The sequence below is a fragment of the Aedes albopictus genome, chromosome 1, assembly GCF_035046485.1.
Source record: "Aedes albopictus strain Foshan chromosome 1, AalbF5, whole genome shotgun sequence".
In the NCBI taxonomy this organism is placed as follows: domain Eukaryota; kingdom Metazoa; phylum Arthropoda; class Insecta; order Diptera; family Culicidae; genus Aedes; species Aedes albopictus.
Window position 1 is genome coordinate 183,428,678 of NC_085136.1, and position 72,089 is coordinate 183,500,766.

The window sequence follows — 72,089 nt, forward strand, 5'->3', positions numbered from 1 at the left end:
TAATTTAAAGTCCTTCTGTTGTGTATAAACTTGCAATAGATGTTAACCTGCCATTCTGTACGAAAAATTGATCTAGTTTTGTGTTTTTTCTTTAAGTTACAGGCGAATTAAGAAAAAGGGATCAAGTCTCCCCAGTCTCCCCTACACGAATGACGTGCAGGAGGAACAGCAACCCTAGTGAAAGACCCATCATTGAGAACATTTAAATTTAATTCATCAATTAAATCCAAGATTAATGATCCTCTGCCATCAGTAAAATCACTACCCCAAGCTAAATTATGAGCATTCAAATCACCAAGAATATAAAAAGGTGAAGGAACGTTATTCAAAAGTGCTTTTAATTCTGGCAATGTAAACCTTGCTTGGGGCGGAATGTATATACAAACAATTGAAAATTTCAAATCATTATGTTTAACAGAAATAATAATATATTCAATTTGAGAATCAAATGAAAAATCTAAATATTTAAATTCAATGTTTTCACGAATACCGATCATTACACCTCCAAATGAAACATTCCAATCCTTTCGAATTATATTGAAAGATGGAATTCGAAAATGTTTAGTATCCACTAGCCACGTTTCATTTAAACAGAAAATATCAATGTCATAATTTGTTATCAATGCTTTAAGTCTGTCGATTTTTGGAATAATACTTCGACAGTTCCATTGAAGAATATTCAAATCTCTATTTTTGAATCCCGCCATTTTTAACAAAACAAAGAACTAATGAGGGGTCCAAAAGAGTTTAACTTTTCAAGAATAGTAGCCAAAAACGGTAACAATTTTTTGATTAATTTCTTCCAAAAATCATTTAATCCCAAAAATTCTACTAAATCCTCCAAAATATTTAAAATGGAATTACTATCATTAGTATTACCATTGTTTTGAGATGTGTCATTAGTGTTTTGATTATTTTTGTTTTCAGGAAAAGTAAAACTATCTTTCTGAAAACCAGGAATGTTTCGAGGTGGGGTTTTCATAGGAGGAAAATTTACATCATATGATGTTGATGGCTGAGGATTTGAACTACCGTCATGAGTGTTAGATTTTTTACTATTTCTTTTTCTTTTTATAGGTGGTTTATAAACAAAAATGTTATTATCCCCATTTGAATCCTGAGAATCAACATCATGAGATAATGGTGCAAAAACGTTATCAGAAGTTATGTTGTCAGTGGATTTAACAATTTGAGAATATGAAAATTTATTTTTATTTTTTATTTTTAAATTGAATTGTTTTTGATGATCAACGTATACTGAACATTCTTTCAAAAGATTATGTTTTTTACCACAATGAATACAGACATCAGAATGTTTATTGCATTCTGATGAAGAGTGCATTCCACCACATTTGGAACATTTTGATTTATTGGAACAAAATTGCGATGTGTGTCCAAAAAGAAGACAACGATCGCAGTGCATAATTTTTGGATAGAAAAGCCTAACATCAAATTCAACATTATCAACAACAACATAATCAGGAAGCACAGTTCCTTCAAATGTTATTTTGATACAGTTTGAATGTGAATATGAGGATTCCTTATCAGTGAAAATTAGTTTAGATAAGCGAACGCAATCTAAAATTTTCACTGGAGCAATGGCTTTATTTTTGAATACTCCAGAACCACGATTTAAAAGTTTATCGCATTCCAGAGATTCGTCATAAATTATTCCGTTAATTTCACACGAGTCGCACGGAGCATAAACTCGATATGAATTGAAAAACAACTTGGACTCTAGCAATGCATTGGCATCGTCACGTGATCCAAAAACAATCCTCAATTTGTCAAGTGAAATCTTTTTGATCTCCTTGACAGATTTGTATATTTTGTAAACTTCAGAAGCAATCAAAAGAACATTTATAGGCTTTTCTTTTTTACGGAAAAATACCACAAAAGGTCCCAAATATGTTGACGGATATGTTTTCACACGAAAGGGTTTAACTTTGGAAGTAGTTTCATCAGAAACAACAGGAGCTACTTCCCCGTCAGTCTCCATGACGGAAAAATGACGGGGATTGCTTTAAATTATCAATACCAAAGTACACTACACTACTAAACTAAATAATAAAAAGAAAAGTAATACTTAACAAACACGAATAAACTTCAGTAACACGAACAATGAAACTTGAACTTCAAATTGTGGAAACGGCCAAAGCAAACTTCCTCTCCTCCTCAAATTTATCTTCTCGTTTGAATGGACTGCAAAGCTTCAGGGAGGTTCAGAATGAACAACACAACGACAGCAGTAGAATATATGATCCGTCTTTTTCGTATATGTGTGTGGTCTGTCAAAATAACCTGAGAATTGTCAAACATTTTCATGGCTAGCTTTGTTGGTGTAATGAAGAATACCCTGAGGTCCTGAGATGTGAATGTGGAGCAATTTGTGTACTTCAAATTTATGTTGGTCGAAGAAAACCATGAAAATGTTCTGCTAAAGTGCACTTAGTACAAAAAAGTTTTCAAAAATATGAAAGAGATTCGAACTTGGATCATCTGAGTGATAATCAAGCGCATGACCTCTAGGTCATATTACCTTGCTGAAGGTCAATCGTCAAGTCTGAATCAAGTTCTAAACATTCTTCTCATGGATGGTTTTCGTGAAAACGCCATTTTTCGATCAGCCAAAGCGAACCAAGTGTTTGATTTTTTTCAAGCTTTATTAATCTAATCGGGCTTGTTGTTCAATGACGGCTCCTGTGTTAAATTACCAGTAGGAGGTGTATCGACATAACGCTGGTATTAAAAACCAGTTGGTTTTTGTATTGTTGAGAATAAATTGATTCTAAAATGCTGTGGACTTGGTTCGGTCTGGCTGAATGTGATTTGGAAAAATGGCAATCAGCGCCATCGAAACATAATTGGTTCCTCCCACACCCATATTTCTAATAACGTGTTCATTTCTCTCACAGATTGTTTCTATGAGTCGGTTAGAAGTTAGAAATCTGACGGCGCTGAGGAGCACTTGAAATGTTCATCACCTGGATCAAAACTAAAATATGTAGCTAATTCTATCGAATGGTTTACAGTTCACTCTGGTTGAATGCAAAATGATGTTTTGTATGTTCCGCCAAACAGACATTTTGAATTTACTCCACGAAGAGCTGTCAGAATTACTGGATTTTTACATGGAAGGAAGATCATCATTTTCTTCACTTAATGGTTAATAAAACTCAATTTTTCAAAAAATGGTCTTTGGTTCGGTTTAGCAGAACCCCGACCAGTTGTGATGCAGTTAAAATGTTAGAATAAAACTAGCACAATATTCAAATGATTGAAATGTTTTTATTCAAACTACACAAAATAGAATTCTTAAGTCAAAATATGCTTATTTTACTCATCTTACCCCTAGTAGGTGCCAGTTAAAGTATGTAGAACATCGATACGAATAAATTGAAATAGTTTAAGCGGTTTTCCTTCTCCAGCTTGCGGTCCAGTGGTTCGTAAACATCCTCTTTTCAATCTTTTTATAAAAAATCAACTCCACGTGACCATCAGTACGGATAATCCTCGAATTCGCAGCTTCGTACGGATTTGTACCAGTTAGTCACCTCAAAAACATCGTTGACCGGGTCGAGTCGATTTGGATCAGCACCTTATGCATCCGTATTGCACTTTGTGAATTAGGAGCAGCAGCACCGGAAGGGCTTCTTTTAGGCTAGGGTAATTAGATGCTGGTTGAGATATAGGTTAGATGCCGGTTTGTAAATAGGTCCTGCTAAGAGGTAAAGAAAATTCGTAAATGTTTAGTTTGCGAGGAAAAAACATACCAATTACTCTCAAACTGCATTTCCGATACCGGTGGAAAATACACACGGAAGACTTCAGCCATCAAGAACACGGTCCAGATAGGATGAAAAATTGACTGGGTTGGACATGAACCAGCCTCGGGCTGAAAATCTCCCTAATAAAGCTAATAATAATTCTGTGCAACTCGGATTTTGACGGCTACGCAGGCTTGTTAAATCAAAACGAGTTGTTATCTAACCCGACGTTTCGACACTTTGGATGGTGTCTTCTTCAGGGGAAACTAAAATAATTATATTTTTCTTATTGAATGTGACTGTTAGTAATTGTTCCCTACTTACGATACGTATTTCGTTTTTTGTTTGCTGTGATTTTGTCTAATTTGAACTGTCGGATGGTGTAAATGTTGGTACATACTGTGTCACATTCAATAAAAAAAATATAATTATTTTAGTTTCCCCTGAAGAAGACACCATCCAAAGTGTCGAAACGTCGGGTTAGATAACAACTCGTTTTGATTTAACAAGACTGCGTAGCCGTCAAAATCCGAGTTGCACAGAATACAGTCGATTCTCCCCCAGCTAATAATAATAATTGACTGGGTTGCAGACCTCGTTGCAAACTGTTTCTAATCCACTGTGGGAGTTTTGAAGGGGCTATATTAGTAAATAAAGATGAATTTTCATTACTACAGCACAGGAAAAATATCCTTTCGTGCTGCTGGATTTCCTGGTGAATCCTAAAAAACTTAATGTCGCAGCCGATTTTCACTGTAAATGCGGATCGTTCAAGGCAAATTTTGCTGTTTTTTCACTTTGTGAAAAACAAAACAAGAAGCTTGCTGCAATTTTCAGTATAATGTCGCACACACAAACTAATGTGTGGAACTGTTTAACATACTGTTGCCTATGAGTAAAACATAATGAAGTGTGCATGTGTTAGTTTGATGTTAAATTCAAACTCTAACTGTTTGACAGAATGTAGACTCACATTTCAACTATACCTCACAACATTATCTTTCAACAATGTGCGGACATCATAACATATTGTGACTTTTTGCTATGGGGTTGAAAAACCGTGGTATTGTCGTCGCGGTTGAAACCCGAAGTTTCCCCACACCCGACAATCGAATTTTCTCAAAATCCATTCGTGAAACCTAACGTCGGACGTTATGCGCTGGACAGCGGACCTCGCTTCAGCGCACTGTGCCCGACGTACGTCCGACACACGGTTCAGGAGAAAAATAGATTTTCGCGTGTCAAAAATTCCGATTTTCAACTGCACGAACAATATACAATCCAATGCTTTAGGTGTCATATTGTTGGACGTAAAGGAGACTGTTTGTTGTAAACTGACACTAAGTGGTAGATCAAAAAAAACGATCAATTCTGACTATACATGTCAATGGTTGCTCCTCCGTGATTGATCTGAACTGGTACCAGTTGCACTGTGATCCAACTGAATAAGGGGCTGGGACATTCCACTTATTCTCAAAGTGCAATTTTAGCAGCTCATGCATATTTGATCAATAACGGCGCCGGCCAAGTCCTTATAGTCAGCTGGGAAGGGAAAGGAATGTTAGAGTGTACTGGTTGTTGCTACTAGAGACCGAGAGCACTCTGCGTCCCCACAACGCAGCACGGACTGGGGTATTTGTTAGACGGAAAGGATGGGAGATCTGGGAGTCACCGTTGGGTCGGTGATGCGATCCATTGATATGGTTATTTATAGTATTCGTGATAGATTGTGTGGTGAATAAAGTGAGTAAGGTCAAGCGGCACAGTACGCTTTGGTTGCATAACTTATAGGCGTTATATACACTGTGCTGTGAGTGGAAGTTGGAAGGGAGGGAAACGACTTTTTTCAATTCGTTTCTGGCTCTAGCGATGGCTATGAACATATGAATATTAGCGTGGGACACAAAAAGACATTTTACTCCAGTACACTTTTTGAGTTCCATTTTGGTCCCATATCAACTGTGCAAAATTTCAGATCGATCGGAGAAACTATATTTTAGCGCCAGCCATTTTAAGTTTTCATACGATTTAGTATGGGGAAAATCACTTTTACAAAGAAAAATCGCCACAGGTTGCCCCTCAACACCTAAAAATAAATCGATGAATGATTTCTGTTGGAAATTTTACGAGGAACCAACCCTCCGAATACCGCAAAGTGATCTGAGGCACGTGAAAAAAGTTATTAACTGAAAACCGAATGGCATGCAAACGCTGTTTAACATGTAAGGAATAACAATAAATAATAAAATCTCGTTATTTTATCAATCGGGTGAGGCCTAATAACTTTTTCCAGGAACGTCGCATCGATTTTCTGTCTTCAGAGGTCTGATTCCTAGTGAAGTTTTCTACAAAAATCATTCGTCGACTTATTTTTAGGGATCTAGGAATGACTCCTAGCGATTTTTCTTTGCAGAAGTAAAGTTTCCCCATAGTAAATCGTATGAAAAACTAAGAATGGCGGGCGCTAAAATATAGTTTTTCCGATCGATCTGAAATTTTGCACTGTTGATATGGGACCAAAGTGGAACTCAAAAAGTATACAGGAACTTGAGTTTTTCCATTTTTTGTATTTTCCCATATAAACCGTGTACCAGGCTAATGAATATACATGAGTTGTATATGTAGAGAAGAGAGAGCGAGAGAAAGTGGATAGAAAGATACAAAGTAGGATGAAAAGGACGGGCCAGGGATTGAACCCATGACCTTCTGCATACGAATCAGAAGCGGTAGCCACTAGACCACCAAGCCCGTCTTGTAAACTGACACTAAGTGGTAGAAGACATTTACTGTTTGGACCTCAAAGCAAAATGTTATTTTATATGCGAGCACATTAGGCTGACACAAATTTCGATTTTCTCTTATGTCACCGCCCCCTTGGAAAATTTTGGTCGAAATTCAACATTTTTAGGGGGGACACCAATAAATTATTCAAGAAATTTTAAAATTTTAAGGAGAAATTAGAGTTGCACAGAAAATTTCTTAACAAATCCGATGAGTTTATAGATTTTGCCGATTTGTTTGGGTATTTCTTCGTCAAATACAATTATTATTTATTGTCCTCCCCCTTAGCGAGCCAACGAGTATTGTGACAAAAGAAGAAAATTAGATTTGTTCCGGCCTTATTCAGAAAAATCACATGATGCCCAATGATGAATTCTTTGATTCCACTATTTTTTTTCGGGAAAAGCTTTTATTTCGAGAAATTTGAGTTAAGATGTTTTTCGCATACAAAACAGAATGATTTTACTCCTGCTGATCATTGAAAAATGTTCGTAGTGCTTCGTCTGTTTGTCAGTGCAATTAAGTGGATGTAATCCAATGAGGTACAGATTAGGTACAGATAGGTGGCTCAGATAAACATTGCGAAACGCGAGTAGTCTCTTTTGTTCTACCGCTGATCTTATTAAGTTGCATAAGATCAGCTGTAGAACAAAAGAGACAACTAGTGGTTCGCAATTTTTACTGGACGCAGCAGGCGAAATTCGCGACTACGAAGGTTGATGAGCCGGGAAATACTCTTTCTTCCTACGGGGTTTCTTATGGTAGTATGAGTGAAAAAAAAAACAAAAAATCTTCCTTTCTTCACTTTCTCACAGAAAACCGCAAACAAACCTTTGTAGTCCCCAATAAAAACCGTTTTGCTTGTTAAGCATTAACTTTATTTTACCCTTTTGCTTGAGTACTGTTAAAAAACAAAGAAAAACTTTTTGGCTCATCGCATTTGTACCTCTGAGGGGCCTCCACATCCGCTCGGGCCCCGGGCCCCCACAATCCTTAATCCGGGCCTGCCTATATGGTTTCGCATTATGCGATTTACACAGTGTATTCTGTGTATCCTCGCCTTTGGCGTTTTCCAATCGATACCGATTTGGTTTTATTGTTGCTGTTCTTTGTTGTGCTGTTGTTGCGAAGAGTTAAATCTTACCTGGTTTGGCTACGGTTAGGATAGCTCAGATCAATCTTCAGCATAAAAGAACAGCAACGATCAATCTTTGCAGACTTATGCAAAATGGTATAGCTCAAGTGGCCTTGGTACAAGAACCTTACTTTCGTAAGGGAAATTTATATCTAGGAAACCTTGTGAACCCGGTTTTTGCTACTTTCAGTAAACATGAAATGGCAAACTCGCGTGTCATGCTTCGAGCCTGTGTGCTTGTCAATAACGCAGTAGTTGCTACACTCATCTCTGAACTAACCACCAGAGATGTATGTGCTATCACAAATGATGTATCTGTTGGAAACCTCAACAGGAAATACGTATATTGTTCGGTTTATTTACCGCATGATGAACCATCCCCTACGGATGCTTTCAAACAAGTCATCGCATACTGTACTTCAAAAGGCCTTCCGCTAATTGTTGGCAGTAATGCTAATGCTCACCATATCATCTGGGGCAGCTCAGACATTAACTTGAGAGGCTCCAGTTTGATGGAGTACTTAAGTAGTACAGATCTTGCAGTACTTAACATAGGCAACCACCCAACCTTCATGGTATCTGCTAGAGAGGAAGTGTTAGATATAACGCTTTGCTCTAGCAGAATTAGTCACGAGCTGACCAATTGGCATGTGTCAGATGAAGAATCTTTATCTGACCATCGCTATATCTTTTCAAAACATTTAAATGTTACTTTGCAAACATTGCATTTCAGGAATCCTCGGTCCACAAACTGGGATCATTTTACTGATTTGGTTGCGGTCAAATTTCATGGATACTCACCATCCATTGACACTCCAATCCCGAGCAGAAGAGAATAACAACAGCATAACAAAATGCGTTATTTTGGCAAAATAACTGCATGATGGAATTAGATATTTTTGTGATATTAACATAACATTTTGAGTTATAAACTTGTCTGTCATAAGCGGCAAAACAACAAGTCACATAACAAAAATTTGTTCCTGGAAAATCAATTTAATAACATGCTTTGTTAGTGTCAATAACAACTTAATAACAATGAATTTGGGAAATATTTTAATAACAAATTTTGATATTAAAGAGTTATTGATAACAGCCGCACGGAGTCATGGTATATCTCCAATGATTTCCAATTGGATTCACCAAATGCTCAAAAACCGATATCTCTTCTCGACATTGCGTCTAGCAGGGATTAGGAAATTGAGTATTTGTGGATGCCCCAAGGGGGAGTCTTATCACCGCTTTCGTGGAATCTCGTGGCAGATACGCTATTGAGGCAACTAAATAATAGCGGTTTTCCTACTTATGGTTTTGCCGACTACTACCTAACATTGTTAGTTGGTATGTGCATCAGCACCCTTTTCGACCTGATGCAAAGCGCCCTTCAGATAGTTGAGGGTTGGTGTCGCCAATATGGCCTTTCGGTTAATCCGAGTAAAACATCTATTGTTCTTTTCACGGAACGGCGAAACCGTAATGGCGTTTGACCTTTGCGTCTCTTTGATTCTGAAATCGATGTGACTGAACAGGTAAAGTACTTTGGAGTCATTCTTGATTCCAAGCTTTCCTGGACACCTCACATTGAGTTCAAAATCAAGAAAGCTTGATTGGCCTTCAAGCAATGCCGGCGTACTTTTGGTACAACTTGGGGTCTAAAACCCAAGTTTATCAAATGGATTTACACAACTGTGGTTCGGCCAATATTGGCTTATGGATGTCTTGTGTGGTGGCAAAAGGGCGAAGTGAGAACGGTCCAATCAAAATTAGGCCATCTCCAAAAGATGTGCTTAATGGCGATGTCTGGAGCGTTCTCCTCAACTCTCACGGCAGCGCTCGAAGTTCTCTCTGACGTTGCCCCACTACACATTCATCTCAAACAAGAAGCACTTTCTTTCACTTACCGGTTACGGGTACTCGGTCTACTAGAGGAAACTCCTGTGAACCGCACATCAACACACACCTCGTTGTTTTCACTTTTGGTGAATTGGGACAAAATTGTTCTTGCTCCAAGTGATCTTACAATTGCTTGTAATTTGACATATAGGACATTTTCCACGATATTCCCTTCCCGGGAAGAGTAGACATCTGGTTATCTGGAAAGAAGTACACAGAAAAAAATATTCATGTAAAATTCAGCGAAAAATCTTGCACATAAAGGGAATGCTAGAGTTAGTGCATGAGATACCATGTAAAATTACGTTACGATCGTGAAAATTACTGCTAATAGCCGCTGTTACAACGCGTTATTGGAAGACCCCCCGGCCGGAGCTAAAGAGGTCAGCGCTCGGCTGTCAGCGTGAATATAACGGTCTGCGAGGCGTCTGTCATCTGAACGTGTCTGAGTCATGCTCGTTTGTTATGCTTTATTGGTGAGACTTATGAGATTTGTAGTTGAATTCGCAAATAGTTACGTTTTTTGAAGTTTATTTGATCCCTGATAATTTAATTGTAAGTTGCTAATATGAATTCGAGATGAGCATCCTCACCATCTTATTATATGTATTTGCATAGGCGAAACAGTCTAGGATACACCGTTCTGGTTATTGATTCAACTATACACATCCCGCGAAACAACGTCGGCCGTAATTGAATTGTAAGTAGCGACGACTGAAGGTAAAATAGCAGATATTGTTGTAATTCAGTGATTTTCACGATACATTCACGATATATTTTCACAAATAACAGCTGGAATACTTTAAGCAAAGAGGAACCGAGAGATAGCATAATCTAAGCTAGGGCGAATACCAAGATTGTAAGTAGGCATTACAATATGAAGAGAAAATTCCGAACTAATTACATGTTATGTATTACAGCTAAAAGCAAATAAAAGTTATATTTTGCTATACGGACTTGGTCGCTCAAACAAAATCTTTTAGAATCTTGTCTTCGTCAAGATGGATAAAGACGGAACCTCTAATCCCAGTTGTCGCTCGTGCAATCGGCCTGACACTGCAGATGCAATGGTCGCTTGTGATGTCTGTAGATACTGGCACCACTTTGGGTGTGTAGGAGTTGATGCGAACGTAGAAAGTCACCATTGGATATGCCGCGAATGTGAAGTGAAAGGCAACCCATCCGGATCAAACGGTGCCGGTGAAAAAGGAGGTATACAGCAAACTCATACGATGGAAACCCGATCGAAAAAGGTCGCTAGCAGTAAGGCGTCGTCGCGGTACAAAAAGACCGTGGACATAGTAGTCCGGTCGAAAGCCGGAAGTGCTACATCCCATCGGTCCGTAATTGAAGAACAATTGAAGCTACTGGAGGAGCAGGAACGTTTGAAAGAGGAAGAATTGCAGCAAAAGGAAGAACTGGAGCGACTCGAGTTCGAAGAAAAGCAGCGGCAAATGGAAGAACTACGTCGTCGTCAGGAAGAAGAATCCAAGTTGCGCGAAGAGAAGTTGGCCAAACAGAAAGCTTTACAAGAAGAAAGATTGCGAATGAAGCAAGCGTCCCTTGAGAAGCGTCAGGAGCTGATCAGGCAGCATGCTCATATGAGTGACCGAGGATCGTCCATTTCAGGATTCTCTGCTAGGACAGAAGGCAGTAAGGTAGAAAAGTGGTTAACGAATCGCCAGGACCTTGAGAAGGATCTCCGGAATCAGGGGAATATGTTACCGGTTACGCGACAATCCCCACTACCGCTGGCTTCACCACGAGCATCAGTAAGCGGCGAAAACATTCCTCGGACTTTTCATCAACAACCTTCGGCAGACCTCCCGGAGCACGACCCAATTGCGTCTCAGCTGCGAAATATGTCTTTACATGGCCCTCCTTCTCCACAACAAGTAGCGCAGCCTTTACTACCCCAAGCGTACCTGCAGATTGCAGCACGTCAGGTGACCGGCAAGGATCTTCCAGTGTTCAACGGTAACCCGGAAGACTGGCCTATGTTTATTCGAATGTTCGAAGAGACTACGGCAGCATGCGGATTTTCCAATGTGGAAAACCAAGTCCGGCTTCAAAAGTGCTTACGGGGTAGCGCTTTAGAAACCGTGCATAGTAGGTTGTTGATGCCCGAAGGAGTTCCCCACGTTATCAAAACCCTCGAAATGCGTTTTGGACGGCCGGAGCTGATCATTCGGTCCATGCTTGATCGAATTCAACGACTTCCAGCTCCTAAACCAGACCGACTGGAAACAGTGATCGATTTTGGACTAGCTGTTCAGAATCTAGTCGTACACCTCCAAGCCGCCAAACAAGACAACCATTTGAACAACCCAACCCTGATTCAGGAACTAGTAGCCAAGCTACCGGCACAGCTCAAACTTGACTGGGCTAGGTATAAAATGCTTAATTCGTCATCAACCCTTGCCACTTTCGGAAACTTCATGGAACAGTTGGTTCAAGCTGCTAGCGAAGTGTCCTTTGAAGTTCCGGTTGCTGCGATGACGATCAGACCAGAAAAAGTGAGGAGTAAGGAAAGATCAGTTGTATATTCGTATTCCCACGACAATCAAAGAGCGTTTTCTTCGAGAAATTCGGATTTCACGAAGAAACCTAGGGTGTGTTCCATGTGTGGCGATCCGGGCCACCGTCTGTGGGGCTGCGAAGATTTCAAGGAAAAGACATTCGAGGAGCGTACTAAGTTTGTCCGGCAAAACAACCTTTGCCGAACGTGCCTGAATTTCCACCAGAAATGGCCCTGTAAGACGTTCCAAGGATGCGATTTCGAAGGATGCGATGGGAAACACCACTCTCTCTTACATCCACCGATTCCCAGTGAACCGATACACTTTTCAACGAGTCATTCATCGATGCGCAAAGGTTGCCGGCAATTTCCCCCGTTGTTTCGCGTACTTCCGGTCACCCTCTCCAAAGATGGCATTCAATTATCAATCTTTGCCTTCATCGACGAAGGATCCTCGTCTACTCTCCTCGACCGTTCGGTAGCTGATGCTCTCGGACTCAATGGCCCTGTGGAACCGCTTACTTTGCAGTGGACGGGAAACGTTACTCGAAAAGAAAAAAACTCGGAATGCGTACAAGTTCATATCTCAGGCAGGGAAAAATCATCGAAATACCAATTGGTTGACGCCCGGACAGTTGAAAAACTTATGCTCCCGAAACAGTCGTTGCCGTACAAGTTGTTGAGCGAAAAGTATCCATATCTTCGTGGCCTACCTATTGAAGATTACGACCTAGTAGAACCAAAGCTTTTGATCGGAGTGGACAATCTCAGACTTGGGATTCCCCTAAAAATTCGTGAGGGTGGACACAAAGAACCCACAGCAGCAAAGTGTAGATTGGGTTAGACTATCTATGGCGGGGGAGGAAGCTCGTCATTGTCAAGCGTAACGGTAAACTTCCATACGTCAGCACTTCCAAGTCCAGACCGCGAACTGAACCAGCAGCTCAGCGATTACTTTACGTTGGACCAAATAGGAGCCGGTCTAACGTTCCCCATTCTGGAATCCGAATCAGATAAAAGAGCTCGCAGATTGTTGGGAGAAACCACTCGTCGCGTTGGGGAAAGGTTCGAAACTGGCTTATTATGGAAAACGGACGACATTAAGTTTCCAAATAGTTATCCTATGGCCGTAAGGAGACTCGAAGCATTGGAAAGGAAACTAAGCAAGGAATCCGATCTCAAGTTACGTGTACAGCAACAGTTAGACGACTACGTCGTGAAAGGTTACTGCCATCGAGCGTCGAATAGTGAATTGGCCGCTACTGACAGCAGTAGTGTCTGGTACCTTCCATTAAGTATCGTCATCAACCCAAGAAAGCCTAGCAAAGTAAGACTTGTGTGGGACGCTGCGGCACAGGTCAATGGCGTTTCCTTCAACTCGGCACTGCTTAAGGGACCGGATTTGCTCATTCCACTCGTTGCCGTTCTAAACCACTTTAGAGAGCATAAGATAGCTGTTAGTGGTGACATCAAGGAGATGTTTCTCCGCATGCTGATTCGTCCTATCGATCGTCAGGCACAGCGGCTTTTATGGAGGGAAAACCGTAATGAAAAACCCCAGGTTTATATAATCGATGTTGCTACGTTTGGGTCAACTTGTTCCCCGAGTTCGGCCCAGTTCGTGAAAAACTTGAATGCCCAGGACTATATGCAGCAGTTCCCGAGGGCAGCAGCTGCGATTGTGAAGTTCCATTATGTGGATGATTATTTAGATAGCTTTGCAACTGTGGAAGAGGCAATCGAGACTGTCCAGAACGTGAAATACATCCACTCCATGGGTGGATTCGAAATTCGAAATTTTCTATCAAATTCAAAACAAGTGTTGGCGGCAATCCATGAAGAATCGCAAGAAAATGACAAGGACCTCAATATAACTCGAGCGGAAAAAGTGGAATCGGTTTTGGGGATGAAATGGACCCCCAATTCCGACGTTTTTTCGTACGCCCTATCTCCGAAAGAAGATATTTCAAGGATTTTCGAGCCGGCGTACGTACCAACAAAGCGAGACATGCTTAAGGTAGTAATGAGTTTATTCGACCCTCTCGGACTCGTAACATTTTTCCTCGTCCATGGGAGGATTCTAATCCAGGATGCGTGGGCGGCCGGCATCGGTTGGGATACTCTAATAGACGGTCCACTATATCACGAATGGCAGCTTTGGATCAGCGGATTTGAACTACTGAATAGACTTCGAGTTCCACGCAGCTATTTCCAGCATACAGTTAACGGACCGGTGCAGCTTCACGTGTTCGTCGACGCTAGCACTGTAGCGTACGCTTGTGTGGCGTATTTCACTGCATGTGGCCCTGATGGAATGGAAGTTGCTTTGGTAGCTGCAAAGGGTAAGGTGGCGCCAATTAAGGTGCTCTCTGTTCCCAGACTAGAACTGAATGCCGCAGTGCTGGGAACTCGTCTGGCTGAATCGGTAATCAGTTCTCACACATTCCAAGTCGATCGTAAAACGTTTTGGACTGATTCTAAAACGGTCCTTGCTTGGATCAACTCTGATCACAGGAGGTATCATCAATTCGTTGCAGTCAGAATTGGCGAAATATTATCGTCAACCCGTATGAACGAATGGAGATACGTACCCTCTTGCCAGAATCCAGCTGATTTCGCTACCAAGTGGGGCAATGGCCCCAAATTTGATACAGACAACCTATGGTTCCAAGGACCTGCTTTCCTTCACGGTGCTGAAGATACGTGGCCAAATCATCGTTGTTTTTCAACCACTGTGGAGCTGAGCAATGCACAGCGTGCACAGCACGTTCACTGGCAAGCAGCCCAGCCAGTAATCGACGTAACCCGTTTCAGCAAGTGGGAAAGACTTCAACGAACACAAGCATATGTATTACGTTTCATCGACAACCTCAGGCGTCACCGTAATGGGGAAACATTAGTTCTGGACATGTTATCGCAGTGTGAACTCCGACGGGCGGAAACAGCGTTATGGAAACAGGCGCAGGAAGAAGTTTTCGCGGAAGAACGACATCTATTACAGGAAACGCAGGGCAGTGCTGAAGCTCGACACAACGCTCTGCCGAAAACAAGCTGCATTTATAAGCTGTGGCCGTATTTGGACGAAAATGGCCTTCTGCGTATGCGAGGGAGAATCGGCGCTGCTTGGTACGCGCCATACGAAGCTAAGTATCCAGTTATATTACCAGCCAACCACCCTATGTCTTCCCTCCTTGCAGACTGGTTCCACCTCCTATACCACCACGCCCACTCCGAGACCATCGTAAATGAAATGCGTCAGCGCTACGAAATACCAAAACTGCGAGCGCTGATTAAAAGGGTCGCTAAGAATTGCTTCATTTGCAAACTGGCTAAATCACTTCCTTGTCCTCCACCGATGGCGCCGCTTCCGAAGCAACGTTTGACTCCATTCATAAGAGCATTAACGTATGTCGGAGTGGATTACTTCGGACCCCTGCTTGTAAAAGTGGGTAAATCACATGCGAAACGCTGGGTGGCTTTATTCACTTGCTTGACGGTGAGAGCCATACATCTCGAAGTGGTTCATAATTTATCGAGCGAGTCGTGTGTGATGGCAGTCAGACGCTTTATCGCCCGCCGTGGAGCGCCTACTGAATTCTTCAGTGATAACGGGACCTGTTTCATTGGGGCCAACAAGCAGTTGCAGCAAGAAATAGAGTAATGCGGGGCAAAAGTTCGCACGGGGCAAAAGTTCGCAGTGGATCTTTTTCTGAACACGAGTTAAGAACCCAAACAAATTTGTATGGGTTTGACACATAATCAGGCCAGTTACTCGTCAACAAAAATTGGAACGATTTCGTTATGGTGTGGCAGAGTTATGTGAAAAAATGTGTTTCTAGGTGTTTTGATAGAAGTTTTGGACTTTTTGGAATAAGAATTTGTAGTAACAGGAAGAAGAAGAATCTCATAACCTCTTGATGTCGGAGAATCGTTATTCCACAGTAGTTCGAGAGGTGTACTCGAATAAACAATAAACAACTAGTGCTTCTTGCAGATAGGGACATTTTTAAAACCTTGACGGTGGGGCAAAAGTTCGCAGTAGCTGTGGGGCAAAAGTTCGCACTAGATTTCTGAATGTAGTACATCAATATAATTACAGAATCTTTGAAGCAATGATGGTTTCGTATAGAAACTACTATATATGTATAATATGTGTAGTATGCACCCTGAAATCGTTCCTCCAGAGGGTTGGAACTAAGTTTTGTAAGAGGATCGATTAAGGCAAACATTATGTTCACCAATTTAAATCAAGAAATGAAAAATGGCTAAAAAACATTTTAAAACATTTTCTTCGTCATCCTCGTCTTGTATTTTCGTGTTTTTCTGAAGGTTCATCTACTTTACCTAGGTCTTTCATAGCTTAGTTTGCAAATTCACAGTTATAATTCATCACCATACTGACGGAAATAAGATTCAATTACGGTCCCGTTCAATAGTTTGCAGCACTTTTTTGTTTTTTTCTTGTCTTTTGGGCAACACGTATCTCTATGATTACCCCACAATGTATTTTGATAACTTCAGTAATGTTGGAAAGGACAGCTTCTAGTTAATAGTTGTGGAAGTCTTCGTAACATACATTGTATACCAAAGCTGAACACCAGATCGTATTCCAGTTGGGCCGTAATGCTAAGAACAGAAAGAAACAGATTTCATGGCTAGAGTGAAAGAACGAACATGAATTACCATGAAATAAATGAACATCACACCAATAAACTACGCTTTTCAAGGTGCGAACTTTTGCCCCGCCTAATGCGAACTTTTGCCCCCACTATGGGGCAAAAGTTCGCATTGGAGTACTTGTATTAAAAATTATATTACTAAAACTACAAAAGGAACGCGAAAAAATCTAGTACTACGTTTTGAAGGCAACATGATAGGGACCCGTTTAACGAAGAAAAACGATATTATTTTCTTTCCGTTTAATAGCTATTTTGTAAAGTCTGTTAGGTGCGAACTTTTGCCCCGCATTACTCTACAGTCAAAAAACGAGGATTTGGCTGTGACGTTTACGAACATCAATACGCGTTGGAGTTTCAACCCTCCAAATGCGCCCCACATGGGCGGAGTGTGGGAGCGATTAGTGCGCTCCGTCAAAGAAGCAATTGGAACAATCATTGACGCACCCAGAAAACCCGACGACGAGACTCTAGCAACCATTCTCCTGGATGCGGAGTCTATGATTAACTCGAGACCGCTTACATATATGCCGCTTGTAAGTGCTGATGAAGAATCATTGACCCCTAACCATTTTTTATTGGGGAGCTCGTCAGGAGTTAAACAGCCACCTTCAGCCCCGGTTGACTATCGGACCAATCTACGCAGCAGCTGGACCCTCGCTCAACACATAACTGACACAATCTGGAAGAGGTGGATCAAAGAATATTTGCCAGTTATTCGACGCCGAGGCAAATGGCTAGAAGAGGTATGAGATATTCGAGATGGTGATTTGGTGATCATTGTGGGCGGGCCGGTGCGCAACCAGTATGTAAGGGCGAAGGTCGAGAAGGTATTCATCGGACGGGATGGACGAGTTCGTCAGGCACTAGTGCGAACAGCAACCGGAGTGTACAAAAGGCCGGTAGTGAAACTAGCCTTGCTGGATGTTGAATCCGTTGGTGAAGCTGATAAGGAGTCTGCAGATCATCACCAGGCTTCACGGGAGGGAGATTGTTACAACGCGTTATTGGAAGACCCCCCGGCCGGAGCTAAAGAGGTCAGCGCTCGACTATCAGCGTGAATATAACGGTCTGCGAGGCGTCTGTCATCTGAACGTGTCTGAGTCATGCTTGTTTGTTATGCTTTATTGGTGAGACTTATGAGATTTGTAGTTGAATTCGCAAATAGTTACGTTTTTTGAAGTTTATTTGATCCCTGATAATTTAATTGTAAGTTGCTAATATGAATTCGAGATGAGCATCCTCACCATCTTATTATATGTATTTACATAGGCGAAACAGTCTAGGATACACCGTTCTGGTTATTGATTCAACTATACACATCCCGCGAAACAACGTCGGCCGTAATTGAATTATAAGTAGCGACGACTGAAGGTAAAATAGCAGATATTGTTGTAATTCAGTGATTTTCACGATACATTCACGATATATTTTCACAAATAACAGCTGGAATACTTTAAGCAAAGAGGAACCGAGAGATAGCATAATCTAAGCTAGGGCGAATACCAAGATTGTAAGTAGGCATTACAATATGAAGAGAAAATTCCGAACTAATTACATGTTATTGATTACAGCTAAAAGCAAAAAAAAGTTATATTTTGCTATACGGACTTGGTCGCTCAAACAGCCGCGTAACCGGTTGGTGTCCATGATGGTTTACGCGATGGTTGGCGGAAATTTACACAATGGTAATGTAATTTTACATTATATCTCATGTAAAAGTGCACTAACTCTATCATTCCCTTTATGTGCATGATTCCTCATTGAATTTTAATTACATATTTTTTGTGTATTTCAGACGGCATCGTATGTTACTCTGATGGCTCCCTTCTCGAAGGTTGAGCAGGTGCTGGTGTTTATTCTCGTGAGCTAAGGCTGCATCAGTCTTACTCACTTGGTAGACACGGCACCGTTTTCAGGCCGAAATCTTTGCTCTTATGTGCGGAGTGCAATCAGCAATTCAGCATCACGTAATGGGCAAAGTAATATACTTCTGTTCAGATAGCCAGGCTGCTATTAAAGCACTTGCTTCGGCCAACTCTAAGTCGAAGGTAGTTATCGAACTCAAATCGAGGAGCTGAATTCAGCAAACTCTGTTCACCTTGTATGGGTACCTGGCCATTCTTCCATCGCTGGAAATGATGAGTTAGCTCGCACTGGAGGATCACATGACCTTATTGGCCCTGAGACAGCCATTCCGATATCGAAGTGTTGGGTAAAGCTTCACATTCAAACCTGGGCTGCCACTCAACACAGACAACACTGGAATAGTTTGGAGTCATGTCGTCAAACCAAATTGTATTGTACTGAGCCATCTTCAAGGGTGGCAAAGCATCTTACAAATCTGTCAAAGCAGAATTGCAGCATTCTGGTCAAAGCATTGACTGGCCACTGCCGACTCAGCTATCACATGGCGAATATTCAGCAAGCTGATTCATTTACATGTGATAGCTGTGAATATAGCCGAGACAGTAAACGCACGGGTATTCAGCATGACCATGCTGAGGGTGACGGGTTCGATTCGATAGATTTTTCGCTGAATTTTACATGAATATTTTTTTCTGTGTACTTCTTTCCAGATAACCAGATGTCTACTCTTCCCGGGAAGGGAATATCGTGGAAAATGTCCTATATGTCAAATTACAAGCAATTGTAAGATCACTTGGAGCAAGAACAATTTTGTCCCAATTCACCAAAAGTGAAAACAACGAGGTGTGTGTTGATGTGCGGTTCACAGGAGTTTCCTCTAGTAGACCGAGTACCCGTAACCGGTAAGTGAAAGAAAGTGCTTCTTGTTTGAGATGAATGTGTAGTGGGGCAACGTCAGAGAGAACTTCGAGCGCTGCCGTGAGAGTTGAGGAGAACGCTCCAGACATCGCCATTAAGCACATCTTTTGGAGATGGCCTAATTTTGATTGGACCGTTCTCACTTCGCCCTTTTGCCACCACACAAGACATCCATAAGCCAATATTGGCCGAACCACAGTTGTGTAAATCCATTTGATAAACTTGGGTTTTAGACCCCAAGTTGTACCAAAAGTACGCCGGCATTGCTTGAAGGCCAATCAAGCTTTCTTGATTTTGAACTCAATGTGAGGTGTCCAGGAATGCTTGGAATCAAGAATGACTCCAAAGTACTTTACCTGTTCAGTCACATCGATTTCAGAATCAAAGAGACGCAAAGGTCAAACGCCATTACGGTTTCGCCGTTCCGTGAAAAGAACAATAGATGTTTTACTCGGATTAACCGAAAGGCCATATTGGCGACACCAACCCTCAACTACCTGAAGGGCGCTTTGCATCAGGTCGAAAAGGGTGCTGATGCACATACCAACTAACAATGTTACGTAGTAGTCGGCAAAACCATAAGTAGGAAAACCGCTATTATTTAGTTGCCTCAATAGCGTATCTGCCACGAGATTCCACGAAAGCGGTGATAAGACTCCCCCTTGGGGCATCCACAAATACTCAATTTCCTAATCCCTGCTAGACGCAATGTCGAGAAGAGATATCGGTTTTTGAGCATTTGGTGAATCCAATTGGAAATCATTGGAGATATACCATGACTCCGTGCGGCTTCCAATATGGCATCGAAAGGCACGTTGTCAAAGGCACCCTCGATATCTAAGAAAACACCCAGACAAGAGTGCTTTTGAGCGAATGCTTTCTCGATATCGTAAACAACCTTGTGTAAAAGAGTCACAGTGGACTAACCAGATTGGTAGGCATGTTGGTTCACATGAAGAGGCACGTTGGCCAGATGAACATCACGGATGTGATGATCCACAATGCGTTCTAAGCATTTCAGAAGAAAAGAGGTCAAACTGATAGGTCTGAAACTCTTTGCTTCTTCATACGGCGCACGACCCACTTTCGGAATAAACTTTACAGTAATATCCCGTCAGGATTTGGGAATATAGGATACTGCAAGATGACGTCACGAAGCCGTGCACTGACAGTTCAGCGAGCTTGTTTACATGGACTTAGTCTCTGGCGGAGATCCGGCAAAACGGTTTTTCAATACAATTTCAGTATAACGGTAATAAGACGATTGGTTTTGTACTAGTAGAGTTGAATATAATCGATATTTCCGTATCATAATGGTTTAGGGGCGGAAAACTAAATTCAATTTTTGCCGCTCGTTAAAAATTCTAACACCTTGTAAACAAGCTCGCTGAACTGTCAGACAAAGTGAGGTTAGATCAGGTGCTTGCAGTACCCTTTACGCTGTAGCAAAACTGCAAACAAGTAGTTTTTTTCAAAACATGTTGAAAATAATCAAATCTCTTCTGAAGCAAAATAGGATAAATCCCATCTGCCTCAGGAGATTTGAAAGGAGCAAAACTATGAAGAGCCTATTCAATCGATTCTATAGTTACAATATTCCGAGCCAAAGCTAAAGAATCATAACTACAAGAAAAGACATCAGGTTCATCCGAAGATGTAATATCCACACATCCAGGGAAGTGTGTGCTGAATAAGCATTCTAGAACTTCCTCATCAGAGGAAGCCAGATCGCCATTTGGCAAACGAAGTTCGTTCACCCGGAAATCCTTAGATTTCGCAAGGATTTTGTTTAACCGACTGACTTCACTCAAGCTGCAAACATTTGTACAACGGTTTTTCCAGCCGGATCTGTATATCTGTATATCTGTATCTATCTATATATATATATATATATATATATATATATATATATATATATATATATATATATATATATATATATATATATATATATATATATATATATATATATATATATATATATATATATATATATATATATATATATATATATATATACACTCCCGTTCTAAAGTTAAAATTGAACTACAGATGACGAAGATATCACCAAATCACTTTTCCATGTTTTACGAAACTGACCCCAAACTTTTGGCCGATACATAATATTGAGGGGTGACCCCAAACTTTTGGTCGATGACATCAAGGATTAATTTATTTAATAACTTTCTTTCTAGATTTTTTAGCTAAGTTCTGTAAAAAGCAGTTGAAAGCTAATAGAAAATGGGTCATATTACCGGTCTCATCTTAAAATTTGGTCGACCCAAATTCCAGCGACACTGCCGTAAGTTTATATTCATTTTTTAGAAAATTTGGCAACTTTGGGTAAAGTTTACATACAAAATTTTTTGAAAAAGTTTCTTGTAAATTATGTTCAATGTTTCTTTGACTTATTATCTTTTGAATGAAACCCAGGGTTTTGAAATCGGACGCAAATTGGCGGAGATATGGGCCTAAAAAATGACATGTTTTTGAGGGGGTGACCCCAAACTTTTGATATATATATAAATCTGTATCTCAATAATATCTTCGAATTTTGCCGCTAGGTGGCGCTGTAAGCGTTCAATAATCAAACCCTTTGGTGTTATTGTAGGTGACTATATGCCAAACAACTTTGTCGAAGACCGCAAAGTGATCCAACGTCTGTGAAAAAAGTTATACCCTAGGAATACTTAGGATAAACTTTATTGTTATTTTTCCATTACATGTAAAGGAATAATATCAATAATGAAATCTCAATACTTTGCCTCACTTTGCCTAGGGTATAACTTTTTTCACAGCCGTCGGATCACTTCGCGGTTTTCGACAAAGTTGTTTGGCATGTAGTCACCTACAATAATACCAAAGGGTTTGATTATTGAACGCTTACAGCACCACCTAGCGGCAAAATTCGAAAACTTAAAATTTCTGCATACATTTGACCAAGTTTTCCCATACAAACTTCAAGCGTTTTGAGCGCCCCCTTAGGCTCAACCGATTTTGCTCAAATTTTGAACGTAGCTTCTGGGAGTCCAAAACAACTGATTTAGGAGGTAAGACTTGGTATTTTTCGAAATTTTTGTTTTTCATATAAGTGTGGGCCACCCTATTGCACAGTGAGAATGTTTTCCACTCCCCAGTCAATTATTCAGTTGTATCGGTTTCGGTTAAGAATAATCACCGCACGCTATGTCTGAACCAGCAGATTATAAAAATTGAATGTACATCGGGTTTCTTTCATCATACATCAGAATTCAAACTATATTTTCATTTGCAGAAGGTTTCAAAGTATTCAGTCGGTGAGAATTTTTCAATACATTTTGTATGGGAGAGGAATTAGTCGAAAATAAGTTTCCGCATATGATTGTAGTAGGCTGAGCCTTGGATGATGAGAAATAAACGTCACTTTTGTATTACTGCAAATCTGAAACAGACGTCATTTCTACTCTACTACATTGGCGACTGAGGATGCAAGAATCAAACATAGAAAGATGCAGAAATCATGAAGAGGAAGGAATATACTTGATGTGGAGGAAGACGACGGATTTTGGACCATATGGAGGAATTATATCAACCCAGGATTTGAAATAACCAAAGAGAACTGGACTGACGTAAGCTGCCAGAAGAGTGCACAGCACATAGTTTTACCTACATAGAAAGGAAGTTTACTTAAGCTGATAAACACTTGCACAGGTATGAAATCACTTTGACATATTTTGAGATCCTGATGGTGTTTTGTGTTAGTAAAATATAAAGCTAATTTAAATTAACGATATACGTTTAACGGTTGAGTAGGCCCCACGTTGTGTTTCTATTGCTGCCGGGATTACACGAGAATTTAAGAACTATTTTTGAATACGCTTCACGTTTTATTCGCACCACTGAGAGGCAGTACTCTTACTCAATAGTGGTTCTATACGGTTACAAGCTTACAACTAAACATACATGGAAGGAGCTGTTGCTTTTATCGGCGACAGCGATAGTATGGACAACATTGTGAGAATGTGCAATGTGCAAACAGGCTAGCACCACGCAGCCCAGTTTGACTGTTGAAATGGTTACAATAGTCGTTGAGCTACATTCTGCTAGCAGTATGATAAAGCGAACCCAAAAGTATACAAATTGAAAGCACGCCGTCGCGCCGGTGCTGCAGCTGAGCGCACCTAGGTGACGCTGTTCATGTGATGCGCCAACATTGAGTGACCTTATTACACAAAATCTAGGAATCGTGCATTCGTGCATATTATGGAGAATAGTATATCGTTTATCGTAAAGTTAAAATAGAAGGGACGCGGAAGACAATTTTGCAGATTTTGCATTGTGGCTGCAGTAGGATTTTATTCTCATGAGCATAAATGTTGATAACTTTGATGTCATAAGTTCTTGTACGAGTTTGATTACATTGTAATAGGTTTGTTGTCTGCTGTAAGCACCCTATTCGGGCATTGTTACACAACTATATATATATAATTTAATATCGAAGCAATACCGATGAATATCGATCACTTTATCGCATATAAGAGCGAAGATATTACACTTCAATAGTTGATTTTGGTATAATAAAAACTTTTCGGGTAGCGACCCATCTAGCTACACGGCTTACTTATCGCGACCCACAGTTTGGGAAACTATGACCTAGTGTCTGTTCTAGGAACAGTTCAACCAGTTCAATATGCAAACGATATTAAAAACGAAACATGTAACGGTTCAAGACGGTACAACTAAGAGAATCAAAGAAAAGAGACTGGATTCTGCTAAGACAAGGCATGTAGAACATAAATTATTGTTATGTAGCTTGAACATAATCTCAACTTTGGGAAATATCAACTAGTAAAGAAAAGCAAGGATTGGTAACATTTGTGCTAAGTTGATTGTTTCATTGCTTCAATCAACTCTGTAGATATCATTTGAGCTACCTTTGTTTCTTAAGTGTCAAAAGAAGTATAACCGGTTCGATAGCCGAGTGGTAGCGTGCGAGCCTGGTGATCTCAAGGTTCTTGGTTCGAATCCGGTTGCCTACAGTAAATATTTTGGTGTTCAGAACTGATACTGTTTACATCATACAAAAAAAAATGGATTCAATATTCCAAACCATTTCAATGGACAAATTGTAGGAAACTTACCCGATTATACAAATTGTATTGCCACTTGGGTGCTGAATGGATTTCAGCCGATTAAATTAAAAAGCATCCCTTGTTATACTGAAAGTTATTCCGGCTATAAAAAGGTTTGGTTTAAAACCAATCAATGCTAGATGGATGATTCAAACCGAGAGCTTTTGCAATCGACTCAAAATGTTGATACTTTGTGTGATTTTTCGTACTCAAGATTGCCAGTAATCTATTTATTCGATGTTTCTCTTCTACAACTTGGCGATAAAACAGAGAACGCAATAGCAATGTAAAAAAATGGCTCCACCGAGGAAAAGGCAAACAGCGTTTCAAATAAATATTTGAGTGAGTGTTTTTCATGCCTGATTTTGGAATATAAGCTGAATTCATAGCTTGAAGCGTATAGAACATCACGTACGTTCTGAGCAGATTTTAATATCCAAATGCAGGGAGTGTGTAAAAGAAACCAAATAATGAAGGGGATAGCCAATCCTATTCCATTATATATATATTTTGTTCAAATGCGTTATATGAAAAAAAAAAAAAAAAAAAGTGCAGGCTTAGTGCATTTATTGTTACATATATTCAGTCTTCCACAAAAGAGGTAAAATGATATACAAAGGAAACTTGGAGTTTCAGTCTGTTGCGAAGGAAACTTGGAGTTTCAGTCAGTTTAGAAAAGACCAAATGTAGGAGATTCTTCTCAGTCCATTTGGCATTCCAGTCTATCATGAGATGAAGGAAGTGAATCTTCAGTCCATCTATGATAAAGGGAAATGCAAAGGAAACTTGATGTTTCAGTCTGCAAAAGAAAAGACCAAATGTAGGAGACTCTTCTCAGTCCATTTGGCATTCCAGTCTATCATGAGATGTAGGAAGTGAATCTTCAGTCCATCTATGATAAAGGTAAACGCAAAGGAAACTTGATGTTTCAGTCTGCAATAAAGAAGACCAAATGTAGGAGATTCCATCTCAGTCCATTTGGCATTCCAGTCTATCATGAGATGTAGGAAGTGAGACTTCAGTCCATCTATGATAAAGGGAAATGCAAAGGAAACTTGATGTTTCAGTCTGCAAAAGAAAAGACCAAATGTAGGAGACTCTTAGTCCATTTGTCAGTCCAATCTACCAGAAAATAAAGGAAGTTGATTGATTTTCAATTTATCTTCTGGTACAAAGACATTGAAATACATAAGGATTAAACGTTATATTTAATATTTAGACTATTCTAGGTTTCTGTTGCGAATTATCAATATCACATGAAAACTCAGATTATATGACCAGGGGAATAACTAAACAATTTTGTGGAATAACCGAGGTAAGATATTCAGCCGATGATGAAGAAAAAAAAAAAGAAATAGTAATGTGGAAGGTTAAGTATTGAAATGTTATTTTGTGTTGAAAATGACTCTTCTGATATATGCTTCTAATCATAACTAGGTACGCAAGACTACCATTCCAACCTGAAGGATGATACTGACAAAGACCAGTTCTACAAGCTCGATAACATTCGAAATCCTGAAGAGATCAGCTGTCGATAGTCAATTATTTCATTATAAGATCCTGTAGTCAATCTTCCCAACCGAAGCACATAGTAATAACACATGGTGTATATAATACCTTAATGACCAATTGTACTTACAAAATAACATTATAATAGGTTTCATTTACACAACTATTACCCAATGCATTACACACTCTATTTAAGTTTATTTAAAGTTAAGGAGAGATGTAGTAGGCTGAGCCTTGGATGATGAGAAATAAACGTCACTTTTGTATTACTGCAAATCTGAAACAGACGTCATTTCTACTCTACTACAGATAATATAGCATGAGTTCTGATATTCTGTGGAAAGAAACCCGATGCACATTCAATTTTTATAATCTGCTACTTCAGACATAGCGTGCACCGTGGACCTCTACCATTTACTATTATTTTTTTCGATTGGCTTCTATCGGTGAATTAAAACACAAGTCGCACGTATTTAGTTTGCGAAACGCGTTCTGGCTTACTACGCTTCAGCCATCATCAGACGCCTAAATAAACATTTATTCAACATTCTCACATTTTTCAAACAAAAAAGACAATAACAATTTACACTTACAACATTTTTCACTTAGGCATGATACGTAGGGAGTCGACACATACTTCAGTGGTTGATCTGGCCTTGTTTCCGTGTCCAGCGAATTGTAATGCTTGTGGACGCGTTGCCTTTTTACCTCGTGTACGAACCATGCTGGATTGTTGTTTTTCACCAGCATTCGCGTGAGAGCTTCCTCTCGTTTTTCGCCGCACGACAATTTTATTGCACGATCTATCAGCGCAATTACGGTGTTTTTTCGTGCTGGAACGGACTTTTGGATGTAAAATCCAAGTAGCTTCCGTTGGATTGCTTGGGTAGCCAGAGTGTTGCTATTTTGCCGTTTTCTCGTACAAACATCATGTCGAGAAATGATTTTCCCATCGACTTCTGCCATCGTGAATTGCAAACGTTCATGAAAACGATTGAAAGTTTCCACGATCGTTTGAATCTGGCTTTTTTGGCTACGTACAAGTAGTCGTCTACGTACCGCTTGTATACATACTCTCATGCGTATTTGTTTCTCCTCCAGTCTTGTCATGCACTCCTGATCCAGTTTCTCCATGACCAGATTCGCAATTACCGGAGATAGTGGTGATCCCATTAGAACTCCAAACGTTTGGCCGTAAACTTTACCTTGGTACACGAAAAAGTCGATTCTAAGACAACCTTTACCGCATCGACGAAGCTGTCCTTGTCGATGGTCGTGTGCTGTTCCCCCTCGGTCCACCTTTCCTCCAGACACCTCATCGCGTAGTCCACTGGTACGTTCGTGTAGAGCGAGACAACATCCATCGAGAACAGCACCTCTTCTTCGTTCGTCTGGACTCCTGTGATTTCTTCTGCAAAATCTACTAAACTGTTGAAACAGTTCATTTTCTTGAGAATTCTGTTCGTCGGGTTCGAAGTCATGCATTTGTATGTAGTTTCGTCGTTGAGAAGGTCCTGCATCTTGATTTGGTACTCGTTTATCTCCATGATAACCGTTTTGCCACCCTTGTCCGCTTTTGTTACCATCAGGTTTGGGTTGTCTTTCAAAAACCTCTTACTTTTGGTAACTTCCTTCTGGATCCACTCCTCTGGGGTATGGCGGGGTTGTCGATGATAGTAGATATGGTTTATCATCGCGTTGGACACTTCCGACCTAATTTCATCCGTTTTTTCTTTGCTCTGGACGCTTTTCTCGATGCTCGCTACAAACTCGACGTACGGAAACTCTTTGCAGTCTTCTCTGTTGATGTTTGGTCCCAGCATAAGCGTTCGTTCCACATATACCGGGATGTCCGCAGTCGTGGTGTTCACTGTTAATTCAGCCTCGATGATCATCTGCATTACCTGCCTTGTTTTCACTCTGGATACTTTCTCACTCTGACTTTCTCGAAGACCGCTGCAGACGCCTCTTTCACACTTTCTTGTGTATTCTTTCTGTACCGAATTCTTCATCTATCTTGCGTCCCATGTTCTGCTTCGTTTGTCTTAAGCTTAGCATTGTACGATTTGCGTCGGAGATCAATAGGCTCAGAAGACGGATCCGGTGTTTGAGCATGATCTTCTCTGGTCCTCTCCTCCTAATCGTCCTCGAAATAAAAAGAGTTTTGCAACATGCTCTAGAGAGCGATGTTATTCTTCTGCCTCGTCGCAAAGGAGCGATCGAACTCCAAACAAAGAGGCAGTAAAAACTGAGCGAGGAAGAGGGGAACGAATAAAGAGCCGATGATTATTTCGGGAATCGGAATGCGATTTTTGCCTCGAGAGTCTTTCTTTGTATGGGAGTGGAACTCCCGAATGCTTTTTGAGTGTAAGTGGATGGGAGAAACACAACAATCAATGGACTACCCGCTTTGCGCGCAGCCACAGTTGATCAGCAGGAGCAAATCAATTTAATTTTGTATGGCGAAATGCATACTTACCTTACCGGTCAGGCTAAGGCCGGGGTGGCCTCTGCTGTACATAGTAGCCGCCTCCATTCCACTCGGTCCATGGCTGTTTGTCTCCAGTTCCGCACTCTGCGTAGGGTCCGCAGATCGTCCTCCACTTGGTCGACCCACCTAGCTCGCTGCGCTCCACGTCGTCTTGTACCGGTCGGATGACTCTCGAGAACCATTTTAGTCGGGTTGCTATCCGACATCCTGATGACGTGACCCGCCCACCGTAGCCTCCCGATTTTCGCGGTATGGACGATGGTTGGTTCTCCCAGCAGCTGACGCAGCTCGTGGTTCATTCGCCTTCTCCAGGTCCCGTCTTCCATCTGCACTCCGCCGTAGATGGTACGCAACACCTTCCGTTCGAAAACTCCAAGGGTGCGTTGGTCCTCTGCACGTAGGGTCCATGTTTCGTGCCCATAGAGGACGACCGGTCTAATCAACGTTTTGTAGATGGTTAACTTCGTGTTACGGCGAACTTTATTCGATCGTAGAGTTCTGCGGAGTCCAAAGTAGGCACGATTTCCTGCCACAATGCGCCTCTGAATTTCTCTGCTGGTGTCGTTGTCGTCGGTCACCAGTGAGCCCAAGTACACGAATTCTTCAACCGCCTCGATTTCATCACCGTCGATATAAATTCGGGGTGGCGGGCGCGGTGATTCCTCCCTGGAGCCCTTTGCCATCATGTACTTTGTCTTCGACACATTAATGACTAATCCGATTCGCCTGGCTTCCCTCTTTAGTCGGATGTACGTTTCCGCCATCGTCTCAAATTTACGAGCAATAATATCAATATCATCGGCGAAACCAAGCAGCTGAACGGACTTCGTGAAAATCGTCCCACTCGTGTTTATCCCCGCTCTTCTTATTACACCCTCCAAAGCAATGTTGAACAGCAAGCACGAAAGACCATCACCTTGCCGTAACCCTCTGCGAGATTCGAAGGGACTCGAGAGTGTCCCTGATACTCGAACTACGCACATCACTCGATCCATCGTCGCCTTGATCAACCGTATCAGTTTATCCGGGAATCCGTATTCGTGCATAATCTGCCATAGCTGTTCTCGATCGATTGTATCATACGCCGATTTGAAATCGATGAACAAGTGGTGTGTGGGCACGTTGTATTCGCGGCATTTCTGCAACACCTGGCGGATGGCGAACATCTGGTCCGTTGTAGCGCGTTCGCCCATAAATCCAGCCTGATATTGCCCCACGAACTCTCTTGCAATCGGTGATAGACGGCGGCATAAAATTTGAGAGAGTATCTTGTAGGCAGCGCTCAGTAGTGTGATCGCGCGGTAGTTCCCGCAATCCAACTTGTCGCCCTTTTTGTAGATGGGACACACGATACCTTCCATCCATTCCTCCGGTAATACTTCCTCCTCCCAAATCTTGGTAATGACCCAGTGTAGTGCTCTTACCAGTGCTTCTCCACCGTATTTTAGAAGCTCGCTTGGTAGCTGATCTGCTCCAGCGGCTTTGTTGTTTTTCAACCGGCCAACCTCCTCCTCAATCTCTTGAAGGTCAGGGGCCGGAAGTCTTTCGTCCTGAGCACATACTCCTAGATCTATTACCACGCCACCTTCGGTACTTGCAACGTCGCCATTGAGGTGCTCATCGTAATGCTGCCGCCACCTCTCGACCACCTCACGCTCGCTCGTGAGAATATTCCCGTGATTATCTCGGCACATGTCGGCTTGTGGCACAAAGCCTCTGCGCGAGCGGTTCAGCTTCTCGTAGAACTTTCGTGTGTCCTTAGCGCGGTACAGCTCTTCCATCGCTTCGCGATCTCGTTCTTCCTGCTGGCGCTTCTTCATCCGGAAGACTGAGTTCTGCCTGTTCCGCGCTTGTTTGTAACGTGCCTCATTCGCTCTCGTACGGTGTTGCAGCATTCTCGCCCATGCTGCATTCTTCTCGCTTTTCAACTGTTCACATTCGCCGTCGTACCAGTTGTTTCTGTGATTCGGAGTCACGAAGCCTAGTGCTGTAGCCGAGGTACTACCTATGGCGGATCGTATGTCCCTCCAGCCATCTTCAAGTGTAGCTGCGCCAAGCTGCTCTTCCGTTGGTAGGGCCACTGCTAACTGCTGCGCGTAGTCTTGAGCCACTTCTACGTTACGAAGTTGCTCGATGTTGAGCCGCGGCGTTCGACTTCGACGCGTGGTGATAACTGTCGAAAGTTTTGAGCGCATGCATACAGCGACTAAGTAGTGATCCGAATCTATATTCGCACTGCGGTATGTGCGGACGTTGGTTATATCCGAGAAGAATTTACCGTCGATTAGAACGTGGTCGATTTGGTTTTCTGTTTGGTGGTCGGGTGATCTCCAGGTGGCTTTGTGGATATCTTTGCGGGGAAAGAAGGTGCTTCGGACTACCATACCACGGGAGGCTGCAAAGTTTACGCATCGCTGGCCGTTATCATTCGATACGGCGTGCAGGCTGTTTCGCCCGATTACCGGTCTGTACATTTCCTCCCTTCCTACCTGCGCGTTCATGTCGCCGACAACGATTTTCACGTCACGCGGCGAGCAACCATCGTATGTTTGCTCTAACTGCGCGTAGAACGCTTCTTTCTCGTCATCGGGTCTCCCTTCGTGTGGGCAGTGGACGTTGATGATGCTGTAGTTGAAGAAACGGCCCTTAACTCTCAACAAGCACATCCTTGCGTTGATCGGCTGCCACCCGATCACGCGTTGTCGCATCTTGCCCAACACTATAAATCCAGTTCCCAGTTCATTGGTGGTGCCACAGCTTTGGTAGAAGGTAGCCGCTCGATGCCCGCTTTTCCACACTTTCTGTCCAGTCCAACAAAGTTCCTGCAACGCCACGATGTCGAAGTTGCGGGGATGTAGTTCGTCGTAGATTATCCTGTCACATCCTGCGAAACCTAGTGACTTGCAATTCCATGTTCCAAGTTTCCAATCGTAGTCCTTATTTTGTCGCGTGGGTCTTTGCCGATTGTATCGAGTCGTATTTTCTCCTATGTTATTCGCAATGGGGATTTTTACGGGTGGCTTATTGGGCCTACGCCAACACTCCTGTCTCGCCGGAGGGCCATCGTGCCAGTTCTGTTTAACGTCCCAACCAACACTGGGACGACCACGCTGATGGGGCTACCACCTTGGATCTAGCTGGGCGTGGTGCAGCGTTTCTTACTCAGCCGCTGGATGCCAGAACAGACGCTGTTTGAGCCGCACCTCCTTGGTGAACAGACACTGGCGAGATGCATCTAAACTTGAATTATTTGAAATACAAAGCTTTTCCCGAAAAAATATTTGGTAGGCTTAATAGTGGTCACCATTGTGCACAACCACTACCAAATATTTTTTCAAATAATGTGTTCTACTTTGAAGAATTTCCCTTTAGATGGTATTCGCCATACAATATTTTTGCGATTTACTTTTAGCGATTTTTCGCGCATAGAAGCTAGCGCCACATTGATCCATGCGAAGAGTAGGAAAACAGCCGATGTAGTTAATCCATTATGAGTGTTGGACGAACTCATCGCTGCGCGACAAGCTCGCGCTCGGTGCTGTTGAGGATTTGCGTTGTGATTTCTGAGTATTATTTTCACTCCTCAGAAAATCGCCGATATCGCTTCCTCATTTTCCCGCGAGGGAGCTTTTGGTTCTCTCTTCGACGCTTCGTTGTCTAACTTTATGTCGGGAAGACGAACGAACCCAACCGGCGATGAAGGTGATGGCGAAACGGACGATGTTGGACGTTGATCAGGATGCGGGAAAAAGGGAAGTTAAGTAGTTTGGACCAGCCAAGCTGTTCGGTCTAGATCAGCATGTTTGTGTAGTGTAAGTGTAAGTTATTATTGTATTTTTATGTTTGAAAAATGTGAAAATTTTGTAAAAATGTTTTAGGTGTCTGATGATGGCTGAATCGCGATACGCAAATCAAATACATGCGACTTGTGTTTTGATTCACCGATAAAAGCCAATCGAACCAAATAATAGTAATTATTCAGTTGATTTATTGGGCTACTGTCATTGGATCGGGCCAATTACAAAGTAGCAACCATAGATATGTGCAGTCTGTCTAAGCATAGCTAAGGTAAGAAGTTGATTTTAGGATGGTATCACATATCCCGGAGTGAATTTTCCCGGAATGCAGCGTTTCCCGGAATGCTATTTTCCAAAGTGACTTTTCTCGGAAGGTACCATTTCCTGGAATGACATTTCCCGGAGTGCCTTTTCCCGGATTACGTTAGGCCGTAGTACATCAGGCCGAGTATCACTAGACCTAGTACGTCATTAGGTCAATCGACTTTTAAAGCCAAAGATGGGCACTAGGCTGCCTAGTTGATTGTACGACATTTCCCCGAAAACCAGTTTCTCGAATGAAGTTTCCCCGAAAGTTTTTCCCCGAAAAACGATTCCCCGAGTGAACCATTTCCCCGAACAGACCATTTCCCCGAATAGACCGTTTCCCCGGAATATGTATTAAACTTTTCTCAAAACTGTTTTCTAATATTTTTTCTGATGAAAACGATCTGGTCGAATCAGTCATTGGAACGAAAAGGTAGGCTGAGCCAATGTGCCTGGTGGGGGAAGGGTGGGGTCTGAAATGATCAAAAATGAGTCTACGTAGTTTATGGACAGCGCGTTAGCTTACATGAGACACATCTGGCAAAAAATTCAAAACAGACCTAACACTCTGATATTTCCCATCGTAGGGGTATTAGGGCATAATGGACACCCGGGGCGAAATGGACACCCCTGATTTTTCCGAAACCGTTGACTTTTATGTAAAACTTTCAATGTATAAGTGTGAAGGAACAAATCATGGTTCTATTTCACAAAAGTACAATTAAAATTGCTCCAAAATAACCAAATTATCATTGAAATTGAAATATGTTTTTCATATGGTGAAATTCTTATAATTTCGAAGCACCATCAAATAAGGTATTACAAGTGTTTGAGTGTGTCCGCCATAAAAACAAATTAATTGTTACTTTATCTACATGTATACGAAGATTTAGCAATGGATGAAATATTTTATTTTTGATCAGAATTTACTTAAAATAGCAATTTTAATGTTGTAGTCGATTCGGGGCGAAATGAACACTGGCAATTGCTAATGGATGCACGCGCATTGCATACTTTTAGGCGTTTTAGAGAGTTTGGAAAAATCAATTCGATTATTTTAGTCTAAAGTTTATTTAATTAACTTTGATGTTATGAAAACTTGTCTAAGATGGAGTATTATATCTGTGTTATTGATCTCCGTAAGCAAATTACTTAACTGGTCGATGTAACCAAAGAATAAGCATAAAATATGCAGGGGTGTCCAATATGCCCCGATGGGTGTCCATTTCGCCCCGTACCTTTCCTGCCAGCACTGAAAAACACACGGTTTACTATTCATTATTTCTTCACAATACAGACATTATACCTGCTGTAAATGATTGAAATACGTAGGAAACAAGTTAAAGTTGAAAGTCAACTGATAATATGTTAAGTTTTACTCAGTTTTACGGGTTTAACATATTCATTTGCTTAGGGTGTCCATTATGCCCCTAATCCCCCTACACAGATTCATCGATCTATTTATAAACTTGATAGTCGGCCATAGATGACCATCCGTGGCGCTCGCATCGATTTTGTTCGAGTTTGACGTTTGCCCACTACCGCCACCTAGTTGATGGTTAGTTGTTCTTTTAGCATTGGGCAAATACGTTTTTGTGACTATGATTTGAATTCAAAAATGTTCGAAGTGTTACGTCTGTTCATCTGTATTTTGGTATTATGAGCACCCTAGATTTTCCCTTGAGTCATTTTCAAGACAAAATAATGTTAGGGATGTTTGAATGACCTTTGCTCTTCTTCTAAACAAAGGTCGTTTTTTTTTCAATTGTTCTGATAGAATTGATTGATTTGTCTTTATTAAAGAGACTTTCAGCCCTTGGCTGGTTCGTCTCTCTCTGATAGAAAATGATGGGGCTTTCAACTCAAAACACGCTCATCAGAGATTATTCCTTCTTCGATTCATAGACTGTTCTTTCGAGTGTTGCTGAATATTCAATCGCTTACAACGCCCTTAAAACATTCATTCATTTATTTAGTACTATATCAAATTCAAGATAAAACTGAATCAACTATATTTCTCCATAATACACGGTTCATGGCTGCCGCTCTCCATCCTCGGTCGCGCCCGATGCTCGCCAAGTCACGCTCCACCTGGTCCGCCCATCGTGCTCTCTGCGCTCCACGTCTTCTTGTGCCAACCGGGTCAGTTGCAAACACCAGTTTTGCAGGGTTGTTGTCCGGCATTCTTGCAACATGCCCTGCCCACCGTATCCTTCCGGCTTTGGCCACCTTCTGGATGCTGGGTTCGCCGTAAAGTGCAACGAGCTCGTGGTTCATTCTCTCCGCCACACATCGTTCTCCTGCACACTGCTGAAGATCGCCCTTAGCACCCGTCGCTCGAAAACTCCGAGTGCTTGCAGGTCCTCGGCCCTTAAAACATAATACCTTTGAAATGAATCATCGAGGTTGAGGAAATCCGCTAAAAATCCTTATCGGCTTAAAAGATGTAGGCCAGCTGTAACACATTCGATACGGAAAATGTAAGGTATGATTGCTTTCAAAGAAAGTCACAGCACAATTTGTATATGTATTTTAATCGATGGATTATAGCCAATCTTTACTGAATTAACATATGGAATCGTTTATGCTGAAAGAAGGGAGAATCGCTGATGAAGATTCCTACTATAACGTCCATAGACACTAGAACAGTTTGACACCAAAGAACAAAACATCAATATTGTGCTGGTTTAATCTGCACGTGCTGGGTGCATTGCGGAGCGCACCAAAGACGTCCACCGCGTCCAACAGTCTACCGAAGAAAGAGGCAGAGTCATGGCCACCTTGATCTGGTCGGCACCGCGCTGACAGTTAGGCGTTACTAGGAGTGTGTTGTGAACTACCCGTTAGCATACTGAGGGGTAAGACTACGTACACGCAAAAGCCACACTACTAAGGGAGCATTCGATACCACACATCCTCCTCCTCCTCTTAAAAAAAACAGGAGAAAGTTTTTTAAAACCTTTTTAATGAATATGGTGACAAATGCACGAATTCCATCTCGAAATTTAGGTTTGTTTGAAATAAGTATCTGTTCTATACTAGAGGAATTCCACGGAGTCATGTCAGTCGATCCTGAGCGACCATTTCAAAAATATCTGAAACTTTGCACAGTTTTTCAATTTCATCTAAATCGCCATTTTTCGATATTAAACCTTCATATTCACTCACGACTAACTTTTCAAAAGGGTGTATGCGAAAATAGTTCAAAAATATTCTAAAAGCTGTACAGCAAAAACGGATTGTTTGATTGTTATGAATTTTTCAGCAAAGTTAGATAACTAAATCTGGAGCTCGATTTGAATAGGTCGTATGTGCTTTTGTCGATTAAAAATTCGATCAGTTGGATTCGCTTATTATAGTGAAAACTATTGAAATTGAGCAAGGTTGATACATACAGAAGAATCCTCACAAAACAGTCTTTCTGTTCCATCATTAAAAGTTTGCAAAATATCTGCCATATTGCTACAATGACTAAAATAAACTGATCGAATTTTATATCGACAAAAGCACATACGACCTATTCAAATCGAGCTCCAGAAATGATGATTCCTTAGAAAATATACACTGTAAAAAATTTCTTTTTTTACTTTAAAAAAATATGATCTTTGTCACAAAAACTCAAATATCTCAAAACCCTATCTTTTTACCAACGTGAATTTTCTGGGGGAAATGGCCCATTATATCAGCTATCTACCATAAAATTTTGGTGATGGTAAACTGATAAACAAAAAAGTTATGACATTTCAAACATTTCACAATTTTTACATTTAGTAACAAAACATTTTTTTTTTTCTGTGTAAATTATTTCGAGAATTATATTTTGACGCTGATTTTATTGTAAGGCTACCGCCTGAATTAAACAAGTTGTTTTCATGATATTTTTGTTTGATTATTCATAATTACTAAAGTATCTATTTGAAACTTAGACGCGATCCAGTGTTGTGATCAAAAATATTGAAAGTGTCATACTTTTTATTGTACGTGACTGGTGAAAAAATCCCTTGATAGTGTTGAAAAGCTGTTGATTATAAGAAAAATGGAAATAATCTTATTTTTAAGACAAAAGCTGTATAATAAAAGTTTTATATACGCGTATACGTCTAATTTATCTGCGAAAAAAAAACTACCCCTTAGAGAACAGACTTTATGGGTTGGAAGAATGCAAGTAACTTCAACAACAACAAATGCATGAGAGGTACATACCACAGACAAACAGACGAAATGCCTAGAACAATTTTCGTGAAAATCCATCGCCCAATTCACACTACCACCACCTGGTGGAAATGTTTCACGAAACACTGCGTTGTGCAATATCTTCATCAGAAGGCGCTAGTGTGAAACGTCAAACGCAAAAAAAAACGATGGGCGCTCTTCTGGTTATGAAAGCCACAACCAAGATTCAAAATGATCGTTAAAGGCGTGGTCAATGAAAATTTCGTCAGTGTTACGTTTGTTACATAATCATGACAATACATATCATGACAATGCTCACGAAAAAGCAAAAAAATACTACCGCTACGGATATTAAAAATTTTATAGTAAATTTTTTCTTCAGCCAAGCAAACAACACCAAACTAGTCAGTTAAAACTAGTAAGTGATTTTGTTTATTATAATCTAACGAACAACATGAACAGTCACTTTCTCAAAGGTCTTCAACTCAACGCTCTCTTGTAGACCGTTTGATGAAAAAAAATGTTCAAAAGAGTTACGGAATCTCACCGAAAGCACCATAGATAAACTGAAATATGTAGACTGGTTATGCCCAAATTGAATACAAATTTACGCATTTGCACGTCCTGCCGTCTAGACTTTGACAAACAAGCCATCTGTATATCATCGGTAAAGCAGGGCGCAGGAAGTTCGAAAACGACAACAACTGAGAAAGAGCCAGAAGTGCTAAGTGCAGAGAGTCATGCCACCATACCATCAGCGACATCTGTTTAAACAATTTAATCACGCCCCTTTTCAAAAATGCTTTGAAATATACTTCAACATCTATACCCATTTCAATATTTTTAACGTTGCAAAACACGCTTTCAACATTCATCTTGAAGAAGAGGGAAAACACTTGTCTTCACTTGTGCAAATTAATGAATAAACGACTAATGCGCGGAGGGCGTGATAAAATCGGAACATTACTGTACATATAATATACATAATACATAATTAAAACAGCTTGTTTTACTCACGCAAGGCCATTAACAATAAAATCAGCATCAAACTGCGATTTCCGGCCGAAATAATTTACACTAAAAAAAATTTATTACTAAATGTGAAAATTGTGAAATGTTTGAATTGTCATAATTTTTTTTGTTTATTAGTTTATCATCACCAAATTTTCATGGTAGATTGCTAATACAATGGACCGTTTTCCCTAAAAAAATACGTTGGTAAAAAGATAGGGTTTTGAGATATTTGAGTTTTTGTGACAAAAATGATATTTTTTAATGTTAAAAAAAGATTTTTTTTCACAGTGTATATTTTCTTAGAAATCACCATTTAGTTATCTTACTTTGCTGAACAATAAAATCAGCATCAAACTGCGATTTCCGACCGAAATAATTTACACAGAAAAAAATATTTACCAAATTTGAAAATTATGAAATGTTTGAAATGTTATAACTTTTTTGTTTATTAGTTTACCATCACCAAATTTTTATGGTAGATTGCCAATACAATGGACCGTCTTCCCTAAAAAAAATTACGTTGGTAAAAAGATAGGATTTTGAGATATTTGAGTTTTTGTGACAAAAAATATATTTTTTTATGTTAAAAAAGATGTTTTTTCACAGTGTATATTTTATTAGGAATCACCATTTAGTTATCTAACTTTGCTGAAAAATTCATAGCAATCGAACGAACCATTTTGGCTGTGCAGATTTTTGAATATTTTTGAACCATTTTCACATACACCCTTTTGAAAAGTTAGTCGTGATTCAAAATAAAAATTTGATATCGAAAAATGGCGATTTAGATGGAACTGAAAAACTGTGCAAAGTTTCAGTTCAATAGAAAATCATGAATTAAAAAATTTCCTTAATTTTGATGCTGTTGCTTGGAATCGCTCACTATAACTGCGCTTTTTATTATCAATTTTCTATATAACATATCATACAAACTACAAATGCAACGCCCAGATGTTAAAGATTTAATTGAAAATTACATCAGCATCACTGTTGTGGGATGCGGTTCGTGGGTTGAGTTACCTTCACAATCCAGAGTCCTACGCTGTGTTCCACTTGAAGAAATCACTTTTCTTTCTCACCAAAATCCAATCCTTTTCCACACAGTCCTTTCAAGCCCTTCTTAACCACATTCACTAATCCTTGATCCTTTTCTAAAGTTCTTTCCTTCCAATAATAACTTACACTTGTTTCTTCTAATCAAAACCACTTTATTAAGTCCAATTAAACTACGACTTTTTATTCTTCATCAAAACTACGCGCGCGTATGCTTCCGTCTTTATTAGTTGGCTATCGGTTTGCTACTAACTACTGTCCAGTCCATGTACATTCTGACCGTTCTCGTGTGTTTTGTGTGTATTGTTCGTGTAATGGTTACAATAGTATGTGCAGTTCATTTAATTTAGTGTACTTGTGGTTACGTGTATAACAGTAACGTTAGGGTAGTACAATTTCTTAACTTTTGCATGCTTAGTTTAACTAATTCAAATTTCAATTTAACTAACAACTAACATAACCGGCCCCCTTGAAACTTGTTTCAACTAACTAATTCTAACATTACTAACATTTCATCTAATCTTTACTAATCATTCAATGTTGTCAGCAATGGGTAAGGGGCAAATACGATTGACGGGACGTCTGTAAGTCCCTCTAGTCGTTCGTATGGTGACAACTCGTATGACTCCATCAGCTCCAGGGTGAACCTCGGTTATCCGGGCTAATGGCCAGTCCAGCGGAGGTATATTGTCCTCTCGAACTACCACGATGCTACCGATGCGGATGGGGCTTGGTTGAAGGTGCTTGGTCGCTTGCTGAAGCCCGGTGAGATATTCTTGGCTCCAGCGCTGCCAGTAACGTTGAAACATCTGCTGTCGGTGCTGATAGTGGGTCAGGCGGTTCGAGGGTATGGCTGTGAAATCGGGGTCGGCGAGGGATTTCATTGACGTCCCGATTAAGAAATGGGCTGGTGTGAGGGCATTCATGTCAGTGGGGTCATCTGACAAAGGGCAAAGAGGTCTTGAGTTGAGGGCAGCTGCAATTTGTACCAGCAGGGTGCAGAAGTTTTCGTGGGTCAGTTGGTGTGACCCAATTTCCTTCTTCAGAGCAGTTTTGGAGGAGCGGACTGCTGCCTCCCAAAGTCCTCCAAAATTGGGAGCGCGGGGTGGAATAAAATGCCACAAAATTCCTTGCTGTGACATTTCGGCTCCAATAGCCGTCTGGTTTACCTTGCTGTTCAACAGTCGGTATAGGTCGTGTAACTCATGCTTCGCACCTTGAAAATTTGTCGCATTATCGGAATGGATTTCCTTCGGGATTCCGTGGTGGCCGACGAATCTACGAAGCGCAGAGATGAATCCAGCTGACGAGAGGTCCATGACCAGCTCAAGATGAATGGCCTTTGTCGTGAAGCATATAAAAACAGCGATGTAAACTTTCGGTGGAGCTGCTCGCCGGTGTGGGGGCTTCAAATAGAAGGGTCCGCAGTAGTCGACGCCAGTTATAAGGAAAGGACGAGCTGGGCGTACTCGGACGGATGGGAGCTGTCCCATTGGCTGTTGGATTGGCGTGGGGTTGAAGCGAAAACAGCGGTGGCAGTTTCGAAGAACAGAAGTGACAGCTCTCTTTCCATGAATCGGCCAAAACTCCTGTCTCATTAGCGCAAGAGTTGCTTGATGTCCTCCGTGAAGGGTTTGAACGTGATAATACTCAACGAGCATACGTGTAAATTTATGCGACTGTGGCAGTACTGCTGGATGTCTAGTGGCGTAGTCCTCAAGGGAATGGCGAAGGCGACCTCCAACTCTGATGATTCCTTCCCGATCAACGAAGGGACGAAGAAGCTTCAATGGTGATTTGTGGGGAACTTGGTAACGTTTCTTCAAGGTGTTGAATTCTTCTGAAAACGACTCTTCCTGGACTAAGCGTACCAGGCACATTTTGGCGGTAGCTATTTCCGATGCAGAAAGAAATGATGCAGAAGTCCGCTGCGTTGGCCGTCTACAATTATTCAAAAATCGTAGGCAAAGAGCTACTATTCTGAGGAGAGGTAGCAGTGATGATCGAAGGGAGAAGAAGAAGTTCGGCTCCACTGATGTAGTGTTTGCTTGAACGATGATACGAGGTTCCAAATCAACTTCAGTCGGGAGAGGATCGGAGACATCGATCATCCAGGTAGACGGGGTATCTTTCAACCAAATGGGTCCATTTTTCCAAAGGTCGCTCGTCAAAAAGTCTTCGACAGGAACTCCTCGAGAAACTAAATCGGCCGGATTCTCTTTCCCGGCTACATGCTGCCATGAATGTCCAAATGTTGTAGTCTGGATACTGGAAACACGATTGGCGATGAAGGTTTTCCACGTATTTGGCGGAGCTTTCAACCAGTGCAAAACAACGGTTGAGTCCGACCAGAAAAATGATTGAACGTCGTCCAGTGCCAGAGCCTTGACAACGGTCTGATGCAGACGTGCAGCTTCTCTGGCCGCGCAAAGCTCCAATCTCGGTATTGTCAACCGTTTCAATGGTGCAACACGAGACTTGGCTGAAAGAAGTTCCATGCGTACGTTGCCGTAGCGATCGACAGAGCGAACGTATAAACAAGCTCCGTAAGCAAATTCCGAGGCGTCGGCGAAGCAGTGGAACTGAATGTCGACGTAATCCGTAATAAAAGCAAATCTTGGGATGCTGTATTCGGCCAGCTTGTCTAAACAGCGATGAAAAGTTTTCCATTTCTGCTCCAACTGTGATGGCACCGGGGCATCCCATCCGGTTTGTAGTAAAGCCAGCTCCTGCATGATTATCTTGGCAGTCACCACTACAGGAGCAATCAATCCAAGCGGATCAAACAGCTTGGCAATTGAAGATAAAATCTTCCTCCTAGTCCATGTTTCTTCATGATCGTCCGTGCTGAACAGGAACCGAAGTTGATCAGCTTTCGGCTCCCAAGTAATCCCAAGGGTTTTGATCCTTTCGTCTGGGTGCAATTCAAAGGTTATGGAAAGATTTGTTCCCAACTGATCTTCCGGAACTCCAGCCAAGACTTCCGGGCGATTTGAGCACCATTTCCGTATTGGGAATCCTCCTTTCGCCATCAACGACGTTAGTTCCTCGCGCAGGCCGATAGCTTTCTCAACGCACGTCGCTCCTCCGATATAGTCGTCAACGTAAAAATCCTTTTCCAACGCAGCGCTTGCTGGGGAGTCCTCCGAGCCTTCATCGACAGCTAACTGTTTTAGAGCACGGGTTGCCAAAAATGACGATGGTTTCAGCCCGTACGTCACGGTAAGCAACTCGTAGCTGTCAATTGGTTCATCTTTGGAGAAGCGAAAAAATATTCGAAGGCGAAGAGTGTCGTTGTTGTCCTGCCGAACCTGCCTGTACATTTTCTCCACATCTCCCACAAGTGCCACTTCGTGCTTGCGAAAGCGAATAAGCAGATTCAAAAGATCGTCCTGAATTACAGGCCCCTTCAGTAGTACGTCGTTGAGAGAGTAGCCGTTGTCCGTTTGCGCCGACGCATCGAAGACGACGCGCACCTTGGTTGTTGTGCTTGCTTCTTTGAGTACCGCGTGATGCGGCAAGTAGAAAACCTTCCGTTGAACCGTTCCCGTAGCTTCTGCTTGTAATTCCGCTTCCGATATCCTCCTCATGTGTCCTAATTCCAGGTATTCTCTCATGAATGCGTGATACTCATCCTTCATGGCAGAGTTCCTTTCCAAACGGTTTTCCAGTTTCCGGTATCTTTCCAGCGCTGAAACCTCCGAGTTGCCCAACATCTGTTCGAAACCGACATGCTTCGGCAACTGTACGATGTATCGTCCATCCTGCGCCCTCGAATGAGTACGCTTAAAATCCTCTTCGCAATCCTGCTCTTCCTTGGACCATGCCGGTTGATCGTCGCAACTTTCCACCTTCCAAAACCGTTCCAGCAATTCTTCCAGATTTCCGACCGTTGTTGTCGTGCAGCAACGAACTGATAGCTTCTGCTGTAGACTTCCATCCCTGCCAGCCACGATCCATCCAAATACCGAATCTACGAGCACGGGTAACTCGGGACCCAGAGAAATCCGTTTCATCTCTCTCTCGTACAAAAAGTTGAAGAAGTGTTCAACACCAAGTAACAGATCGATGCGGCCACTGACGTTGAACTGAGGATCTGCCAGTTGGAGATTATTTGGGATTTTCCAATGAGAAATCGGAACTGTTGTCGAAGGTAATTCTGCAGTCACTCGTTGCAACACCAAGAAATCCAATCCAACCGTATAGTCCGTGGTTCTGGAACTCACCGTTGCGTTGACGGCATGTTTCGCTGTCGATTCCGATTGTCCAACTCCTGTTATTGGAACACATATTGTTCGCCGCTTGAGTTTGAGCATTTGGCATAGTCTCTCACTCATCACGTTCACCTGCGATCCACTGTCCAGCAACGCACGAGCCAGCTGGCTTCCCCCATACTGATCGCGTACCTTTACCACCACCGTAGACAGAAACACGCTTGAACCTACGCTTCCCTGCTTCGTTCCAATGCTATACGATCCAGTCGACCCATTTTCCTCGGTTTCCCTTTGATTATCTTCCACTGATTCCGTTACAACATGCGTCCTAGTTGCATTATTCTTCCTTGTTGCGTTGCCGGCCGGAATATTGCCCTCGGAGTCGTTGCTTCCGCTGCTGGATTGAAACCCGGGATGGATGAGGGAGTTATGCTTCTTTCCGCACGTCCTGCAGCTGAACTTCGAACTGCAATCCCGGACCCAGTGACCGGACTTGAAACAATTGCTGCACAATCGCTTGCTGTTGACAAAGTCCAATTTCTCCTTCAGCCCGAAACTCTGGAACTTTGAACACTTCACCAAATAATGCTGCTCGCCGCAGCATTGACACACAGGATCACTTCTCCCACTTTCCATTGACGCATGTACTGCTAACCGTTCCCGTTTCACGAACACCTTCTGCTGCACGCTGATGGTCTTACTACAGTTCGATTGTACAGCATCCAAAACCCTCGTCCGTTTCTCCAAAAAGTCCGTCAACGCTGTGAAAGTTGGATCCCGTAGTGATGCCGCGTGGTCCTCCCACAGTTGCAAAGTGTGATTATCCAGCTTCGAGCACATCCAATGCACAATCATCGCTCCCCAGTGTTCGGTTTTTTCGCCCAGCTGCTTTAATATCTTTAGTCGTTGATCGAATTCGTCCACCAAACCGTGAATCCGCACCGCCGATTCCTTATCAATTTTTGGGAATTCCATGAGTGCCTGAAGATGCCGTTTCTTCAACAGATACTCATTTGAATACCGCTTCGTGATAGTATCCCATGCTATGGCGTAGTTGTCGTTAGTGATTGTTAACGACTCGATCAACTTGGCCGCCTCCCCTTTCAAGGCAGATTTCAAATAATGAAATTTCTGCACATCGCTGAGCTCCAGTGAGTCATGAATGAGCGAGACGAAGGTGGACTTGAATGACAGCCACCCTTTGTAATCCCCATCAAACTCAGGTAACGATATTTGTGGCAAGCGAACCCCCGTGTGCATTCCCAATGCACTAGTGTTCCGAATGGAGTTATCCAAATTTGGTACTGGTTGGGCAGGTACCAATTTCCCCAGCAAAGCAGCACGAATCTCGTAATACTGATTTTCGAATACTGCAAACGCATTATTCGTATCCTGCTCAAGCTCACCCTCTGTATCCAACTCGCAAATCTCTTCTTGCAACTCGTTGAATTCTTCCCAAGATTCCTCTAACTTGTCCAGCCTTGACTGAACGTGCCCATACTGTGTGTCCGGATTATAACCCTCCAGAAACTGCATATGCCGACGCAGAGCCGCAAAAAAGCGCTCGCGTTTCTTGAGTTTGTCTTCAATTCCCCCAGCCATACCCACACTATCAGATCAGCAGTCGCGAAGCAATCCACGGACCGAGAAAGAGAAACCAAAAATACCACGGAAGTACCTCCGGTAACGCTATGGAGTCAATGGACAGTCACTCACCTGTGACCTGTCCAAGCCAGGCCTTGTATTAAATACAAAAAACTCCAAGCTCCGATATCCAAAAATACTCCGGCCCCCGTAACCAACTACCGTTCACGCTGCTGATCTTGTCGTTTGTGCTCAGCCAAAATTATCAAGCGAAGTAGCTCCGTCGCCGACAATCAATGAAAGAAAAAGAAATCTTACGCAGCACCACCAAACCCAGCATATATATGTTGGACAGCTACTAACCTGTAGCCTGTCTACAACAGGCCTTGATCAAATAAAATGTTTCGCCTCACACCGCCCAAAATAGCAAATTCTTAAAAGTGCAGCGCTAAACGCACTCCAAATCCGAATCGTCAATCCAAAATTTCGCTTACCGCCTCTCGTCTTTGCCAAACCTTCCGTGTTGCAATCGATGCCGGTCCGTATTGGTATTACTATCCACCGATCCGCGCAGCGCAGCCACCTCCGATAACGAGTCAGATGTAAACAGTCCAATACACCGACGCGACGATTCAATCGATGACCACCGCCAGTACGTACATGAAAGGGTGAAAAAGACCCAAGAAGCACCACAACGAGAGCGATAGATATTTGGACAGGCACTCACCTGAGGCCTGTCGACAATAGGCCTTGTATAATGTATATCACAGGATGTAAACACCGGCGTCGATGTATACCCCTCTGCAGTAGTGGTAATCCGAGCAGTCACGTGGTCCAACCGAATCCAACCGATGATGTCGTACACAGATTACTGCCGATCATCTATCACTTCACTGTCGTACTCGAGGAATACTACCACGCCGTCCTCTCTGGGGCACAAGTATCCAGTGCACAACAGCAGTGTCGATCCAATCCACCGCGATAGCTAAACACAGTTGTCTTTTATGCACTTCACCGTCGTCGCAGCAAGCCGTTGATTAATTATTTCGGACCTCGCAGGAAAGGAGAAAAGGAATCCCAGTAGCACCACTCAACAGTTTAAAGATGCAGGAACGCCACTCACCTGTGGCCTAATGCAATTAGGCCTTGTATTTTATTCCACGGCAAAAAGCCTGCAGTCTCCCACAGTGAGTTGTCCGCGCCAATCCGTTTGAGTGATGATATAGATGATAAAAGACGTTGAAATGTTTCACCACAAAGAACAGCCAGCCAATATGGATCCGTTGCTGTCCAAAGTCCAAATTCCAAGCCACAATGACCCAATTGTCCTCAGGGCCAACGACCTTCCCAACTCAACCGCCGATCCTGGTCACGGCACCAAAATGTTGTGGGATGCGGTTCGTGGGTTGAGTTACCTTCACAATCCAGAGTCCTACGCTGTGTTCCACTTGAAGAAATCACTTTTCTTTCTCACCAAAATCCAATCCTTTTCCACACAGTCCTTTCAAGCCCTTCTTAACCACATTCACTAATCCTTGATCCTTTTCTAAAGTTCTTTCCTTCCAATAATAACTTACACTTGTTTCTTCTAATCAAAACCACTTTATTAAGTCCAATTAAACTACGACTTTTTATTCTTCATCAAAACTACGCGCGCGTATGCTTCCGTCTTTATTAGTTGGCTATCGGTTTGCTACTAACTACTGTCCAGTCCATGTACATTCTGACCGTTCTCGTGTGTTTTGTGTGTATTGTTCGTGTAATGGTTACAATAGTATGTGCAGTTCATTTAATTTAGTGTACTTGTGGTTACGTGTATAACAGTAACGTTAGGGTAGTACAATTTCTTAACTTTTGCATGTTTATTTTAACTAATTCAAATTTCAATTTAACTAACAACTAACAATCACGAAGCATCGCGAAACAGTGCAGAATCTTTCGTTAGGGCACGTTAGATGGGATGTTCCGATGCTTAGGTGTTCACTGGATGGGTAAAATCTAACTAAAAAGCACTGTCAATGTCAAAAACTAGTTTGACAATTAACCGTTGTCGCATCGCAACTCCTACATGAAGAATGTTTCCGAAAATTAACCTTGTGAGTTAATTTATAAAGCCCATCAAAAAATCGAAGAAAGAGGCAGAGTCATGGCCAACCTTGATCTGGTCGGCACCGCGCTGACAGTTAGGCGTTACTAGGAGCACAGAGAACAGACGTCTATCTTCGCTTTCTGTCTTGTGTAAAACTTTGTAACGGTCATATCAGAGTCACTTACATTGTTGTGTTGTCAAATTTGTTTCCAGTGCTCGCCGTTTTTGGCCGTTTGGCGCTCGTGTCGCTTTGTGGGCTAGTGTATTTCAACGATGAACACTGCCATCGTGGGGTCAAATCGACTTTATATGTGGAGCAGTCTCCGTTGGTGGCGTTGAGGTACTCTCAAATCCTTTACACACGATTCCGACGTATTTTTGTTTGAGCTTAAATGTCTGTTCTCTGTGCTAGGAGTGTGTTGTGAACTACCCGTTAGCATACTGAGGGGTAATTGATTATTCATAATTACTAAAGTATCTATTTGAAACTTAGACGCGATCCAGTGTTGTGATCAAAAATATTGAAAGTGTCATACTTTTTATTGTACGTGACTGGTGAAAAAATCCCTTGATAGTGTTGAAAAGCTGTTGATTATAAGAAAAATGGAAATAATCTTATTTTTAAGACAAAAGCTGTATAATAAAAGTTTTATATACGCGTATACGTCTAATTTATCTGCGAAAAAAAAACTACCCCTTAGAGAACAGACTTTATGGGTTGGAAGAATGCAAGTAACTTCAACAACAACAAATGCATGAGAGGTACATACCACAGACAAACAGACGAAATGCCTAGAACAATTTTCGTGAAAATCCATCGCCCAATTCACACTACCACCACCTGGTGGAAATGTTTCACGAAACACTGCGTTGTGCAATATCTTCATCAGAAGGCGCTAGTGTGAAACGTCAAACGCAAAAAAAAACGATGGGCGCTCTTCTGGTTATGAAAGCCACAACCAAGATTCAAAATGATCGTTAAAGGCGTGGTCAATGAAAATTTCGTCAGTGTTACGTTTGTTACATAATCATGACAATACATATCATGACAATGCTCACGAAAAAGCAAAAAAATACTACCGCTACGGATATTAAAAATTTTATAGTAAATTTTTTCTTCAGCCAAGCAAACAACACCAAACTAGTCAGTTAAAACTAGTAAGTGATTTTGTTTATTATAATCTAACGAACAACATGAACAGTCACTTTCTCAAAGGTCTTCAACTCAACGCTCTCTTGTAGACCGTTTGATGAAAAAAAATGTTCAAAAGAGTTACGGAATCTCACCGAAAGCACCATAGATAAACTGAAATATGTAGACTGGTTATGCCCAAATTGAATACAAATTTACGCATTTGCACGTCCTGCCGTCTAGACTTTGACAAACAAGCCATCTGTATATCATCGGTAAAGCAGGGCGCAGGAAGTTCGAAAACGACAACAACTGAGAAAGAGCCAGAAGTGCTAAGTGCAGAGAGTCATGCCACCATACCATCAGCGACATCTGTTTAAACAATTTAATCACGCCCCTTTTCAAAAATGCTTTGAAATATACTTCAACATCTATACCCATTTCAATATTTTTAACGTTGCAAAACACGCTTTCAACATTCATCTTGAAGAAGAGGGAAAACACTTGTCTTCACTTGTGCAAATTAATGAATAAACGACTAATGCGCGGAGGGCGTGATAAAATCGGAACATTACTGTACATATAATATACATAATACATAATTAAAACAGCTTGTTTTACTCACGCAAGGCCATTAACAATAAAATCAGCATCAAACTGCGATTTCCGGCCGAAATAATTTACACTAAAAAAAATTTATTACTAAATGTGAAAATTGTGAAATGTTTGAATTGTCATAATTTTTTTTGTTTATTAGTTTATCATCACCAAATTTTTATGGTAGATTGCTAATACAATGGACCGTTTTCCCTAAAAAAATACGTTGGTAAAAAGATAGGGTTTTGAGATATTTGAGTTTTTGTGACAAAAATGATATTTTTTAATGTTAAAAAAAGATTTTTTTTCACAGTGTATATTTTCTTAGAAATCACCATTTAGTTATCTTACTTTGCTGAACAATAAAATCAGCATCAAACTGCGATTTCCGACCGAAATAATTTACACAGAAAAAAATATTTACCAAATTTGAAAATTATGAAATGTTTGAAATGTTATAACTTTTTTGATTATTAGTTTACCATCACCAAATTTTTATGGTAGATTGCCAATACAATGGACCGTCTTCCCTAAAAAAAATTACGTTGGTAAAAAGATAGGATTTTGAGATATTTGAGTTTTTGTGACAAAAAATATATTTTTTTATGTTAAAAAAGATGTTTTTTCACAGTGTATATTTTATTAGGAATCACCATTTAGTTATCTAACTTTGCTGAAAAATTCATAGCAATCGAACGAACCATTTTGGCTGTGCAGATTTTTGAATATTTTTGAACCATTTTCACATACACCCTTTTGAAAAGTTAGTCGTGATTCAAAATAAAAATTTGATATCGAAAAATGGCGATTTAGATGGAACTGAAAAACTGTGCAAAGTTTCAGTTCAATAGAAAATCATGAATTAAAAAATTTCCTTAATTTTGATGCTGTTGCTTGGAATCGCTCACTATAACTGCGCTTTTTATTATCAATTTTCTATATAACATATCATACAAACTACAAATGCAACGCCCAGATGTTAAAGATTTAATTGAAAATTACATCAGCATCACGAAGCATCGCGAAACAGTGCAGAATCTTTCGTTAGGGCACGTTAGATGGGATGTTCCGATGCTTAGGTGTTCACTGGATGGGTAAAATCTAACTAAAAAGCACTGTCAATGTCAAAAACTAGTTTGACAATTAACCGTTGTCGCATCGCAACTCCTACATGAAGAATGTTTCCGAAAATTAACCTTGTGAGTTAATTTATAAAGCCCATCAAAAAATCGAAGAAAGAGGCAGAGTCATGGCCAACCTTGATCTGGTCGGCACCGCGCTGACAGTTAGGCGTTACTAGGAGCACAGAGAACAGACGTCTATCTTCGCTTTCTGTCTTGTGTAAAACTTTGTAACGGTCATATCAGAGTCACTTACATTGCTGTGTTGTCAAATTTGTTTCCAGTGCTCGCCGTTTTTGGCCGTTTGGCGCTCGTGTCGCTTTGTGGGCTAGTGTATTTCAACGATGAACACTGCCATCGTGGGGTCAAATCGACTTTATATGTGGAGCAGTCTCCGTTGGTGGCGTTGAGGTACTCTCAAATCCTTTACACACGATTCCGACGTATTTTTGTTTGAGCTTAAATGTCTGTTCTCTGTGCTAGGAGTGTGTTGTGAACTACCCGTTAGCATACTGAGGGGTAAGACTACGTACACGCAAAAGCCACACTACCAAGGGAGCATTCGATACCACACAAATATTACATATACCAGCTAATTTGACTGGTACTTCTGATGATAAATTCTACAGGTCTTCAAGTTGCAAGTTGCAACAGCATATGTTTGAAGAAGGGAAATTAATTATGAAAAGGTTATCAATCAGATGAAGACACTAGGTCAAGGCCCATTCGGTCTACTGATCACCATTCAGCTTAACCCTCCTAAGATGTTACGCTAGACAACTAATAGACCTATGGACATTTACCAATATTTCCTACCTCATCGTTTATACGCCGTGGATGACGATATTATTACCATAATACCTCAACATCTAGCTTCCACCCGTGCACATACAGGGTGCGGCAGGAAAAAATGCGAAAAGTTCAAGGCACTACTACACGCTAAATATGGGATATATATGACTATTTTTTCATGACAGTGTATCAGTCAATAAGGCATTTTATGAGACGTTTCAAATCAGCTGTTTTGACGTAGGACTACGTCTCTCTTTTCTATACCGGGTGTCATTCTAAAATTTCAGAAATCGGCCGCGTTACGTTTGAAGTGGAGATTTTGAGGGTTAATAACTCAGTCATTTCTTGTGGAATTTTTAAAATTTTGGCACAAATCGATTGCAAATCTTTACACCAATTATGTCCAATATAAACATTTGCTATTTTTAAATAACAAACTATTGAAAAATTGGGAAAAGTGAACCTATGTTTTTTCCAGCCAATCACGATCGAGCTCATTTTGGATGCTCCCGTCGAATATAAAAGCTACTGCTTCTTCGAATCTTTCCTCATTTGCCTTTGTCGTCTCGAGGTAAACGCATCGAACGAGAGCTGCCCACTTTCTTCGTTTGCGTTTTCGCTCATTATTCTTTGACGGCCGTGTTGGCTCGGCGTCGGTGGTTGTCGTTAAACGTATTTCGACTGTATGGTGGTTGTCGGCAAGGGTGCTGTTGCACATTCGCCTTCTAACAGTCTAACGCGGCAGACGAAGGAAAGAATACGTTTCATCGATTGCTCGGCGGTGGTGACAGAGGCAGCAAAATCCACAGAAAGATCCGCGACATAGGAATTTGCGAGTTGCGTCGCTGTCCTCGGGGCTCGATCCTTTCACCGATTGATTGGCGGCGGCGCATTGATGATAGCATCAGGAACATCCAGGGCAACAAGCGGCGGGCCAATTTTCGACGGTGTTCAGCATTCAGCACGGAGGAATCCAACACGCATTGCGTGGCATGATAAATTCATGTCATTTTTTGGCTAAAATCGTCCAATATTCAATCGGTTCTTTTCAGGACCATAGAAAATTATTCATCAAGAGTTGTGAATCAGATAATTATTTCATTCCACCATCGATCGGTAAATGTGTGGTGCAACCGAAAAGTGAGAGATTGAATGCTTGGTGGCCCCGCAAGAATGATGATGCCGGCCACTAATGGTTCCATCCGGAATTTATCAACCCTATCCGAACCATTTTTCGTGAAACATCGATAAATTATAACGTTGTTCGAATTAAAATGATCTTAACCTTCCAATATTTTGATTACTTTATTCGTTAAATGGAAATTTTCTCATTTCTCGGTTGATTAACCGTTTCAAGCGTCTGGTGCATGCGGGGCGGGTCTTGCAAATGAAATATACTGAAAAGCCAGCCGAATGGGAGGAGCTTCATCTGCTAATCTAGGGGCATAAAAGCTGCTCCCTCTGATTTCTTTCGTTATTTTCGTTGGATCAGTCAAGCAGGGTAGATGTAACTTCCACACCTGAGCACTACCGATCGGCGACTCTCGGCTATCGTGATGATAGCGTCATGAATCTTATCCACGGCAGAAAGCGGCCTACCAATTTTCGGTGGCATCCTGCAGGATTATCACGGAGAAAACCAACACGCATTGCGTGGCAAGGCGGTTTCATGCCATTTTCTTCCTGAAATCGTTACTTTATCAAACGGTCCTTCTCAGGATCACCAAAAAATGATTCTTCAAGAGTTGTAAATCAGATAATTTTACTCCATCAATCGAGAAAAGTGTGGTTCACCCGAAAAATGAATGATTAAATTCCTGCCCTCTAATGGTTCCACCCAGAATTCAGCAACGCATTATCCTTTCAGAACTATTTTCCGTAAAAAAATGTTCAACTCTAACAATTTTCGAATTAAAATGATCTAAATCATCCAATATTTTGTTAACTTTAACGCTTAATGAAAAATTTTCTCATTTCTGGGTTGATTAATGTAAATGAAATATTCTGGAAAGCCAGCCGAATGGGAGGAGCTGCATCTGCAAATCTAGGGGTATAAAAGCTGTTCCCTCTGATTTCTTTCTGGATTCCGCCAGACTGAAAAAATGTAGAATGTTGGGTTAAAGTCGGGTCAATTTTTATCGAATGTTGGGCCACTGTTGGACCAACATCGATCAACTATTGGGTCTATGTTAGGTTTGGTGGCCAAAATTAAAATAGGTGAATGATAGGTTGATGTCGGGTTTGAGGTCATCAACTATGGTAAAAGCTTTAAACTTACAACACCACAAATTTATGCTTCCTAGCTGGGGCTCAATTGAATGATGTGCCTTGACTGAGGCTGGAGCTGAAAATTAGTAAAAGCTCGAGGTCAGTCTTACCCAACCAATCACAATCAAGCATAGTTCTGTGAGGCGACACGACGAAACTTATATAAGTGGTGCACACACTCATTTCGATCATTTTGTTAATTAGGTTATCAAATTTGCAATTAGGTTAAGTAGGTTATAAAATTAAAAAGCACACATACACATTGTATAAACACGCAAACGCAAAACAGAGAAAAGAAACAAGTATCAATGATACAAAATACTTAAACTTAAGGCTGAAAATGGAAACATAAATCACTTAAACACTACCAATGTAGAACACACAAAATGAACTGAATAAAAATTGATTTACAAATGCAAGAAAAAAATGCATTTCGATCATTTCATCGGCACACACAGCAGCGGACGGACAGCGATAAAGTTCAATTTTTATACTAAATATACACCGCTGTTTGGAGGCCATATAGCTACAGCTGTAAAGGCGCGGATATCCAGCATGGCCATGCTGAGGGTGACGGGTTCGATTCCCGGCCAGCCCAGGAATTTTTCGTAAAGGAAATTTCCTTGGCTTCCCAAATTCTTTATTATGCGTTAAAAATTAGTCCTACGTCAACATAGCGGTTATGTCTCAGACATTACACAGTCCTAGTTTTTTGAATGTTTACCAGTTTTGAGTCCAACCGGTGGGCCCATTTATTTACATTTTCGCTAGCATAACATGTGATACGGGCCCATTCAATAAACGGGGTTCATTTATCTGCAAAAATGCATCAATCCGCCCACTATAATTAATATCCGTAGACCGTGGGGATGTTTTTTTCATCTGCTAGTGACATCATACAACTCGGGGGATTCATACATGCCGCATTAGAAACCGAAACATCTCTGCCAGCAAAAATCTGATTAGCGCTCACCACATGTTATGCTACGTTTCGCGAAAACAAAAACACCAAATGTAAACAATAACAATGAGCGGCCCACCGGTAGAACGTCTCGTAAAATAGCTTATGTATATATTCTAGCACTGAAAAATAAAAATGAACATATTTGATGTTTAACATATGATAATGTAAGCCCAATAAAAGCGGGTATCAATAAACTGCACGCCCAATGGTCATTAAACAGAATGACTGTGACAGTGACAAAATTAGCTTAAATACGATGAACAACCAGACCACACTGATCCAGAGCCATATAGTTTCACATACTAGATGAAATAAGTACATATATTTGATAATATTGTAGAGAAAATTAAAACATTTGTTTCATCAGATACGAAATTTAGCGACTTGTGTACTTTTCTACGGTCTGAAAATTCTGACTGTCTTCAGCTTCAGGCGCCGCACACTGGGGCAGGATTGAAAATACACGGAAAAAACCTCTAGCTCGTCGAGATGTCGAGATCCACACTTGGTGTCTTCAGAGAAAATATTTCTATGGACATGGTCGATATTCTGAGCGGTAGCATATTTTTCTTACGTTATTCGCGTAAAACTCCTATAAGTCATTTTGGCCAAATTACATTTTAGCGATATGGTGTCTTCGGCAAAGTTGTTCGGCTATTTATGCTGAAAAAGTTCTGAAGACGTCAAATTTCCAAAGCCTACTATTGACCGATTCATAAAATACCTACCTAAAATCGATTTTAAAATACGTTTTTAAACAAATTTAATGTCCGTTTTCGAGTTATAATAATGAAAAATACTAAAATAAAACATATATCGAGGAAATCAGTTGGAAAAAATAAAATATGCATTGATTTTATATAGAAAGTTGCAACAAGTTGCAAAATGATGATTTTTTCAGCACGAGTTGTACATTTATCCAACGAGGCTTGCCGAGTTGGATAAATACAACGAGTGCTGGAAAAATCGAGTTTTGCAACGAGTTGCATACAAAGTTTTTTGATTACGAAAAACACCCATCGAATACCACCTTCATTTGCTACACAAACACATTCTGGGACAACAGGCAGGCGGGATTCCACGTGTTTTAGCCTATTATCCAATCAAGTAGGCGTTTCAGTAGGCCGGTAGATCAGGACAGACCGAGATGACTGTCACAAATTTTCAAGCTCCTGCCCAGTTCGGTCTGGCACTTAAGCCTGGAACACATAGCGTCCGTTCCGTCGAGGTTTGCATTTTTTTGACAGTTTTCCCATGGAAAATGTGTCAAACTACTGTCACGCACATGCAAACGTATGCATTGTGTGGGGCACTTCAAATCCGGCAAGAAATAATACTGGAAATGAGCTGCAGGACGTGCCTGAACATAAAAGAAATACACTTCCGGCAAATACACTTAGTTTGTAGTGCAAACGAGTGTAAAAGAATAATCATATTGGCCATACAAACAACAGTGCCGAAAAGTACTACTTTTCGGCACACTTAAGAGTGCCGCAAAGTAGTACTTTTCGGCACTGTTGTTCTAGTGTGGAAAAATAGGCCTTTTGACGGCATTTTCTCTGATGGAAAAGTGAGACTTTTCGCAACGTAATTACAAAAAATGTATATAGGACGTTCTTGTAGTCGGGCAAGTTCGGGCAAGTTTTTTCATCGGCAATCACCTTAAAAAATACATTAGCTTTCATGTAAAAAAATTTCACAGACATGATATTTAATGGTTTTTTCTAAATTGAGTTTAAAGATTACTGTTTTGGGTAAATTAGTACAAAATTTATGCTCATAAAATACTACGTTTTAAGATGCCAAGTGAACCATGAAACATAGATGCAATTCAGTCACAGGTAGGTATAGTTGTTTCTAATCTCCAAACAAATTGTAAAACGCAAAAAAGTCCCAAACAATGAAAGTATGCTTTGGTTTTATCATTCGTCAATGCGTTATACAGTCACACTTCATGAATATTTTTTTTTTATTGTATGATTATTATCTTATTTAATACAGATATTTAAAAAAATGTGGAGAGTTATAAGCATAAATAAATGTATTCAATGATCCAAAGACTCAAAAGCATGTGAGTAAAAAAAATGTAGAAAAGCTTTTCAATACATACTAAATATTTAAATATTTTGCGTACTAAGCAAAATTAATAACAATTCATCAGAAATATACCAGTAAAGAACTATTCTTTGTTATTTGATTCCTCTATTATTTAGCTGTCTTTAAAATAAGTGGCTATCACAGGAAGCAAACATTTGTCTAGATCTCTACAAAATCAGGATGTGTTGTAAAACCGTCGTTGAATCATCACGCAAATACATTAAGTGTGAATAAATCCTTAACGAATGATAAAATCAAGGCATGCTTTTATTGGTGGCATTTGGGACTTTTTTGTGTTTTACAATTTGTTTGGAGATTAGAAACAACTAAATCTATGACTAGATTGTATCTATACTTTTTATGGTTCACTTGGAATCTTAAAGCGTAGTATTTTATGAACATAAATTTTGTACTAATTTACCCAAAACAGTAAACTTCGAACTCAATTTAGAAAAAATCATTAAATATCATGTCTGTGAAAATTTTTTACATGAAAGCTAATGTATTTTTTAGGTGATTGCCAATGAAAACACTTGCCCGAACTTGCCCGACTGCAAGACGTCCTATATACATTTTTCGTGATTTTCGGGAACTTTCTATATAAAATCAATGCATATTTCATTTTTTCCAACTAATTTCCTCGATATATGTTTTATTTTAGTATTTTTCATTATTATAACTCGAAAATGGACATTAAATTTGTTTAAAAATGTATTTTAATGAAAAAAATCGATTTTATGTAGGTATTTTATAAATCGGTTGATATCTCAAGAATAGTAGGCTTTGGAAATTTGACGTCTTCAGCCAACTTTGTCAGCATAAATAACCAAACAACTTTGCCGAAGACACCATATCGCTAAAATGTAATTTGGCCAAAATGACTTATAGGACTTTTATGCGAATAACGTAAGAAAAATTGACTACCGCTCAGAATATCGACCATGTCCATAGAAATATTTTCTCTGAAGAAACCAAATGAGTATCTCGACATCTCGACGAGCTAGAGGTTTTTTCCATGTATTTTCAGTTCTGCCCCAGTGTGCGCCGCCCTGTAAAGGTCAGTGACCAAAATGGGAAAATTTTTAAATAACTTTTCAGAAAACTAGTCTATTATAGATCATGGAACGTTGAAACATAGATTGCTTAATGTCAAATTAACGAAAACGAGGTTTGAAGTTGAATGAATGTATGGTGAGATGATACATTCTCCACTTAATTATCATACCTCGAAATGCATATTACAAAAGCCGAAGTTCTGCCCAAAATGATAAGAATTTGTGAACGAAAACTAATGTTTAGTTAACCCTATTGAGTTCATGATGACCCAGACAGGTTTGGCTGAGCGTACGCAGCGTTGTGTACTTCAGATAATTCCCAAAGAAGGTTAAATGGCAAATGGCATACACTTTTCGGGGAAACGGTACATTCGGGGAAACATTTTTCGGGAAAATGGTTCATTCGGGGAAATAAATTTCGGGGAAATGTCGTACAATCGATTGTACGACATTTCCCCGAAAACCAGTTCCCCGAATGAAGTTTCCCCGAAAGTTATTTCCCCGAAAAACGATTCACCGAACGAACCGTTTCCCCGAATGTACCGTTTCCCCGAATGTACCGTTTCCCCGAATGTACCGTTTCCTCGAATGTACCGTTTCCCCGAAATATTTATAATACTATTTTTAGTACTGGTTTCTAATCATTTTCTTGATTAATTCCATTGTCTGAACTAGTCATTGAACGAAGTAGCGGAAAGTTAGCCTGAATACAAAGTGTGCCGATGTGTAGTCTTTAGAAAGATATCAAGATCATGGAAACTTTCACATCTCTTTGATATTGTGCATTCCCTCTTACCATGAATTCTTCGAGATTTAATGTTCTTCATGATGCTTCAAAGAGGCTTGATTTTTTTTAAAATATGGGTCGTTCTTTTCTGTTGTACTGATTGAAAATGACATGGCACTCAATTAAGAACACGCTCATCATAATTTTCCCTTCTTTCATTAAAAGGCTGTTTTTTCTATTTATTTTTGAATTTTCAATCGGTGAAAAAGCCCTTTTAACGTATAATACCTTTAAAACAAGTCATCGTGATTGTGGTAGTAATCTGCTAAAGTTCATTGCCATTGTCAAACACATGATCCAGATGACTTCAACTTTAAGTCTTAAAGTATTCTTGCTAGCGAAGGAAATCTATGAGCACAATTTTAATGTGTATTGGCCATAAAACAAAAGTCAATGTTATTCAATTTATTTGACAAACAGATTTGAAGCTTAGCACTCTTCAGTTTTTTTTTTGTAAATCAATGGATCAATTATAACCGAAGTAGCATTTGGATTTGACATTTCTACAGAATATACTTGTAGTTAGACCGCCGGCAATATTTTGAAAGAACGGTATATGATGAAAGAAGGGAAAATCTTTGATGAAGATTTCTACTATAACGCCTATAGATACCTACTAGAACAGTCGGTCACAAAAAAATAATAATTAATCTAGCAGCAGTTAAATTACTGATGATTGATTGAGCAGTTCGACTTGAAAGAACAGCCTATGTTTGAAAGAAGGAAAATTTCATTAAATGAAATGTTATCAATCTAGCCAAAAACACGCTGCTGGATCTTTAGGCAGAAGTATGTCAGGCCGAAGAACGTTAGACTGCAATCATTAGTCCGAAAGTATCATTACGCCGGACGATCATCATTACGATTGAGTTGAAAGCCAAGAAAAAAAACCCAGTTTGATCATATATAACCCAATACTCATAAGAATAGCCGACTTCTAAAAGAAGGGTAATCTGTCATGGGACAGTCAATGGTTTGATAAATTACTACCGTCAATAAGCTATGCAATATTACAACTAAAAACAACTGCGTGTTATAAAAAGAGGCGAAATTTTCAGATGGAATGTTGGCAGAGTGATCACTTATTGATCATCAGTTCTTCAGTAACAGTATACCATCAACATCCAGAAATCATCTATGTGAGAAAAGGGAAGAGCTTAAAAGAATTTTGTAAAATCATGGAAGTATATCCCAGTATCCATAGAATTCCCTAGATTCAAGGAATGTAAATCACTCAAGGGACTCAAACATCTTTTAGGCCTTCGAAAACAAATTTTAACATCGTTTATGAAGAAAATTAAGAAGACCCATTCTACCCTATGAACTTCAGCTTCGCAACCCATTCGGCTTAACGTTCTTCGGTCTGACGTACTTTGGCTAAGTGTACTTCGTCCTAAAGACCGGATCCCCCTAGTTGCGCATTGGGTCAATGTTAAATGGCAATAATCTTTTCGGGGAAACGGTACATTCGGGGAAACATTTTTCGGGGAAATGGTACATTCGGGGAAAAAACTTTCGGGGAAACTTCATTCGGGGAACTGGTTTTCGGGGAAATGTCGTACAATCCGTACAATCGCCTAGTTGAATGGATTGATTACGACATATGCATATACCCCTATTTTCAAAAGAAAGAAAAGTCTCTAATGGGAATAGCACCGTACGAATTTTACGTATACGAAGCACGAAATGTTTTCGTTCACAGGTCTGACCGTGACAAGGCGTTCAAAATGTGGAAAAGTGATCGGACACCGGGACGCGTGTTAATCAAAGAAGCATTGCTGTCCGATCACTTTTGCACATTTTGGACGTCTTGTCACGCCTAAACCTGTGAACGGAAACATTTGGTACTTAGTTTACGTAAAATTCAACATATATGCAGTTCCGTGTCAAAAATTGAGCTCAATCCATCGAAGCAAACCATATCTACAGCATCTCAAAGTTGGTCATTATGTATGAAAATCTGCATTTGTCCTATAAATTATGCATCAGGCATCGTAAACAAATCACGTAACGCTATAGATGGAGGGGGAAGTCAAGCTTGGCATTACAATCCATACAAAATTATTGTTTTTTTTTTTCCTTTTTATTTATGTGTATATTAACTTAAATGCTAATTCTAGACTCTCAAAATTATTGGGTTTTCATACAAAAAGCGTTACAGAAGAGGGGGTTCTAAAATGGCTGAGTTTTGCGTTACGTAGTTTGTATACAATGCCTCACAGTGTATGATCTAACCCGTAACGTGGGTAGATCACCTTATGGTCCACTGCACGAATTCATACTGGCCTGCTTACTCTCACAGAAAATTTGACGTTTGAGCGGTGTCGACACCTCTCAAACGACTTAACTTTACTGCGCTGCACTAGTGCTGACGGGATGTCGGTTGTGCACACACGATGATCTGGTGACGAAGACCGGCCGCACCGCGGCGGCGGTGGAAATGTTCGCAATAGCGAAGATTTGTTGCGGATTATCTCAACCGCAAGCGCATTATCGAGTAGCATTTTTTCAACGTGAACGCCAAACACGTCCGATCCCGTCCATCAAGAGCTTTGCCAGCCAGCACTCAGCAGAGAAAAACGAAGCCAACCACCGCCTTGCATCACCGTGTGGATCGACCGTCCAATCAGGAGCAAGCTCGAAACGGAGGGGAAATTTGAGCATTGTAGCCGCTATATAAGGGATACCAACCCACGCAGTGGGATTCAGTTTTGTAACAGTGAAGGAATAAACATCTCTTTAGTTTAAGTGAAGTAAAAGTGTTCTCGTAACCAAAGTGACTAACCCAGCCCAGCTAGGAAAGCAGATTCCGGAGTGCAACCGAACCCGTGTCCAGCCAGTTCAGCTTGGTGCCAGCGTGCCGTTCCACTTGAGTCGTGGCTTCCTTTCACCCAGTGCTAGCTCGCTACTTTTACAGCTCTTTTCAGAGCTACCACTTGAGAGTTGTTCAAGTAGTCGATGCTCCCCGTGAGGTGAAATGAAAGCCACATGTTTCTGGTCGGCACCAAGCGAAGTTTCGTTGGAGGATTGTGCTCGTCCACCATTCGGCGTCGGTTACGGGCCTGCGGCCTAGCTTTTCGTGTGTATGCGTGTGGTAGTAGTGGATTACCACAGCGCCAAGCACAACTGTCGACCATCCAGCGTCTAGTCCTCAGCTTCGGCAGTGTGCTGAAGGCGTCACCGTGTGTGCACGCGCTGGCAGTGTGCCATCGCGTCGTCGTCGTCGTCGTCGTCGGCAGTGAGCCGACTACAGTGGAGTGTGTGTGAGTGGCTAGCAGAGGTCAGCACAGGGCCGATTCTGCCAGCACGAAATCATCGTCATCGCCATCGGCAATGAGCCTAGCGGCATCGCATCCTCGTCGTTGTCATCGTGGTCGGCAGTGAGCCGACTGTGGTGAAGTGTGTGCAGCTAGCAGGTATTGGCACAGGGCTGACTCTGCTGGCTCGAATCCATCGTTTGTGCTTGTTGGCAATGAGCCAACAGGAAACGCACGATGATTTGCTCTCTCGGCTCTCACTGCTGCTGGATTGGTGTTGGTCGAAGACTGCTCACACACACGTTGCTCGGGCACTCACCAACGCAATCCAAGTGTGCGCGTGGGAACGCACCTCGAACGGTGATGAAAAATACCGGACCACGTGGACGGCTATACACAGGAAAACTGCACTTTTCGACGGATAATGGCTCTGCCAATGAAACAAATCTTGCAAGCGCTGCTTGCACACTGCTGCACTTGCACCTCGAAAAAAAAAACACTGCATTTGGATTGAAAAGAAGGAGAATCCCGGACGCCTGAAACTGTCGACTGTCTCGCGCGGTAGCTCAACAACGAATGAAAAGTTGTTGCTTGTCCCGGGAAATTTTTTAATGTGCTTAAAAACGCAATTTTGTGATTAGGTATATGTTTTGTTCATCAATAAAAAATCAATGGTTCGAATCAAGTAACTGGTCTTCTCAATTTCAATTCTTTCTCTGAAAAAAAAAGACGACTTTAAGAAGCAAATGTTATTAATGATTTCATCGGACAGTGAAGTTCGCTTGAATTGATTTTAAGCCACCGACAGTGACTTTAAGATTCGGGATCAACTTACCGTATAGCTCAAAAAGTGACAGCTCTTTCGCAATTACACTCAGTAGCAAAAAAAAAGCCGAGCTGATTTTTTCTCCTAAAATGCGTCATGTTCAATCTGCTGCAACTTTGACAATTATCTATATTTTTGGCTGAAAATTTTACCGCCTCATCATCAATATATTGATAATGTATGGACAAAATTTCAAATTAATAGAAATTATATATTTTGAGTTATAACAACTTATATGAAAAAATCCATTTTTGGACATACCTTTTTCAAAAATCCGTATATCAGTGAAAAATTTTAGTAGCTTCATAAAAATTTCACTGCAGCGTCAGCAAATATAGGAAATGTTGTTGTCAAAATTTGAAATGTTTTCATCCAGCGGTTTGGGCCACAGAAATTGTCAAAGTTAAAGTACCATTGTGGGTGCCTACAGTTTTCACTCCATGTTGACCATGCTGAAACACCGGTGCAGAAAAAAAGCCGAGGTCAATTCGTTCCATTAATGTTTAGATTTAAGTTTTAATAAACAATCCATATTATATGACATATTTTTATAAACTTTCGTGTGGTCTGCTAGTTGTTTATGACATTCTACACGTAACACATAGTGCGTTACGCGTTACACCTAATACGTTACAAACATACGTATATTAGTGAATATACAAGTAGTTTGACTAATTTGCAAATTTTGGCTACTGTTAAAACCTTATCATAAACAAACAACTGATGTTACATGCCTTTCTATATCATACTATGTGGTTCTCAATTATACCCCACAACTTGTTTACTTATTCTATTTTGTTACAGTTTTCAAAATTTGTAAATTATACAAACTACTTGTATATTCACTAACATTTTTATGTATGTTTGTAACGCATTACGTGTAACGCGTAACGCACCATGTGTTACGTGTAGCATGTCATAAACAACTAGCAGACCACACGAAAGTTTATAAAAATATGTCATATAATATGGATTGTTTATTAAAGCTTAGATTTAAACATTAATGGAACGAATTGACCTCGGCTTTTTTTCTGCACCGGTGTTTCAGCATGCTCAATATGGAGTGAAAACTGTAGGCACCCACAGTGGTACTTTAACTTTGACGATTTCTGTGGCCCAAACCGCTGGATGAAAACATTTCAAATTTTGACCACAACATTTCCTATATTAACTGACGCTGCAGTGAAATTTTTATGAAGCTACTAAAATTTTTCACTGAAATACGGATTTTTGAAAAAGGTATGTCCAAAAATGGATTTTTTCATATAAGTTGTTATAACTCAAAATATATTATTTCTATAAATTTGAAATTTTGTCCATACATTATCAATATATTGATGATGAAGCGGTAAAATTTTCAGCCAAAAATATTGATAATTGTCAAAGTTGCAGCAGATTGAACATGACGCATTTTAGGAGAAAAAATCAGCTCGGCTTTTTTTTTGCTACTGAGTGTACTTTAGAAAAATCAATCATTGCCGAATCAGTCTTGGACGGGTTGGCATATTCCTTTATAGCCGATTCCAGTTCTTCACGCATGTTCGGTGGTGTCATGCATACAGGACAATTCAGCACCTAATAGCATCATTATCGGTCTGTCTTTGGCAGTCTTGCAACAATTGAATTCTCAGTTCCTTGATGAACTTAATCATTTGCGTTTCGATGAGCTTTCCAGTTCTGCTGGCACTTGCGTTGACAACGGAAGATGTTGAAGGAACTTCAGCGCTGTTATTGTGTCCTTTTGACGCCGTTCGTTGATTCTTCTCGTGATGGCATCAAAGAGGTCGTTTAGAGTTACTTTTCTTAAGCTTCGAATACTAGAAACTTAAGTTGCTTCAATTCACTGTCCAACATAAGAACTGAAATGCCTATTTTGGAAAGACTTTCTTAGACACTTAGTGTCTGATGCAATCAAAACCGCGAATAAAGTGCTCCAGTATCGTTTCAGTCGAGTTTCAACGGGGTTGACGTTCACACACAGTTGAAGTGATGTATGTAACATTTTCGTGATTTTTTCTTGAAGCAGTGCACTAAAAATTTTCACGACTCTTCGAGTACGTTTTAGAGACTCTCCAAATCCAAATCAACGCGAAAAAAATATGTAAGAAATGTGTGCCCGGGAATCCCGGGATGTTCGGGACGGAAAAAAGTTTCATCCCGGGATTCGGGAAATCCCGGATATCCCGGGTTGAAACCCCGGATATCCCGGGTTAAAACCTCTATGTACACGTACTCTTCGATATAACGTACAAAAAATGTTCTCTTTGTACTTTATATCGAAGTGTACGTTCTATCGAAGCAGAGAAAATTTGTATGTTTCTTAAGTCTCCGGTTGAAATCAAATATACAGGAAAGTTGTTATAAAGCTTTGGCAAAAATGACTGAAAATAAATAAAATGCAAAAATGTTGAACTCTCAGAGAGTAATTAATTGCTCTCATATTGAGAACACCTATTATGAAATAAGAATTACATATAAAACTAGGGAATCGCGCTACTTGGGCGGTGGCTTCTATATTCGTCTGTTTTCCACTTTAAACCAGTCAAATTTTAAAAAAAATTGACACAACTTTTGGAATGTGGTGAGATAGGTATAGTATCTACCCGTGTACAACATTTCAAGTCAATTGATTCAAGATTGACTGAGTTATAGTGGAAAACAGACGAATATAGAAGCCACCGCCCAAGTGGCGCGATACCCTACCTAAATCCGGATTAGAACTCGAGACCTGTCGAAAACCAGCCGCATGCCTTCCTATCTGCGCCATCCTAAAGATGTTGAGTTGCAGCACGCAAAGCAAAACATAATCTTCCCATGACTCAATAATGATCACTCCTGAATTTGTGTTCAGCAGTGGTGAATTAACACAGCACGAGGTAATCAACTGTATTCTCATGCTCCCATTTTCATCCTATTCGAAAACAAGCGATTACGGCACCGATTGACTCCGTTCTTTTTGCTTTCATGGGTGCTCACTTCTAACAAAAAATACAAAAATAAGAAACAAAACAAACAGCGCTTCAATCCTTTGTTTTTCGTGGGATGAAAATGGGAGCCACATGCTTAATAAGGGAACCAATACCCTACTTCAACAGCTGTACAGCCCAAAACACGTGTATTCCATTCTGATTTCGCTGTCAGTATTTTTATCGCACGGTGAGAAAACTTGTATCGAATGCGGCCAAAAAATGTTGGTACTTATTGAAGATATTGTTTCCAGACGTACTAATTGCGATATGAATATATGCTTTTATTTTTATTATTAAATATCGTCTTTAAAAATGTATGACAATATGTGGTGCGGTATGGTCTTGCACATGGTGCATTCACTCTGTTCAGGTAATCTACTCATGCTCAGTCGAAGATCCGTTAAGCATTTTTTTTATTTATGCTTTTGTCATGGGATCTTGATATTATGTTCAGTAAATAGTGCATAAGGATGCTTAGGGATACTTGAAATATGTCGATTTATGAATGTTGTTTGGTTATCTAGGTGACTGTGGTAACAATATTCAGTAAACACGACAGCACTGAAATGTCAAATGCATCGTCTCGTACAACAATTGAACTGCTGCGGAAGATAAAAAAATATAATAATCAAGGTGCAAGATATCTTGTTAGGGGCCGTCCATATACCACGTGGACAAAAAATTCATGGTGGCGTCACTGTGAAAGCTCCCATTAGCATTTGTTTATGTAAAAAAACAAGGATTGCTCATCCTGCCCCACCTAGGGTGCTCATTATGCCCCACCTCCAAAACACAATTCACGATTTTATACATTTAAAAAAAAAATCAACATTTAAAGCTTTTAGGAATTTCAACGATTAGATTTTGTCAGGTTCAAATGAAGATTATACGTTAAAATTACACATCAATTGCGTTTAATTTCCTGGATTTGGTGGCAAAATGCTTAAGCAGCTCAATATGCCCTCTTACCCCTATAGATTCTCTGACTTTTTCGCTTCTGATGTCTAAATTGTTATTTCCAATTATTTATTTTTAAGTTGAAGACAAATCAATTTGAAACAGCACTTTTCTCGCCAGTACTGCTGGCTGCTATCGGATTAACTGATTTATATTACAGAGTCGTGCGCATAAATCATTTATCGATTGGTTTTGACACACATGATTAAAAGGAAGCGACAGCTCGCTCGGTGGTAGATCATCATTCAAGAGTGGTCCATTCATGATGTGCGTTCGTCTCGCTTGTTGGCAGCCAACATTCTCAAAACGTCGAACGGGTGGCGGCGGCTACAAATGGGGAATAGAAAGAGAATGACCCATAGACATACAACAATAAAAAGATATTCCACGATCATTATCTAATGTGAGTCCATCTAAATCTTGCGTTTGAGCAGGCAAAAGGCAACATCCAAAAGAGCAATAAAAAATGACAACAATATGAGAACAAAACGATGAACTGATGAAGATCACCTATAAGAAGTAAAATGGTAGCTCGTCGTTTCCTTTGTTAGAAAAAATAAATGTTTTCATCCATTGGGGGTCCAATCTGTATATTTATAGTTTATTCAGCGGTTCTCTTTGATAGTCAGCACCTTAACAAGAAAACAAACTGTTACAGTGTGTCTGACTCTTGTACAAAATATAACACATTTTTTCAATCTACCATCTACTCCTGCTTTCCGCGCTCTATGTTTTTTTTTTTTGACGGGTTTAAGTTCTGAAGAGGATTATACGAAAGAGGTCCACCGAGTTCAACAAAACATCTTTTTACACTGAGAATGGGCAAGCAAACAGAAGAATCGATGAGATAAAATAAATTTAAATTCAGAGCGCCATCACCCGTCGTATCTCGCAGAGAAGCATTCAACATCGTAAAGAGACGCTTAATTCTTTCGTCGTTGTGGCCTATACGAGACCTACCCTAAGAATAGATAGCTCTCAACTATTAGGGTGATGATGAAAAATGCACTAACGGCAACGAATTAATAAACTATGTGATCAGTAACACTAGTTTACAGCATTTTTGAACTCGGTAAGCTGATGACGACGGGGCTTGGTGGTCTAGTGGCTACCGCTTCTGATTCGTATGCAGAAGGTCATGGGTTCAATCCCTGGCCCGTCCCTTTTCATCCTACTTCGTATCTTTCTATCCACTTTATCTCTCTCTCTCTCTTCTCTACATATACAAAGTCGTTCCCCTCCCTTCCAATTTCCACTCACAGTACAGTGTATATAACGCCTACAAGTTATGCAACCAAAGCGTGCTGTGCCGCTTGACCTTATTCACCTCATTCACCACACAATCTATCACCTTACGAACACTATAAATAACTCCCTATCCATGGATCGCATCACCGACCCAACGGTGACTCCCAGATCTCCCATCCTTTCCGTCTAACAAATATCCCAGTCCGTGCTGGATGTGGGGATGCAGAGGTGATCTCGGTCTTTAGTAGCAACAACCAGCACACTGTAACATTCCTTTCCCTTCCCAACTGACTATAAGGACGTGGCCGGCGTCGGTATTGATCCAAAATGTATGAGCTGCTAGAATTGCACTTTGAGAATAAGTGGAGTGTCCTAGCCCTTATTCATTTGGATCTCAGTGCAATTGGTACCAGCTCAGATCAATAACGGAGTAGCAACCATTGACATGTATAGTCAGATTTGATCGTTTGATCGTTTTTGATCGTTTTTTTTTTTTGAACTCGGTAAGCTGATGATCTTTTTTGGTGTAGAATCATGCCCTGAGTTCGAAAACGCGAAGGAAAAAAGTTACAGTATCTACCCAACAAACATTTTTGTTGTAAAAAAGTTTGAGGCAGCTTCCATCCAAAAGCGTTTGCTGAATAAACTATTATTCAGCTACTTTTGTTAGTAGGGTAGGGCAAATTTTTTTTAAGTTAATGATCAATGCGGTGACTAGTTTAATATTGAACGACCATTGACGTACAGTGTATCAAACAATTGTCCGTACAGCAAGTTTTTGGTCAAAATAATTTTTCATTGAAATGTTTATAACTTTTTTATACGTCAATCAAATGCGCTGAAATTTTGACCAATCATGAATCATATATTATAGCTCCATTGGTAAAATTTTGAGCGAGATCGAATAAGTTTTCTGAAAGTTATAGAACTTTTTGGAATACTTATAAGATTTTTGAACACATTTTTAAAACGTTATATCTCAGTATGTACTCGATGAAACTTTTTCATTTTTTTGTGTTACAGCTGATACCTATGGCTTCCATATGCAGCTATTTTCGAGGTTTAATATTCACTACAAAAAAAAAAGAAAAATGTGCTTATGAAGTTGACGATTTTTAAAACTTACCATATTTTGCACATAAAATCTGCCAAACGTTTTCCACCAATAAAAATGCATTAACTGAACGAAAAAAACATAGGACCTACTCTTGATATGTAGTTTAGTAGGTCCTGTACAAAAATAATACATTAAGAGAGTTTCAAAACGTTGAAAATACTTGGCACTTTTATTGAGCAAAATATGATAAATTTCCAAATGGCACTCTAAACATATACAGATTTTTCATATTTTTTGTAGTGAATATTAAACCTCAAACGAAGCTGCATATGAAAGCCTTAGGTATAAGCTGTATCACAAAAAAAAAATGAAAAAGTTTCATCGAGTACATATTGAGATATAATGTTTTAAAAATGTGTTCAAAAATCTATGTTTTACTAAAAGTTCTATGTTTTACTATATTTTACTAAAACATAGTTTTATGTTTTTCTAATGTTTTACTAAAAGTTCTATAATATTCAGAAAACTTATTCGATCTCGCTCAAAATTTTACCAATGGAGCTTTAATATATGGCTCATGATTGATCAAAATTTCAGCGTATTTGATTGACGTATAAAAAAGTTGTGATCATTTGAATGAAAAATTATTTTGATTAAAAAATTGCTGTACGGACAATTGTTTGATACACTGTATGTGCATTACCCTTACTATCGCGACCAAATAAATCATAATCGGGATGAAGATCGTGCCGTGTATTTTCATATAACTAGTTGATCATATCTCCTACCAAAGGTGGCCCCTAGATCCACATCTTAGCCTACCCTACTAACAAATACTCCTTCCCGAGACAACTGTGGATTCCATGTTTTCTAGTAACAACGGTTGTGGAACTAACATTGGTTCCCTTTCTCGATGCTTTGCTTTCCATACAAGGTTGATGATTTAAAATCGATTTTTGTTTTATTTTTAAGCAACGTCACTCACTTCACACATCTCATTCTTCGTAATCAATGCTCCGATTTAGCTGATTTTTTTTACTGTAACTCACCTACATATGATATGCTATAAACTATTAGAAAGAATTTTTAAATTATTTTTTCTTACTGAAAAAAATACATTTCCTCATATTTTTGGAAATTTTGCTAAAATTGAAGGAGAATGTTCCTAAAACTCGCCAATATCATGAATTTCATCAATCTGACGCAAAACTTGCATTCAGATGATCGAATGGTATTATATTTCGTTTTATTTTGTAAACTAGTGTAATCAAACCCAAAAAACAAAAAAATAATTATAAGTGTGTGAATTTAAATTATTTGTAATTGTGTCGAAGAAAATCTACAGTAGAACTCCATTTAAACCAATGCTATGTTGCTGAATGTTTGAACGACAAATAAAAACAAGCAAGGCACTAACTGATATCGCTAGCAGCTGAGTGCCTCTACTTTATTAGAATAGATAGATCTAGGTACAACCATATTTATAATTTATTAGCATACTTTACCTACAAGTTTCGTACCTTCTCTCACTCCTAATAACCCTTTATAAGGCCGTGAAAACTAGAAGAGTTGTCAACGCATACTATTATGGAAATGATTATATACATGATTGCATGTACAAAACAATTTTTTGGTTTGAAAGAAACTCTCAAAAATCTAGGTGGCAATATAGTTGCCACTGCCCGTTAAGCCCAAAAACGCTGGTGGCAATATAGATGCCAACTTGCCACTGCCCGTTAACCCCAAAAACGAGCTTTTGAGGTGGCAATATAGTTGCCACTGTCCGTTTAGGCCACCAGCGCTGAAGGCAATATTCTTGCCACTGCCCAATTAGGGTACTTTTCTTCTTTTGACTTCGACAAAAAGCCGGAAAAGAGTTTTTGAGTGGATTAGGGCTTAACCCATAATATAAACTGTGTAGTTCAGCTCATGTCAACCCATAATTCGATTATTTCTTAAAATATTTACCAAATCTATAATTTTACAGTAAGTTTGAGCTAATTTTCTTCACGTTGTCAAATTTAACCATTTGTGAGACTACAAATGGCTCCCAAATTGTTGTTAAAGCTTTGTTTAGTACCAAAAAAAAATACCAGGCGTTGTTAGTAATCCCAATTTTACATAAACAAAAAAAAAGTTCGAAATATATTGTTATGAAACAGGAAAAAAATACAAACAGTAGGTGGCAATATAGTTGCCACTGCCTTATAAAGGGTTAATCAGAAGGGACTATTTTCTCGACCTAAACCTAAAGCGTTCCCATTGACGCCAAGCCCATCGTCTGCTCGGGACAACCAGAGAAGGTATTACTTCGGAGAGGGACTAGTGCTATTCGTAATCACGTGTTCCGCTATTCAAGCTCCCTCTAGCATAGAACATATCAGATTACGGCACAGGATGACATGTCGAAATGGAGCCTCTGTCTACATAAGTCAGGTGGAATGTTTCTTTGTTATGGCGCTTGTTAAACAGACTACTACTCTCGAGATTTATGGGATGAATGACCCATAAAAGGTTCAAATCCCCGATAATAAACAAACAAACTATCGGGACTAACCTGTGGGTTAATCTACCTTTTGTGGAAGCGTAACGCACGTTTCCATTATAGATAGTAGAGTAAACATAGATCCGCGGACACCGCTGACTAAAATGTTTCAAGCGTGCAAGTAGTAATTTTCAAAAGTGCGACGATTGAATATGACGTCATGCGTTCCATTGATGTTGTCCTAATCGTGACGTCATGCTCGTTTGGATACAGATTTTGACAGTTCGTTTGGATACAACGGATTCATCTTAGCGGATCTATGTTTACTCTACTATCTATAGTTTCCATTTGCCAACCGAAGTCCTACGGATGCTCCTCGCGTATTGCCGATACCGATAATGAAACAACATGCATATTGCGAATCTTTTCTGAAATCCGCATACTGGCCAACAACTTGTGCGCCGACAGCCCGCGCCGGGTTGTGCGTCATACAAAATGTAAATAAACAAATGTCAAAATGGTTGGCCAAGAGCTCTATCTCTCTTAGGTTTCGAATCCATTTTTTGTCTAAAACATTGAACTTCCTTATGTCTGGAAATAATGCACAACAAAAATATTAACAACGCTTTTACTTCATACCTAATACATGGCTCGTAGCAATTTCTGGAACTCCTTCCTTTCTCATAAAATGCTACATCATTTATGGTTGAACGGACCCTGTAGGGTCTCAGTAATCCATGAGTTAGGAAGATTGACATTGCTAATGAATAAACCATCATTATGATACCAACCACTGAAGTGTCCATGTATCTACAAATGGTGTCGAGGATTAAGCTTAACTACAAATTTAAAATCAGAATTCAAATAGAAGACGAAACATTTGGAGCATTCAAAACGGAGGACAATCCTTTCTGCGTGTGTGATTGCTGGAGGAACTGGACATGGTAGCGACAATAAGGCAATCCATGACGACTTTTCACGATGGGGGTGACAGCCAAAACTGTAAACACAGTGTGAGTACAACTTAACAAAGTTTCGTCAAGTGTCGTCGGTGCCTAACAAATTCTTTTGTGTTCAACTGTCACCCCGATCATCGATTGTCAAAAATACATGGTAAACAAAAAAAATCAGCTGATCGCATCTGTCTCATGGATTGCCTTATAGTGGCCGGAACATCACTGCAGGCGTTGGCACCGCAATATTTGTTTCGAATGGTTAGTAGGCCGTCCCTAATTTTGCAAAAATTGGAAATGTTATAAGTTCGTTAGTGGAAAATGATCGTTTTAGCTAAGAAATGATCGGGTCAAAATTTGAAGTCCATATCTCAAGGCGAAGTGGTCCCTCAAGGGGCCTAAAGTTGTCAAAAATGGTATGGGACCAAAAAAACATGAAATTTTTTTTCGACGAAATAATGCGGTATTCTACTAAAACCGGTGATTTTAGGACCCTTAAGGGCCGAAAATGTGCTTAGATTTGCGATATTTCTACTCGTTTCTGAGTTATCGACAAAAAAAAACAACCGAAAAATAAACATTTTTGACTATTTTTTAGATCCCGAAGGAAACCTATCCTATTTTGT

General features: G+C 40.4%; 2 protein-coding genes and 1 long non-coding RNA gene across 3 annotated transcripts; 2 read left to right on the forward strand and 1 right to left on the reverse strand.

Annotated features, from left to right (window-relative positions):
• Nucleotides 1-10,577: 10,577 nt before the first annotated feature.
• LOC134290192 (uncharacterized) lies at nt 10,578-15,755 on the forward strand. Its single transcript, XM_062857260.1, has 2 exons — nt 10,578-12,933; nt 13,003-15,755. Exons 1-2 carry the CDS (start codon nt 10,578-10,580, stop codon nt 15,753-15,755), a joined length of 5,109 nt encoding a protein of 1,702 aa, XP_062713244.1.
• Nucleotides 15,756-17,098: 1,343 nt separating this feature from the next.
• LOC109405553 (uncharacterized) lies at nt 17,099-18,344 on the forward strand. Its single transcript, XR_002128982.3, has 3 exons — nt 17,099-17,979; nt 18,043-18,144; nt 18,217-18,344. It is a non-coding gene; the product is annotated as an uncharacterized LOC109405553 (long non-coding RNA).
• Nucleotides 18,345-39,541: 21,197 nt separating this feature from the next.
• LOC134290197 (uncharacterized) lies at nt 39,542-44,827 on the reverse strand. Its single transcript, XM_062857265.1, has 2 exons — nt 41,243-44,827; nt 39,542-40,507 (listed from the first exon to the last, which is right to left on the reverse strand). Exons 1-2 carry the CDS (start codon nt 44,825-44,827, stop codon nt 39,542-39,544), a joined length of 4,551 nt encoding a protein of 1,516 aa, XP_062713249.1.
• Nucleotides 44,828-72,089: the final 27,262 nt, after the last annotated feature.

Coding starts and splice junctions, on each gene's coding strand:
- LOC134290197 (XM_062857265.1), bottom strand. CDS start 44,827: ATGGCTGGGGGAATTGAAGACAAACTCAAGAAACGCGAGCGCTTTTTT. Junction 40,508..41,242: donor TTGGACATTCATGGCAGCAT/GTAGCCGGGAAA, acceptor CCAATCCAACAG/CCAATGGGACAGCTCCCATC.
- LOC134290192 (XM_062857260.1), top strand. CDS start 10,578: ATGGATAAAGACGGAACCTCTAATCCCAGTTGTCGCTCGTGCAATCGG. Junction 12,934..13,002: donor AGCAGCAAAGTGTAGATTGG/GTTAGACTATCT, acceptor TCCATACGTCAG/CACTTCCAAGTCCAGACCGC.